Raw genomic sequence first — 72,089 nt, 5'->3', positions numbered from 1 at the left:
TGGTTTGGATAAAACCTTAGGATTGGTTAGAAGGTACTACTATTGACTTAAACTTTAGACTGATGTTAGAAAATTTGTGGAAACATGTATGCTTTTTCAAAGGGCTAAAGGAAGGATTGCAAATGTAGGGCTTTATCAACCTTTTCCAATACCATCTAGACCTTGGGAAAGCATAATGATGGATTTTGTAATGGGGCTTCCATGAACACAAAAGGGGCATGATAGTGTATTTGTTGTAGTAGATAGGTTCAGCAAAATGGCTTACTTATTACCATGTAAGTCGACCAATGATGCTTCTCATATAGCAGATCTCTTTTTCAAGGAAGTCATAAGGATTCACGAGCTGCCTCTCAACATAGTTTCAGACAGGGATGTGAAGTTTGTAGGACACTTTTGGAGAACTTTATGGAGGAAACTTGGAACCAATTTATCATTCTCATCAACCTACCACCCTCAAATTGATGGCCAAATAGAGGCAGTTAATAGAACATTGGGCAATTTGTTAAGAATAGTCACAAGACAACACGCAACAAAATGGGATGTAATCCTACCCCAAGTTGAATTTTCATATAATGACTCCATCAATAGAAGTATAGGAAAGTCAAAATTTCAAGTGGTGTATGGAATTCATCCTAGAGGGATCTTTGAGTTAAGAGATATGAGTTCACAACAACAAGTTAGTACCCAAGAAGAAGAATTTGCTACAGCCATAAAAGAAATCCATGATGAAGTCAAAGCACAACTCCAACAAACTTCTAACAAGTATAAGAAGCATGCAGATTAGAAATAGAGACACTTAGAATTTGAAGTGTGATATTTAGTATGGGAAATTCTTAAGAAAGAGAGGCTACCAAAAGGTAAATCTACCAAGCTTATGTTGAGAAAACTAGGTCCTTGTCAAATATTGAAGAAGTTTGGAACCAATGCTTATGAGATTCAATTACCACCTGAGATTGGCATATCTCCCATCTTCAACATAGTAGACCTCACACCATTCAAAGCATTGAATGAAGAAATTGAGATAGGATAGATTTTTGATATAGAAGACATTCAACATCTACGATTTAAGGAGACACCACAGCTAGAAAGGATACTTGACACCAAAGTTATAAAGCGGACAAGAGGAAAATAGTCCACGTAGTATTTGGTAAAACTCAAAGGTTATTTAGATGTAGATGCTATGTGGATGACCAAAAAAGATATCAAAAAGTAGGGTACCCCTCTACAAGAGCTCATCTCAAGTGGGCTTGAGATAAAATTTCCTAGGGAGTATGGTGCAGGAGCACCCACATAACAATTATACATGTTGCTATATTTCAAACTCTACCGAGTTGCAGAAGTTATTGAGCACCAAAAAATGTTTAGGATAAGATCTTTTCTTGGGATTTTTTCAGACCATTGTGGGGTCATTCTTCCCTATTCTATATTGATCTAGAATATTCTATAAGCCACTTTGGCAAGAAGTCTCTTCGGGTCAGTTTTCCTATTTTGTAATAATCTAGAATGTTCCATAGACTATCCTAGCAAGTATAAATAGAGTTTTTAGGTTTAGGTTTAGTCAATTTTTTGGATATGAAGTTATGGGGAAAAGAAATCTTTAGGAGAGAAAGTGTATATACTGTTCATTTGATGAATCAATTAGAAGAATATCGTTATCTATCTCTTTCTAGTATTGGTTCCTTTTATTTTTGCTTCTGTTGATTTTATCTCTACATTATTTTCTGATCAAGGTTTACTTTATTTTAAATTCATATAAAAGGGGGTATATATCTTCTTAAATAATTTTATTTTTAAAAAATATATTTAATCAAGGAGGCTATATTTTTAATTTATCATTCTTCTAATTATGTCGACTTTAATTCCTGAGATTAAGTTGAATAACTCTAACTATCATGCTTGGAAAACACATCTCTCTTTCATTTTTTGATTTAAACATATTTTAGATGTTTCTACTAATGCCTCTTTAGTTCCTAGTGCTTTGGATACATAAGATGAAAAAGATGCATGGGACACTAAAATTGAGGAAGCCCTTGGCCTCATTGGTATCTCCCTTAATCCTAATTTATATATTCTAATTGCTCATTGCACTATTGCCCATGAAGCTTGGGATATTTTGAAGAAAACGTATGATAGACCATCAGAATCACATAAGATTCAATTGCAAGACAATTTAGAAGATTTAAGGTATATTGATTTCAAATCTATGGATGAATTTCTACTTAAATTTGATTCTATTAAAAGTAAACTAATTGGATTAGACATTACTCTCACTGATATTAGATTAATTACCATTATTTTAAAGAAGTGTCTTCCTAGACAATTTCAACAATTTATCACTAATGTTCATTCTCAACTTGCTATTCTTACTTTGTCTACTCAATTAACTTATAGTATTTTTCAAAATTTGTTACATCAAGAGGAAGCTAAGTTGTTGCAATTTGGTACTGTTAGATCTAATGAACATGCCTTTATGTCTAAAAGTCAAAATTTAAATTTCAAAGCTTCTAATAATAATTCTCCCAATACTCATAATAATCAATTTTTTAATAATCATAATCTATTTTAATAATAATAATCAAAACAAAAATCACAATAATACTCATCCTAATCAATATAATAAAAAGCCCCATTGTACTTATTGTGGGAAAGATGGTCATGTAACTAATAATTGTTTAAAAAAATAAAAAGATAAGAAACCTATCAATAAAAATAATCAAAACTCTCATCAATCTCGTCATTCTTTTACTGTTAGTTACAATATTTCTAAACAATTAGAATGGATCATTGATACTGGTGCATCTCAACATGTTACTTTTCATAAAGTAGTGTTTGATTATTTAAAACTTGATCCTTCTTATATTCCAATTCAATTAGATGATCATCATAGTTGTGAAGTTGAAAGATTTGGTAATGTTAGTATTCCAAATGGAAAGTTACATGATGTCCTTTATGTTCTTGAGTTGAAATACAATCTTCTTTCTATTGTTAAATTATGTCAAGATTATAAAATTGAGTTTTATAAGGATACGTGCTATGTTATTTATCCTAACACTAATGAAGTTATTTCTAATGCTATGTTAGGCCATGATAACTTATTTAAATTTTTTGGGTTTACTTCTTTAGGACACTCTTTGCATGAAAATATTGCTTTTAATATGGAGCATGAAAGGCTTGCTCATTTGAATACTAATCGTGTCTCATCTATTATGGTTAAAAATTTACCGCCTATTGCTCCATCTAATATTGCATGTACTAGGTGCATGAGTGAAAAAATACAAAATACCAAAGGTTATCAAGGTTATAATCCTATTACTAATAGAGTGCAAATAGTTCGAAATGCCTGTATTGCAAAAAATGATGTGCATGATTCTTCTAATGCTCAAAATGAACAATTTTGTGGAAGCAGAATTGTGTTAGTGGAGGACCAACCTCCTTCTCTAAAACCTACTTCTCATATATCTACCTTTATTCCTCCTATTCTTTCTTATAGTGGTAATGGTAATGATGCATTTATAGATGATGTCAATAATGGTAATGAAGCTAATGTTGAAACAAATGATGCATTCATACATCATGACTCTTCTCCTATTGATAAATTTGTTAAGAGAAAAACTAAATGGTTTCAAAAATTACTTAGTAAAAGAGATCAATTTTTAGAATGGGTAGACTTCAACCTAGGAGGATAAATTACTGCAAATATGGGTTGACATTAATGTTCCTCATTCATTATCTTTGGCATTTCTCTTTAGTGTGTTGCCTAGAAATTATGTTATATTAAATATTAACTTTATGATCTTAATTATATTTGCATGATTTCATACCATGATATGTTAGGTATATTGATTCATGAATATATATGGGGGCCCACATATATATCCCAATAAATATACAAATTTATTTAGTCTTTGTGACTTGTCAATTATGAGTGCATTGTTATATTTCACATTTGTAAATCTCTTTTTTTTGCTTTTTCTCACTCCTTGGGATTATGAGTTATTATAAACTATTGCCTTCATCATTTATTTTGTTCTTTTGATTGACACATAAGTGCAATTTATGATTTTCTAGCATTATTCTATTGCCATATTGGCACGTTATGGTTTATACCATTTATTCTTGGAGTTTCCTTCCAATTTTAGTTAATCTGACCCATCTTGAAGGCATTTTAATCTTATTTGAATGCAAGCTATTGTTATTACTCATAATCCTTTCCTTTGGTATTTTTGAAATCATAACATATAATGTCTTGCATACTTCATCGCTTAAATCGAGAGTCATGCATGTTATGGATTGATCACCCATTAATTTGTAGTGAGATGACTTAATAGTGGACTATCTATATCCATGTGATTGATGCATTATTGATGTTGGATTCATTAGCTAGTCTTTTCTATGGTCCTTTCTTGAGAGTTTTGATAACATATTTGTTCTTTGCAGAATATGATTTATCTTGATTTCTTTTTGGTACCGAGTTACACTTATATTTATTACTCTATTTCAATTTACTCTATTAGAGTTTACTTACACTTAAAAAGTTTCTAACTTGACTATAAGATGAAATTATACTCGTGGATAGTTTCCTTGTTTCTTGTTTCCATGTTTTAGGTAATCCATCAAGGAACATACAAGACATCATTATTTTTTGTATATATCCTATGCACATGAATCCACTTGAAGATGTAACACACTTGAAGGACTATCCACTTCTCTTGGCTCTCCAATGATGTACCCACACTAATAAGAGACCTCTTGCACAATGAAGATATTTCATAAAAATCAAGTTGTAATATTGTAAATTGGGTTTGACACCATTTGATAAAATATCCCTAAGTAAAGATTAAAGGGGGATGTTAAAATTAGTAATCTTTCCTTGGTGTATGGGACAAACCAAGGTATCCTTATATTTTTTTTCCTCTAGTCCACATGTGGAGAACATGTCATTTTCTTGTCCTATTGTCCATGTGTAAGGACAACTCATTTTTTGTAATTCTTTTATTAAGGAAAATAGTTATTCATCCTTAAGAGGATCTTGACATCAAGCTCTCTTGGATTGTTTTATTAGTTTTCATTTTGCTCAATTTCTTACAATATTGATAGCTATTAAATAGCCAATTTCATGTACTCTAAGTTCTTAAGAATATACAGCTATTGTTTTGGCTTATAGAGAGTTTAAGGATTTTCAAAATCAATGAAGATGAATTTGAAGCTGCCATCAACATATTGGTTTATAACATAATCTTTGAAGAGGGGTTATGTTCATAAAAATCTCATATTAGAATAATTTCTTATCAATTTAATTGTGATCTTCAAAAGAAAATAGATTACTATAGTTAAAAATTCCTTATCAATTTGATTGATATAGCTGCCATGAAGATTTTGCAATAAAATTGTAAGGTTAGGAATCTTTGACTTGTTTGATTCACTTGATCATGTCATATAGATATGTTTCATTATTCAAGTTTCTTTCCTTTAATTCATGTCATATTATATGATATATCTCTTATATGTGTTCATATTTTCTTATAATAAACTATTTATGACACATGTTGGTAGTAGATGGTTATTTCAAAAGACATTGAAGTTGTTAGGTTTGAATGTAATTTCTATGTTCAATATGAAGAAATGTGAGATGATGTGATGTATCCATAATAATTCATGTTGGTAGTCAATATTTTTAATGCAAATGATCTTTGATTTCTTGATTTACTTGATCATGTGATCTGGATACATCTCATTCAAGACTTATTCTTCAATTCATATGAAATTTTGTAATATATTCATTGTATTTGGTCCCTTTCCCTTTAATGGTCTCTCTTTTTAAAAATGATGACAGATGTTAGTGGCCATTATTTTCAATCAAGTTGTGATGCAAATAACCTTTACTTTCTACTTTCTTTAACTTACTTGTGAAACTGATGTGTTTCATCTTTTTCTTCTATTGGCATGACATGGCATGATGTCATATATCTATTGTATTTGTTCTCCCTTTTATTATAAGATCAACTCATGTGAAAGAGTCAATTCATTAAAGAAAATTAGTGATGGAGGCAAAGCCAATGGCAAGGGAAAATATACACTTTGTGTTGGTTCATGGAGGATGTCATAGAGCTTGGTGTTGGTACAAAATTCTCCCTCTCCCAAGAAAAGCATGCCATGATACCAAGTTGCAATAGATCTTTCCTCTTGTTGAATTCACCCAATGGATTCCATCCAATTCAAACATGGTCTAACATAAACCAACCACTTATTGAGTTGTTCAACTCTCTTCCTCCCCACCAAAATGTATGATCTCTACACCACATCTTTTTTCCTCTCAAAAAATGATTTATTTTACTTCCATTTGGTTTTAATTTGTTGGGTACAAGTAATATTGGTGGGTCATAGTGTTGGAGGCATGACTTTGAGCTCACTAATGGAGAAATTCCTAGAAAAGATCAGATTTGCTATATTTGTGACACCATTTATGCCTCTCAGTGAATTGTTCAACAAAATCAATGTTTTACAATAAAACACACCTCGGGAACTATTAACTCAAAAGGAAGAAGATGGTGTTGAAATAGTAAAAAAATGCTTGACATTAGAGGTTTACAAGTGAAGGTGTTGACCAATCTTGAAAACTTGAATGTTGAAATGAAAGCTATCGATGATCAAAAACCTATGCCACAATTACAACACAATGTGAAGTTGATTTTAGATATGGTAGAGGAAAATGTTCAAAAATTTTATAATCAAAATTTAAGACATGAGAGAGAATCTGTGACAATATACTAGAAGGAGAAGGCGCAACTTTAGAAAGAGACTACACAATAGAAATAACAGCTAGATAAAATAGAATCTCCACAATTCACAAGATTTCTATACATACATACATACATACATACATAGACACACACATATGTGTGTATGTATAGATATTTATACACATATATACATATACATATGTATATACATACATACATATATACATACATATATATACATACATACATACATATATACATACATATACACATACATACATACATACATACATACATACATTCATACATTTGTATATGCAATTTTATCACCTTGGAAAACTGTATTTGATCCTTCTAGTTGGGAACAACTGATTGTTGCTAATTTCTAAAGTTATTCTTCTAACAGTGAGAATAGATGCTACAAATTCTTAGGAGCCAAGGGACCCTAAACCTATGCTACATTTTTTGGATACATGGGAGAAATTACTACCAGATTCAATACTTCATAACATTCTGGATCATATATTGCTGCCCAAATTAATAGTAGCAATAGATACTTGGGATCCTCACAAGGAGACTGTGCCAATACATGCATGGTTAAATCCTTGGATTCCATTCTTGGGAAAATTTATGGAGCTTTTATATCCAACCATTCATTGTAAGTTGGGGAATGTGCTTCATGTTTGGCATGCAAGTGATGCATCTACATATGCACTTTTATCACCTTGGAAAATTGTATTTGATCTTGCTAGTTGGGAACAAATGATTTTTCATTTATTATACCTAATCTGATGATAGTTCTACAAGAATTTTTAATCAACCCAACTAATAAAAAACTAGACCAATTTAACTAGGTTATGGCTTGTTTCATTGTAAAAGTATCTGTTGTGATATGTTTTTGTAAAATTTCTTACATACTCTACCCAATTTTCCTGGTCTGCATTATTTTTGTGTAGGATCTTGAGGTAAGTCACTTAGCACAGGTTAAGTGAGTTTTATTGTTTTATTATTTGGATTCTAGAATATGTATGTAGCTAGATCAATTTTTTTATTATGCTAAGATGCAATAAGAACCTTAAAAAAGATCTCTCTAAATTTTATATTTAATTAAATTAAGTTTTAAATCATATTTCTAAAATCACCTAACATTAATTGAAAAATATAAAAGTAAATTGATGTCTCTAAAATCATGAATATGACAAGTGTTAAGAGGCCATATGATAGCCTACAATTAGGATTATATGACAGTTGATAGATAGCCATGAAGAAACATGTAGATGGAATTCTACAAGTTCTATAGAGAATCAATACAAAGGCACATACAGGCTCAAGCATCAACAATATTCATTAAGATAAACCCCATGATGTTTAGCGATTAAGACTCTAGGGAACAACTTCCCATGTCTAGAACCCCTAATGTTCTCACTGCAAGACTACTATGTAGTTCTCTTTTTCTGAGTTAGATGCCTAATGTAGTAAAAAATATGAAATAGGAAATCTTAATTCTTATTTACTAACATTCTATCCTATAGTTGATTGACTTCCCTGACTGAGTAAGGCCAAGCCTTCAATATTTCATTTCAAGTATTGTCTAAAATTTATATCAATTACCTTGGATGAATATTATTAAATTTAGTAGTTTTTGTTAATTTGATATGATACATTAGTAATTTGAAGAGCATACATATAAATTGATAATCTATAGATCATAACAGAGCATAGCAAAGAATTAAGTTGTACGAGTTAAGGAATTATTTTGGTAACAAAATAATTACTAAGTCATGATATCAAAGATGACGAGAAATTATTTATGGATATTATTCCATAAGTTATTTTATATTATATCAAGCATGTGAACACATGAAGGCTAACTAAGCAGAGAATTACTAATTTGTGAAGTATAAGTAAAGATCTTGTCTTGTGTAGATAAGGGTGCTAGATGTACAAATTGTATGTTATGTGAACTATTGTATGTATAACTTGAAAGTTATATGAACCTTATGTGATGTGAGATCTGATGTATGATTAGAGAAAGTTTGAATTACAACAGTGAGAAAGTATTGTATGATATCTATTCTTATGAAGAGCTTTATTGTATAAATGCATGTTAGGGTAGTGGGCTCTTCTTGTATAAATTGTAATCTTTCTACCAACTCCTAATAGGGTTGAGGCTTCTAACAAGGGTTAGTCTTCTAACAAGGACTCCAGACACTATATGTACTTCATAGACTCCTAATAGGGTCAATATCCTTAACGAGATCCTTTTGTTTAGTGAATCATCTTGTGGATATTATCACCACCTTGGTTTTCTCTTGGCTAGGATTTCCCTAGCTAACAAATAATGGTGTTAAGAGTTTTCTGGTAAAAAAATTTGTCATTATGATTGCTATTTATGAAATTGACTCTGTTCACCCTGTGAATAGTGACAATTGTGCCAATAGTTGGAGAGATTGAAACTAATCATTACCAGATTACAATCTTCCTCTGTGTTTAAGAGGGGTATCTCCCTTGTATGATGGGTGTATTTGATTTTTCAATAAAATGTATTCAAAATTAAAGGTTAAAGAGAAAGTTACTGATGATGAATGCACCAAATGACTTCAAAACTTTCCTCAATAACTTAAACCATTAATAAGAATGATCAACAACTATGCTTGAAGGCAAGCATTAGCTTAGTGATGATTCAATCATTCACGAATATCTACACCATACCATGAACACATTAATTACAACCAGAATCAACACCCAAATAGTTCAGACTTTGAAGAAAAGAGAATACAAAATGAACATTCTTTTATTTCCATACACCAAGAATATAAGAAGAAATTTTGATTACAAATATAACCTCTGTACATACTTTCCAAAAAATTTCTTATCATCAAAAAAATATGCATTCCCTTATTCCAAATTCCAAAAAGTCCCCTATTACCTTGATATTAGTGAATTTATAGCTATTCTAGAATAACCAACCTTTTAGGTTCCTAACTACTCAAAAAGCTAGAGTTTGGGCTACTCAAAAGATAGTTCATATCCAACTCTAACTTTCAATCCTTAACTATAGTTAGAAAAAGTTAAGACATTGAACAATACCAAAATTGATTCTAAAGTTGACCTCTTTACAAAATATACAAGAAAAAATCTAAAACAACTTAAGACACATTCACTTCTAACTTTCAAGTGTAATAATTGATATCTCCTATTCTTGCTCTTTGATTTGGAAGCTACACTTGATTTCTCATCAATCCTTACTCGCCATTTATTTTTTGCCATAGTTCTTAAAGGTCTTATAATATACTAGTCTCACAGGGATGCTACTACAATAGAGAGATTGTATAGTCCTTAGATTAAGTTGAGATGATTCCAGTAAAGGTGGAAGTGATACTGTTGTCTAAGTGAGCATTTATAAGCCATTATAAAGCCCTTAATATGAAATGAGCAAGAAGGGTATTGTGGGTTTTGCATTGCACCAAACAAATGACCGTGCTTTACTATTCACATCTCAAGTGGACATTTTATCAAACTGGTAATGTTCTTTATCTGGGATACTAAATTCTTCACATATCAAAAGGATGAGAGATTAATTAGAAAGGTGGTGAGATTCATCTTATGCTCTACTAGTTATATTTATTCTACCACTTGTAATGAATCTTAGCACATATTATAATAACCTTTTTCCATTGTTTGAAATGGTGCTATCTGATGTACACTCCAACTCACTTCTTGAGATGAGATCTCCTTGTTGCCTTCATGGGATTTTCTTGGGGAATTTCTATGAATAACTTGGACATACCATATTGAACTACCATAGGTTTTGGCTAGAATTTTTAATTTATAACATCTCCTTTGAATCCTCATTTTTCAATCATTTGACACTGCACCTGCATGTCTTAATTTTTTTAATAATATGCTAGTGCCTTGGAGATGAGATTCACATTCGACAACAACATGGAAGCTCTAAAAGTTTCCACTACCCCATATTCCTTGATCACTACCAATGAAATGATTTTCACAAAATTGTTATGATGAAAAATTCACCTTCGCCTTCTTATTCAATACTTTCACATTGTATTTTCACATTCCCCTTTTCTCCATTCTATACCAATTGATATCTATCCATTAAGTATTTTATAATGAAATAATTTTGAACCTCCTTGTCTAGGACATCATGTGTGTAAGAACTATACAATCAAACCATTGTCATGCATAATGGCATTGATCTATGCATTCACTAGTCGGGCGCTTCAAACTTCAATTCAAACATTTCGTCAAACAACTTGGTGTCTTTCTAGAGTACATTCTTCATGGATTCAAAGCATGAATAAGGTATGTTGACAAAAATTTTGATGCTCACCTCTTAGTTTGAGCTATATGCACATTCCCAACAGTATCATGCCAAATGGATTTCATGCATCATTCACAATTTTCTATTTTGTATTGGACGATATTTCATCAAGCAATTTCTATTGCTATCAATTGAAGTTGAAGAATTTGGTCAAACTATTCACGTGCCTTCTCTAAGCATTCACCAAACCATTGGAGGTTTAGTTCTCACACCTATCACTCACAATATCCACTCCTTCAATTATCACCCTCCTGCATGAATCAACTTTTTCTCAAGGCATTCAATCAAAAAATTCACCCAACATATATACATATATGTACCATACAACTATACCCGCATCTATTTCTTTGTGATTCCTATGATCTATTCACAACAACCTATGATGCATATCTACTTGTTTGATGATCTCATATTGGTGGCCTAAGTTGTCACTTGACAATCATCTATGGTTTCAAGTGATCAATTACTTTATATATGGCTTGTACACTCTTGAATGCTTCCTTATAAGTGTATGCCCATTATGAAACACAAGTTTAATTGAATTATCATTTTCCTATTTCGACTCTTATCTCCCATGCCATATCACAACATGGATTTTATAATTTCCAAATATTCCATTGGAGGAGTACATTAGTTGGAGAAAGGATGCATGGAATGAACCAAATATATCACACACATTGGAAATGAATTCTGTCAAACAGATTCCATGCCTCCTTGGAACATTATTTGTTCTACTTGTTACCATTATCAACTTTTTCAATTCATGTACCCACCTTCCAATACAATTATGAAGATAGGTATTTCATGGCTTTTAATGTGATGACACTACACCATATCCAAACTTTTATTTTTATGGCTTGATAACCTCCAACTAGGGTTTTTTCAATGCACAATGGCACTCATATGTTCCTTAACATTACCATGATATCCTATCAAACAATGAGAAATCTAGTCTCACACAACCATTATTCTTACTATTCCATTTAATAGGGTGGACGCCAATTTCAAAGTATCCCAAGTTAGCAAGATAAGATTTAGTTTGGCATGAGTTGTACACATATTCCTTGTCCTTTTGCATTATTAAACAAGGCTTGCCAAAAATTGTCTGTTTGAACTCAATGTCAACATATCTTTCTCATATCTCTACCATCTATTTTATTACCTCTCATTCCCAATAGGTGGTTTCTTAAAAGTTGGAGTTCATGTTCAAAATTTTGAGTTAGGATTAGGGAAAAAAGTTTTAGTAAGTAGAGAGAGAGAGAGAGAGAGAGAGAGAGAGAGAGAGAGAGAGAGAGAGAGAGAGAGAGAGCATTTCTAGTAGGTAGAGGGAGGTGGTTTTAGTACTGGACAAGAGAAAAGTACATAAAGAGAGGTATTTGAGTAGTTGGGAATTAAACCCCCCCCCCCCACCCTCTCTCTCTCTCTCTCTCTCTCTCTCTCCATATTTAATTTAACTAACTCACAGTAAAATATCTAGGTAATAGAGTTCTCTATGTGTATGGTTATATTTACTATTCAACATTGTTGGTTTACTTTCATATGAAAGTTATAAAGTAAGTAACAATATTCAGTTGTGGGATAAAGTTTGTAGAATACTAATTCACCCACCCACTCTTAGTATTATCTATTTCTAACAATTGGTATAAAAAAATAGTTACTTTGAAGAAGCTTAATAGTTTGAATAAGATACCTATGGATATGGAACAATTAAAGAAAAACCTTGAAGAAGCTCTTGAACATATTGACCTTCTTACAAAAGAAAGAGATAAACTGAAAGATAGGTATGAAGATGCAAAAGTTTACATTGGAAAATTGAAAGACAAAATTGATGATCTAAAATATGGCAAGGAATCAATTGCATAGACTAATGACAAAGATGAAGTAGGAAATCTCAAGAAAAAAAATGAGATCTTAAAACATGAATTGAAAATTGTTGAACTTACATCAAGTCTTAAGAAAGATGGTAGTAAGAATGAACTTGGTCTGAAATATAAGAATGTAGACCTTACATACCAATTGAGTCAAGTAACATTTGAATTAGATTCTATTAAAATTGAGCATGTAGAATTATAAAAGTAAAATATCACTGTGAAAGGATAATTGACACAAGCCAAGCAATAGTTAGAGAAACTTTATTCCAATAGTGAAAGTTGATGAACATATATTTTACCATAGACCTTATTATGTTAAGACATGACTTGGATATCTTATTGGTGAGAAATTATCTAAGAAAGTTGAAATTATAAGAGAACCAGATCTAGTTGTTGAATCCTCTAAAGAATTTGATCTAAGTAAGGTAGAATCAAGCACAACTACTAAGGTATCAAAAGAGACTGAATTAGTTGATTTGTCAACAATACATGATGAACCTAAGAAAATAAAGAAAGTTGATAAACCTAATCAAGATGAACCACCCAAGGAAGTGAAACATGAGTTCAGAGGTAGAATTCCATATGGAATGAAGTTGGTCATATGAAAAGAGATTGCACAAGTAAGTCTTTTAAACCTATTACTAATTTTCATTCTTATAATTGTCATAGTTATGGACATAAAGTAGTAGATTGCAAGAAACCTAAGTTTGATTATAATAATGAAAATAGTAGAATGTTTAGGAATACTAACCTTGAAAGTAATGAAAGAGGAAGATCCCATAGCATATCCAATGATGGAGAGAGACCTAATGGTGAAAGGAATGAAATTGTATGTTACAAGTGTAACAATCCTAGACATATTGCGAGAAATTGTAGAGCACTTGAAAGTTAGAATGGAACCAATCAAAGAAGGAATGCACTTGTATGTTAGTTATATAATAAGTTTGGACACAATAAGATATTATAGAATGGATAGAAGAATCTTCAATAGGAATCCTAACTACAGAAGGAACAACAATAGAAATGACACAAGGAATGGAAATGGTAGTGATAATAGTTAGAAAGAAGTAATCAAAGAACATTTTGATGAATTCAAGGAAGCATTTGTGAAAGCTGAGGATCAAGAAAGTTCTTATACAGTGTTGGAGGAACAATATTTCAATGCACTTGATGAGACATTGAAGTCAACAATTATTTGTGACTCATCCTACTTGAATTAAGTAGTTTTAGAAGAGGCAGAGAATCTGTTGGTCAGAACAGATGTTAGAGAGTGAGTTGGAAATTGAGAAGTTAATAGGAGGTAAAAGACATAAAAGGGAAGCTACGGTCAAGTGCACGATCTTAGATATGATTATAGTAAGTGGGAATTTAGAAAACAAGTTTACTAGTAAATAGAGATAATATTTGAATTTATGGTAGATATGCATTTAATGCATAGTGTGATTTGAAATGATTTAAGGATCATGAACAAGATTGTGAGTACCATTTGATCATATGAAGTGTCTAGAGTGAATTGAAGAGTGATTTGATAGAAATTTGGAGTGTGAAAAGAAGTTCTTGAAGTGCCAGAAGCCCTAAAATGTGGTTGTTAAGGTATTTTATGGAGTTTGAATTTATTTCTTCAGTGCATATAGTTACAATTAAAATGGTGAGTTAGACCATTTATGATATGAGTGAAAGGCCAAGATATGCATTCAAGAAACACCCATTTTTTTCTCTTATGGATGATCCATTAGGTGCATTTTCATAAGTTCTAGAGAATATTCTTCATGTCAAAGATATTAGAAGCTACATCCATTGCAAGATAGAGAGTATAGGTGTTGATGATATACACAAGGACTTAGGAGTCATGTGCAATAATGACCTAACCTTGAAGTTCGAGTATATACACCTAGATGGTTTGAATCTTGTAAAGTATATGTTCTATACTGAGTTTGATGACCATGATTAGACCCAAATCATTCTAAGTAGAGTCCATGATGATATGTTTTGGTTAGGTGATGTGCAAGTAGAAATTGACAATGACCTAATTCATAAGGTTACAAGTTTAAGTAATGAGGGATGTAATCCTATTAATGACAAGAATGTGAGGAAAACTATTGAGACAAACCTATTCACAAAATTTGATGGAAGGAACATGAAAGTAGAAATGATTAAGGATAGAGGATTAAAAGTTTTAAGTAAGATATTAGGGTACAAGTTTAACCATGAATCAAGGGTTAACTTAGTACTAGCTAGATTCTTGCATGTTGCATATGTAATGATAGTTCAAGGAAGAAAAGGGAATCTATGTGAAATAATCAAATTATAGTTTTTAGACAACATTGCCAAATTGAAGAAGACTAACAATGCAATCTTCATATTTGAGTCCCTACCGAATCTTTTTTTTTTCTATGCAACAAGGAAGTTCCCAAGTATGACTTATTGGGAGATCAATGAGTGTGCAATGAAGTTGGTAACTCAATGCTATAGGTCAAGGCTAGAAAGTGTCAAAGACAATGACACTGATAGAATGATGAAGAACTTCTAGACTGAGATGAAATACAGGTACATAATACCTCCCTCCATGGTAGAGAAGTATAAGGATGATATATGCTTCATGGTGGAAACTAATAACACCTACATGGAAGCTTTGGATCCAAGGGTAAAGTTCATAGAACCCATGGGATATGAGATGAGTACAAAACTTATTGAATAAGATGCGTAGATCATACTTCAATTTGAGAAGGATATTGAGTGCCCTAGATGGGAACCTATGAGGAGAAAATAAGAATAGTCCATTCTAAACTATATAGCAAGGAGAGCATGAAGAAAGTATAAAAGGTAATTGATTACATCCTTAAGGAATTAGGTATGACCCATGAAGAATTCAATGAGGTAAAAGGAATTGCACTAGAGATGAAGGCAAGTGGGCAATCTAAAGTGATGGTAGCAACCCCAATTGTTTTTACGGGACCTTTAGAAGATGTAACCATGTGCACAAGCCTCTATTGTGCCATATGCAATAGTTGCGCAAGTGCAACTAGCAAGGACACAAAGTGATCAACCTAGGAGGCAGCCAGAGGTAGAATCACATGTTGTGTAGAGGAAGTAAAAAAAGAATAGTAAAAGTCAAGCAAGGACCATCACCATCCACCAAGAAAAGGGTCAAGAAAACCACCATCAGATCGACAAAGAGAATAAAGAAACTACAAGTCAGTGATTCTGAGGATGAAGCTAAAGATAAACCAATAGAACAAGTCACGTAGAAAGGCTGAACACCAGCTAGAAAGAAAGTATGGAAGCCTAAGGTAGAAAACATTAACATGCAAATTATCAATGATGAAAATTTTGTACAGTTGAATAAGTATTATAGTTTGTGCAATAATATGAATAAAAGGTAGCTAGAGAATGCCATAGTGAGGAACATGATCCTAAGGTATAAAAGGTTTGACAATATTGAGAATAAGATACTTGAAGACCTATATAATAGGCTATTGAATAGGAAGAAAAGAGTTACAAAGGAAAACACAAAGTTGAGAGAGTTTATGGTCAATAAATTATGTGAAATAAAATCTAAGGAATATTTAGACATAATTTTAAAGGGTATTGAGCCCTTACTGAGGAACAAAAGAAGAGAAATTCTTTTGAAGGGAGGCAATTATGAGGATGTGAGGAAGGAAACTAAGAAGGCCATCATGAAATACATGACCTTAGTTCCTATAGTAGTAGAAGTGAGTGCGCAGTCCAAACCCGTGAGCCCAATCTTTATGAAATAAAATACACCTTCTAATGACGAGGAAGAAATAGATGAGATACAAAATACACCCTCACCACCAGACATTGTCATGGGTACTAAATCCATGCAAGTGGACAAAATACATATCACTGTGGGTGCAAAGGAGAATCCTTTTGCAACATTTGGCCAATCCATTCTTGGTAGTATCACAACTTATTCTAGCTTTGATGACGATGAAGAAGAGGAAAAGAAGAAATAGGATAAGGAAAAAAAGAAATAGACTAGGGAAAAGAAGAAAGAAGAGGAAAAGAGGAGAGAAGAAGAGAAGATAAAGTGAGAGAAATAAAGAAACATAGAAGAAGAAAGAAGAAGAAAAGAAGAAGAAAGAAGAAGAGAAGAAAAAGAAAGAAGAGAAGGAAAAGAAAAGAAAATAGAAAGGGGAAAGAAAGAAGAAAGAAGAGGAGGAAAGGAAGAAATAAGAAAAATACTTAGAGAAAGAAGCTGAGAGATTGGAGGAAGAAAAGAAGAAAGCTAAGGAAGAGAAGAAGATTGCAAAACTAAAAGAAGTTATACTCATTCCATCAGTAACTCTAGTAGCAGCAATAGTAGTAATACTATCTAATGATGATGATAATTAGAAGGGACTGGTGAGCTCACTAAGAAATTTTTTTTAGAAGAAACAATTAGTAAAGTCTTTGGAGAAGACACTAACTAAAGCCTTGGACAGAATGCAAAAGACAATTACCAAAACTAGAGCCAATCCAAACTTGCAAGTAAAGGCCAAAGAATTGGTGAAGACCTTTTATGTGGAATTCAGAATCTTACCTAAGGTAGCTTCAACACAAGCACATGCCAAACATGATGCATCAGTATGTGATACAATGTGCACAAATGTGAGAAGTGATGTGAAGGCACTTGAGGTAAGCATCAAGGAATTAAGAAAACACATTGATGAAGGGAAGAAAGTGCATGTTGTCATAAAAATACCTAGCAAACTTTGAGAGTCATATAAAGGGTAAGTAGAGTGACCTTTCTACACTCACTACAAAACTATAGCTTCCTAAGACTAGTATTGAGAAATATGATAGAAAAGTGGAGAAGATCCATAGTGAGATCAAAGGCTTAGAGTATGACAAGGAAAATGGAACAAAAAGGTTCTCTAGTCTTAGAGAAATCTTGTCACCTAAGATCAGCATTTTGCAGAGGTAACCAGAGGAATGTCTTGCAGCAAAGACTTCCTATGGCAATTTTTCCTATACTAACTTAAGTATAGTTAAAGTGGCATCCTATGCACTATGCGCACTAATCAGTATTTTTGATATAGTGAAGGATAATGGAAAAAGGGAGTGGATAGAATGAAGCTTGTATATGCTGATTATTTTTTTAGGATATCAATTTGATCAAAAATAGGCTACAAGTTATTGTATATAGTTTTTGACACCTTTTCCATTGATGTCAAAGAGGGAGTAATACGTAAGGAAAATTGTATGTTTGTAAGTAGTAAAGGGAAGAAATAATATATGTAAGGAATTGTATATGTATATGTAAGGGGGAGTATACCTATATATAAATTTAAATGAGTGATAAGAATGTAATGATCCATCAAAAAATGAACAAAATTGTTATGTTTTGAAGGCAATTTTGTGTAGTTACTTTTATTTATTTTTGTTATGTATGACATCATTTTGGGACTTAGAAAATTTTACCAAATGTTGCCATCAATTTCAAAGGGGGAGATTGTTGGAAATATGGTCAGATAGATGTACTGAGAGTTGTCATTTATCGTAACATGTATTCAAAATTTCATTTATGCATTTATAGTTAGAAAATTGTTTAAGGGTTAGATAGTTTGCAGCAGCATAGAGACAAATGAGATGTGTATGGATGACACACTTTGAGTTAGATTATGAAAAATTGAGAAAAGCTTTATGAAAATTTCATGATGACATATACCAATGCATAGATGTGTATAAACAGTATGATGTGAGTTATAACTAAAATACCAGTACAAGTATTTGACAAAGTAGAAAAAAACATAACAAAGAATTGAGCTGTACAACTTAAGTAATTATTGTGGTAACAAAATAATTGCTAATTCATGATGAGCTGACTTTGTGGATATTATTCCATAAGTTATTGTATATTATATCAAGCATGTGATCAAATGAAGGCCCATTGAGCAGAGAATTACTAATTTGTGAAGTGTAAGTAAATATCTTATCTTGCATAGATAAGGATGCTAGATGTGGAAATTGTATGATATGAGAACTATTGTACAAAAAAATTGAAAGTTATATAAGTCTTATGTAATGTGATATCTAATGTATGATCAAAGAAAGTGTGAATTACAATAGTGAGAAAGTACTATATGTATACCTATTCTTTTGAAGAACTCAATTGAATAAATGCTTGTTACAGAAGTGGGATCTTCTTGCATACATTGTAATTGTTCTACCAACTCCTAACAAGGTTGAAGCAACTCCTAATAGGTTTGAGGCTTCTAACAAGGCCTAGTCCCCTAATAAGGACTCGAGACACTATATGTACTTCATAGACTCCTAAAAATGTCAATATCCTTAACAAGATCCTTTTGTTTAGTGAATCATCTTGTGGGTATCATTCCCACTGGGGTTTTCCCTTGTCCAGGGTTTCCCTAGTTAATAAATAATTGTATTATGAGTTCTCTATGTGTAAGGTTATATTTACTATTCAACATATCACCTCAAATAGCTCCCACTACACACATAGACAACATCCAAAATTGCTCTGGTGGTGAAATAAAAAAAATCACTTTTTTTTTTGTTATTTGAACCCTAGTTGGTCAAAATATTGACCAAATTGGGAAAACATAATTTGGTTGAACTTTCAACCAATTTTGGCATAAAAATAAAAAAATTGTATTTAAAAAGAATTTCAAGGGCTTGGTGAAAATAAAAGGTCAAAAATTGACCTATAATGTATTAGTGATAGAAGTTTTCAAAATCATTTGATGTAAACTCTCCACCTTTGTTAGATCTTAGACATTTCAAGGTTTTACCAGTTTCCTTTTCAAATATTTCCAAAATACCACTTAAGATTTTGAAAAGCATTAGATTTTTCTTTTAAGAACATTACTGTCATGATTCTTGAGTAATCATCAACATATTAGATAATGTAGTTGTCACCTTTGTAGCTTTGCACATCAATTTTTCCACATAAATCAGTATGAACTAATTTTAGAATTTCTTTTGAAGTATGAATCTTACTTTTAAAACTAGATTTTGTCATCTTGCATAACTGACATCATTTGCAAATCACATTATCAGGTTTCTTTAGTTTTGGAAAACCTCTAACTCTTTTTTTCTTATTGATACTAACCAAATTGTGAAAATTTACATGACATAACCTCTTGTGCCATAGCCACACATCATCAAATTGTAGAACAAGACATTTAGCATCATTGATATCAAGATAAAATAGATTACCTTTAGTCTGATATCCACTTCTAATTAGTTTTCTATTACTATCATAGATCTTAGCCTTTCTGTTATCAAATTCAACCTTGGAACTTTTGTCTCTAGTCATGCGATGTGAACATCCACTCTCAATGATCCATCTATCACTTTTTTTCACATAAGATATCAATGATGTTTCTTCATCTTCATCAAAATCATTCTTCACAACAACATAGATAACTTCATCATCATGATCTTTAGATTCCTCATTGGATTCTTCTTCATCAATGTAACAAGCCTTCTTTCCCTTGTCCTTGTAGCTTTTGTTACTGTCATCTTTTCTACCTATTAATTTGTCTTCATTCTTTCTATTTGATTTATCAGGACATGTGTGAATTTTTAGCATGTTACTAGTATTTTTTTCCCAAATTAGGTTTCCACATAAAATCCTTGTGTCAAAATGTGTGATTGATTTTTTGGTATTGCATGTTTACATTTGTAACATGCTTCAAATAAACTTGTAACATTGCATCTAACATGTTGTATTGCAAGCCAATTAAATACTTTTATAGACTTAAATTGCCCTATATATATTTTTATTTTTTTATGAGTAATCAAATTTATGCACATAATTGTTCATTTTATTAAATATGTACATTAAATTTAAAAGTTTAACTTTCAAATACACATACCTACACAACCATCATCCCAAATCTATTTTTCTAAAGCATTTATCCCATGTTTTCAACATCATCAAAGAACATTTCAAAAAAATGAACTACATAGCTCCTATTGTGAACTCTATTATCTCTAATACAAAAATAGACCTCCTTGATGATAATGTGTTCATCTAGATCAATACTTTATACCATATCAACATCAAATTGTGCATGTCTATAGGTAACTTGTACAAAACTTGCAACTTGATTTAAGTGATAATATTTAGCTTGAATTTTAGATTGAGGGGAAAATGTAGTTTTTAGAAAAACCCACAAATGAAACTAGTGGGAAACATTTTTTTGAATCTTGAAGCTGTTTAACTTTCCATCTTGCACAATGACAATTTTGGATGTGTGGATAAATAATAGTCCTAAATTTATCCATAAACTAACCATATGTAAAATTAATCTACTTCTTGCCATCTTGCACCATGACAATGTTGGATGTGTGGATAAATAATAGTCCTAAATTTATCCATAAACTCACCACATGTAAAATTAATCTCTTTCCATGCTATTTTTTAGATTCATCTCAATTATGTGTTTAGTATATCTCATACTCAAATCTATTCCACATAACTAGTGTTGAAACCTCAATATTGTCCATTTCATATGATTTATTTTTTTGTAAATCTCTACAGTTTGTACATGCATTGTACATTGAATTTCTCTGATTCTTCAAAAATATCACATAACATAGACTTGACAAATTGTGTTGTACTTCTAGGAACTATCACATTTGGCTTAAGTGTTGCAATAACTTTTATATAAGATTGCAAATAAAGATGAAACTCAACATGATTTTTACAAGAAGTTTTATATACCTTATTTATGAATATAAAATAGGGGCACAACCTCCCAAACATTCTTTGACAAATTTTCACATTTTCAAATTATTTTTTGAAAGCTTCAAAAACTTTACTTTATGTTGTGTCTATAAAGTGTTTTGGATGTGCAATTTTCTTACCCGTCTCTTCATCTTTCATCTATATAGTGTCTCTTCTATTGGAAGAAACATATGAGTGCCTCATCTAGTATTCAACAACATGTCTTCTAACATCTTCAAAAATTCTAACTTTTTGAGGAGGCCTGAAAATACTAACCTAGTTCTTTTTAATGTTTTCATCTAGAAAATTTCTCCTTTTGATATATCTTTGAATAGCTCTTCTAGATAGATTTAGCAATTTAGAAATTTCTCAAACTTTCTTTTTCTATGACAAAATATTTTTGGTAATCATAATCATCAATTCTCTTCGTGCATCACTTAAATTAGAAACTCAACTTCTTATCAATATCATTTAATGCATCTATAAAATTCTAAATTATTGCTTCTTTTGCATGATCTTCAGAGCTATTCTTATTGTTCACACCCAAAAACTCTAGAACATGACTTGTTTCTCTTTTCCTAAATAACCTAACAAATAATTGTGCTTTTCCAATCAAATTTCTTTTTTCAAAATATTGCTCCTACATATTTTTTCAAATGTAGCTTAATTATACTTTCAAACATCATGTGTTCAGATGATTCAATCTCTCTAAAAATACATTCTTCATCCATCTCCATTAGATTTTCCAATCAAAAAGAAAAACTTGTAGATTTCCTACTACTTTATGGAACTTCAATCAATGACTCTTCAATTTATGGCTTTACTTTATTTTTTTCCATCCTTTCTTCGAGTCATCTCTCAATCAATCATATCTTTTTGTTCTTTTCACTTTATTCTCCATAGCACACAAAACCTGAAATTAAGATCTTCAAATCACCTACATAAAGAATACTAGATCATAGATAATTTAGAAAAAACTATCAACTTTAGAAGCATGATATATTCGACTTCCTTCAAAACTAGAAAATCTTAGTATGAAATAGTTTCATTAAAGTGTTGCTAAGTTTAAATTAAATAAAATGATTAAATATATTAATTAATTTAACTATTTAATAATTTTAATAATTTCAATAATTCTTTAAAATAATTAAATTAAATCCAAGAAGTGATTTAAATCAAATCAAATAATAAATTTAATTAATTAATTTCAATATAAAATAATTTTAAAAAATTAATTTAGAATAATTTATATCATACACATCATCTTAAAATGGCAGAACTTTCATGTTAATAGTTTTTAGCCCTCTTAATAAGTGGTTTGGGGTCATGTCAAGCACCTTGAATGAGTTTTTGCATGGATATGGTTGTTTTCCCCCTATTTTGCCCCCCCCCCCCCTCCCCCCCCCCTTCTCTCTCTCTCTCTCTTTGGGGTCATGTCAAGCACCTTGAATGAGTTTTTGCATGGATATGGTTGTTTTCCCCCTATTTTGCCCCCACGCCCCCCCCCCCCCCCCCCCCCTTCTCTCTCTCTCTCTCTCTCTCTCTCTCTCTCTCTCTCTCTCTCTCTCTCTCTCTCTCTCTCTCTCTCTCTCTCTCTCTCTCTCTCTCTCTCTTCCAACCTATTTCTAACAACCTTCTCTATGAAATTGAGGATTTTGACTTCTAGGTCAAGGATGACCTGTGGGTCAAGGTTGACCTTGACCCTAACATAGGTAAAGGAAGACCTCAACCCTAACCCAGGGTAAGGTCAAACTTGTCCCTAACTCTAGGTTCATTTTTTATTTTCCAAAAGTTTTGGTTGATATTTCGGGCTTCAGAAAGTTTCTTTTCCCACTTATAGGTTGGTTGTTTTGGTTTTCAAAATGGTAGACTTTTAAATTACATTTAATCTAGGTCTATTCCTAGGGGTTAAGGTTAAATAGGATTTAATTCTCATATGTCAACCTTCTCTAGGAATCAATGCCCTAGATATCTATATAATGAAGTCTTCTTCCCTCATTTTGACATCTACATTCCATCCATAATTTCATGAGCGCATTTTCCTACATGAAGTGAAGATATACTATCTATCAAGCATTCAAGCATTCAAGATTCACCAAGGAGATCCATTGTTAGCCATTGAAGGATTCAATCTCTATGGAGCCCTCTTATTGAAGATTTCTCCATCCATATTTATCCAAGCCTTTTTCTATGCAAAGATACATTCAAGATTGGTGTTGAAGATCTAATGCCATTGATTTGAGACATTCTACATAAATTTCTACATAGATTTGGAGCATCCATACTTCTAGTTTCAAGGATTTCAATATAAGCAATGTGAATTGTTTCATTTACTTTGCTTACATATGTTATAATTTCAATTACATTTCAAGGTTGATTCCAAACTAGGGTTTGACCAAGGAAAACCCCCCATCCAAACAAACAAACCATTTTTCTTATAGATACTAGGGTGGAACAATGAATTGAAGAGCATATTTGGATACCCTTTTCGTCAAACTTGTGATATCTACAAACATAAATTTCATCAAAGCAGTGCAGGTCAAGGTCAAATTTTTAGGGTACAATTGTGCCCTGAGGTAAGATTGTGCTCTGCTATCATGGTCAAGGTCGATATCCTTTCAAAAAGACAAAAGATTTTTGGCTTTTCTCTGTCTCGACATTTCTAGTCTAGAAGAAGTTGTATAATTACCTAAAACTATATACATGCATCATAAAATAACACTTTCCAAATTCAACTTTAGTATTTGTCTTTTATCTATTTTAGGATTTCAGTACATACTCCTCATAACATAAAGACCATTAAACTTCCTTTCTCCCTATTCTCCATCACATTATCCATTTTTGCATTGATCACTTTCTTGCTCTTAATCAATTTGGATCATTCCTTTTGGAAATTACGATTAAGAGAGGAAATCTTATTTTCTTTCTAATCATTTTGGTGGACTTGATACACTTACCCTCTTTTCTTTTGTGGAATTAGATGCCCTATTGTGTTTTGCAGTGTTATATTTCATTTCATACTTGTTAAGTCTTTTCTTTCATTAAGATTAGATTTAGTTTATGCTCTTGCATTTTAAAATTCAAAAATACAAAAAAGAATTGCAAAATATCTTTCAAAATACAAAAATATTTATGATTTATGTCTTCTAAGTTTAGTTCATTTACATTGCATTGGTTTATGAGCTTTATTACTTCTAGTCCTACTTCTAATCTTAGGGTTAGACACAGTTGTAGACTTATGGATACCTTTAAGCCTAAGTCTTCTTCTCCTTTCCTTAGGATTCCTGATGAGACTTTGATTCTTTCTGATTCTAATCCTCTTATGGAGCAAAACTCTTCTCACTCTTCTCATGCTAAGGATGATGCTTTAAGAGTTCCTCCTGAACAAGTCCAAAAAGTTTCAAATGATGATAAAATGGGTAATTGGCTTCTTCAAGATTCTATTCAAGCTATTGAGGTTCTTAAGAAAGTTCTTCATGATAGTGACCAAGGTGTTAATCTCTTGCGTGGTATTACTCACCTTGTGTATTCCAATGTTAAACCTTTAGCCCAAGAAGCTCAAGATTTAGGGTTGTTTCCTATTTTTACTAGTGTCAAACCTTGTTCTATTCCTCTTCCTAGAGTTCCTACTTACAATCCTTTGGTGACTACAATGGTTCCCTCTATTCCTATGAGTGTTCCTTCTATGTCCCTTCCTATATCACAACCTTCTAATCATATTTTTTCGTTTACTTATTCTACTCCTCTACCAACTGTAGTTCCTAGTATTCCTCCAATTGCATCTTCTATCCCTCTAGCTTCTTACACTTTACCTAGTGTATCTAATGTTGCTATTCCTACTATTTCTTCTCATGATTCTACAATTGTTAGTTTGGCTCAAACTATGTCATTTTTACAACAGCAATTTGCATCCTTGACTCAAAACAAGTTTAGTATCCCTACTTGTGACATGGGAAGTCCATTGTCTTAGGAAATTATTTGTACTCCCATTCCTCAACAAGATGATATGCCTCATCATGAGAATTATAATGGTAAGGGATACCATGTTCATCATGTTAAAACATTTCAAATCCTTTGTTGTGATTATGCTCATGATCATAAGGTTTTAGCTAAGTTATTTGCTCAAACTTTTCATGACAAGGTCTTACAATGGTTTTTTTCTTTAACTCATTCTATTCATTCATTTCCTCAACTTACTAATGCTTTTATTCAACAATTTCAAAACAACTTTGGCCCGCAAGTGTCTTTAACTAATTTGATGCATTGTAAACAAAATTCTAAGGAAAAATTGACTAAATTTATTGGTAGATTTAAGCATTTGCATGTTCAGATTTTCTATCATGTTCTTGATATTTATATTCAATGTATTTTTATTTTAAATTTGCAAAAGGATATTAGAGATAAGATTCTACTTACTGAATTTACTTCTTTTCAACAACTTTGTGCAACACTTCATCATTATCAATTACAAGTGAGTCAATTTGAGAGAACCACTCCAATGACTCCTATTCCTATTGATAAAAGTGATGCTGATCCTAATCCAAATAAAGTTCAAAATTTTACAACTATGTCAAGATAAATAAACACGAAAATAAAGTTGTTGATCAAGTTGATGTTACATCTCACAGTACCACTTCTACATCCAATGTTTTTTGATTGAATCATACGTTTAATCCTATCTTTAAATCTTTATATTCTATTATGAATAGGTTGTTAACTACTAATATGATTACTTTGCCTCCTATTTGACCTCTTTTACCTACTACAATGGCAGCTAAATCTTTTGATCTGAAAGCTTTTTGTCAATATCATTGCCAAAATGGTCATGATACTAAAAAATGTTATTCTTTAAAACATAAGGTTCAAGAATTAATTGATTCTAATGCTTTATCTGTTGATAATTTTGATGGTAGTGGGAATAAATTTGTTTCTCCTAATCAAAATTTACAAATCTATAGAATCCTTTACCTACACATGATACTAATAGTATTGCTCAACCATCTTCTATGGATATTGTGTATGATTCAAAGATGGATGATCTTAATCATGTGGTTAATCAAGTGTAGCATATAGTTCAATATGTATCTCCACCTTAGTCTCAACCTTCACTTCAATCTCAAGTTTTAGCTCCACCTCAACTGAAACCTAAGCCTGAACCTAAACCTTGACAATAACCTAAGAAAAAATGACCTTGGGAACTTTTGATTACCTTTGATGATTCTAACACTATTAAAGCTCCTGATGGTCCCCTTTATATTTATGTTAAGACTACTGAGATACACACTCATGGATGTCTTGTTGATTATACCTCCTTAGTTAATGTGATTACTGAAGAAAATCTTTTTATGAAAATTTTGCAACATGATTTTTATGATAAATCAGTGGATTAAAACTTGTAATAGTTTTCTTTATCCATCATTTGGTTCTATTGATTTTCTCATTCAACTTTTTGGAAATATTGTGACCACCACCTTTGTTATTGTTCCTACTTCTAATTAGTTTCAAGTTAATCATGGTTTACCATGGTTAAATACCATGCATGTTGTTGCTTCACCTATTGATAAATGTCTTAAGTTTTTTTATAATGATGAAGTGAAGAAAATTAATCATAGTTTATATCATACCTCTAGGCCCAGGGATTCTGCTCCCATTGACTTCTTTTGGCCTTCATTACCTAATTCATGTCCTTTTTGACTTGATCATCTTTTCCATTCATATCAAGTCTATAAGCATCATAATATTTTTTAGTTTAGTTTACCTCCTATGGATCTTAGCCATGGTCTTTTTCCTACACCTTCCATACCTCCATTGTATATGACTTCTACAACTATTAATCAAGCTCCTCTTGTTGCTTGTCAATCTATTGGTAATCCTATTAATCCTCCCATAAAACCTATGAAGGATCTTGTAATTGTTCCTCCTAGTTCTCAACAAATTTCAAGTATGGAAAAACATAATTGATATGCTAAAAAATTATGTAAAAAGCATCATGCTCAAGCTAAAGCTCATAATTTAGTTATTAAAAATCTTTACCTTCTTTGGATACAACTATGAATGATGTGTTAGAAGAAGTTTTTGCTAATAATGATGTTGAGCTACATGATACTAATGATTCTATTCATATCTTATATCATATTTTGATTAAATTAGATGAAGAAGATACACTTGATGATGTTAATGATGAATATGAAACTATTGACATTGACATTGATTTACCTAATATGCTTTTCCTCACAATTGATACTTACACCTAGTATTGAACATTGTGATTCTCAAAAGGATCCTTGTTTGGAGCTAGCTATCATTCCTACTGTGTTGGATATAGTCCCTCTTATGAGTTACCCACCTTCCCTAAATGATATACAATGAGATGGGGAGAGTAGGAGACACGCTTGATTGGATAGTTCTTCATGGTAGCCTTTGTTGTGTGTTTGTCTGTTGTATTCTATTTCTCCCATTATGTATTTGCTAAATGTTGTTAGATTCTTTTATATGATCTTTGTTTCTTATGTTAGTGCAAGGTGATAAAAGAATTAAACTTGTTGTATTATTCCTCTATATGTATCTCTATTCTCCCATATGTTGTTTCATGTTGTGTTGTACCTATGCTATTGTTCATATATATTTCCTTATGTAATCTTCTTGGATTTGTGACTTGGTAGCACTAATTCTTTTTGGTCTCTAGGTCATGATCGAAAAATATTCCTGAAGTTGTATTTCACATGTGATATCTCCTCTTTTGTGATTGTAGTTCTACTTTCTTTGGGGAATGATGTCAATTCATTTGCAATAATATCATATTTATATATTATCTTATGATCATACTAAACCCATAGTAGGTAGATCCCTTCTATGTTCTCTATATGTTTTTGTACTATTTCCCTTGATTTGTCTTTGTCTAGGGCATCTTGTAGTGGAAACATAATCAGTAGGGTTTCTTATTTTTTATCAAAGCCATTGCTCTTGTTAAAGTGTTAGCAATGACTTTAATATGGGGGTATATGCTTTTCTCACTTATTGCATGCATGCGCGCACGTGCGCGCGCACACACACACACACACACACTTTTTCTATATATATATATATATATATATATGTATGTATGTATGTATGTATGTATGTATGTATGTATGTATGTATGTATATGTACATATAATTTTTCAAGATACCCTTTTTTTTCCTCCCTTTTTGGATTAGTGACTAATCCTTAAAGCATGTATTTATATTTTAGGATCTCTTTATCCCTCTAGTTTTAACTATATTTTTTATCCCTTAAGGTTGAAGGTGTCCTTCAGATTGGATCTCCTTTTACTTATTAGTTTTACTCTTATAGAATATAATATTCTTAAGATTGAATCCTTGATGGGTTGACTAATGAGTAGCCACATTCACTAGGAAGTTCAATTCCATCTTTCTAGTTGTGTAGTTTCCTTGTGTGGTTCACATAGGAAAATAAGTTCTCATTGGGTGAGATAATCACACTCTTTTTTTGGAGATGTCTCTCTTATTGTGATCTTAGAGTTGATAAAGAGTTAAGTCTCTATGGGCTTGAGGATCTCTTCATCTCTTTGATTTTAATAAGATTATCTTTTCATTATGATCTACTTTACCAAGAGTTTGCATCAAGTCCACACTCTTGCTAAAGTGGGGGCTAAATGTATCATCTTAAAATGGAAGCACTTCCATGTTAAGAGTGTTTAGCCCTTCGAGTAAGTGGTCTGGGGTCATTTCGAGTACCTTGAATGGATCTCTACATGGATCTAGTTGTTTTCCTCCTGTTCTGCCTCTCTCTCTCTCTCTCTCTCTCTCTCTCTCTCTCTCTCTCTCTCGATCTATTTACAACCTATTTCTAACAACCTTCTCTATGAAATTGAGGACTTTGACTTCTAGGTCAAGGATGACCTGGTGGTTCAAGGTTGACCTTGACCCTAACATAGGTCAAGGATATCCTCAACCCTGACCTAGGGCAAGGTTGACCTCATCCTTGACCCTAAATTCACTTTTCAATTTTCAGAAGTTTTGGGATCTCAAGCTTCAAAAAGTTTCTTTTCCCACTTTTGGGTTTGCTATTTTAGGTTTCAAAATGGTAGACTCTTAAATTTCATTTAATATAGGTCTATTCCTAGGGGTTAAGGTTAAATGGGATTTAATGCTCCTATGTTAGCCTTCTCTAAGAGTTTGTGCCCTAGATCTCTATATAAGGAAGTCTTCTTCCCTCATTTTGACATTTACTTTCCATCCATAGTTTCATGAGTGCATTCACCTACATGAAGTAAAGATCTACTATCTATCAAGAATTAAAGCATTAAAGTGTTCAAGCATTCAAGATTCATCAAGGAGATCCATTGTTAGCCATTAAATCATTCAATCTCTATGGAGCCCTCTTGTTGAAGATTTCTCCATCCATATTCATCCAAGCCTTTTCCTATGCAAATATACATTCAAGATTGGTGTTGAAGATATAATACTATTTATTTGAGACATCCTACATACATTTCTAATACATTTGGAGTATCCACACTTGTGGATTCAAGGATTCAAATCCTCCACAAGGATTTCAATATAAGCAAGGTGAATTGTTTCATTTACTTTGTTTACATATATTGCAATTTCAATTACATTTCAAGGTTGATTCCAAATTGGGGCTTGACCAAGGAAAACCCCTCATCCAAATAGAAAAACCATTTTACTTGTAGATATAGGTGTGGAATAGTGAATTGAAGAGCATATTGCAAAACCCTTACTTTGAACTTACGAGATCTGTGAACAAAAATTTCATCGGAGCAGTGCAGCTCAAGGTTGACTTTTTGGGGTATAATTGTGCCCCAAGATAATATTGTGCTTTGCTATCAGGGTCAAGGTTGACCTCCCTTCAAAAAGACAAAAGATTTCTGGGTTTTCTCCATCTCGACACTTCCAGACCTACATAGGTTGCAGAATTCCCTGAAACTATATATAGGCCTAAAAAAATAACACTTTCTAGATTCAAGGTTAGTATTTGTCTTTTATCTATTTTAGGACTTAAGCACATGCTCCTCATAATAGAAAGAACATCAAACTTCTTTTCTCCCTATTCTCCATCACATGATCCATTTCTATATTGATCACTTTCTTTTGCTTAATCAATTTCGATCATTCCTTTCAAAAATTACAGTTAAGAGAGGGAACCTTATTTTCTTTCCATTCATCATATAATTGATTTAAATTGAGAAAAAATTTAAAAACATAATTTTCTTTAATTATTGTAAATGCAAATATTAGAAGAAATACAATTAAAAAAAGTAAACTTTAGAAATCAAATTAATAAATTAAACTTTTAAACCAAAGGATGCGCATGCACCCATGTGTAACCTAGGGTTCCAATCGAAACCAATCCAATTGGATTCAATTTGTTTGGATCTAGTTTGGCCGAATTTGTCCGTGTCATCCTTTGTGGTAGTTTCTCCCATGGTTTTTGTAATTCTAAAAATCTTTACACATCAAAAACCAATTTTAACATCAATATTAGGGTTTCAAAAAAAAGTACCATTGGATAAAGCTCGGAGTCAGGATCATGCACATTTTTTTTTGAATTGTGACTCTATATGGTTTACAATAATTAAAAATTATTGCAAGTAGGTATTTCAACATTGAAGATGATGCACATTTGGAAAAGGATAAAAATTAGTAGCTGATACTGAATTTTAAATAAAATTTATCAATTGATCTAGAGGAAAGAGTCTTGGTCAACAATATGTAACTTTTTTAATCGATTAAAATGGATTTTTTGAGGAAAATATGGTGTGAACCAAAAATAGTTAAATTATGAAAAGTCAAACTTGGAATAGCTATAACAGGAAAAAAAAAATATACAATTTTTTTGAATCTTTCTTTTTGATAGTTCTAGGCACATATGTCATCTATAACATACCTTAAAATTAGATTCAAAAAAATTATTTGCATATATTTTTATGGTGGGAACTATAATCCCTGATTTGCTGTACTTTTTAGATAGTAAAAAAAGACCATTGAAAATTTAAAAAAATACTATAATTTTTTTTACACAAACTTCATCCATTTGTACACATTTCATCAATTTACACCATCTTAAAATTCAAAAATGAAATATCACTTTTACATCAAGTTGAAGTTTAACACTTTTTGTTGTTGTAAGCCTTTTCCTTTTTAAAAAGGTGACACATTTTGTACTTTTACCCACGAAGTTTAATCAATAATTACATTAGTGAAGTTATGGTTGCATTGCTCTATTTTTTGTTGGTTTTCTACCATTCCCTTTGGAGGTTTAATTTGTAGACGTGTTGCTGATGTGGCTTATGTTCATTTAGGATTTCATTTTCAACAATTTGCTTATAATATTTGTCACCTTAACCACCCTTTATAATTTCTTAACAAATCTTGTTAAATTGGGAATTCATGTTAGTTGCACATTAAAATTACATTAATTAGAAATCAGAAAATGCAAAAATATTATTTTTTGACAACCAATTTGCAAGTTGAAATACATAATTATAGATTGATCTCATCGAACTAGCAAAGGAATCCTTATAAATAGAAACATTAGTCTTCAATTGAGTTATCTAGGTGGTTGAAAACTAACCTCCCAAAACCCTAGAGTTGGTTATTATATCATCTTTTCAAGAAAGAAATTTATAATATTTATGCCATTTTCACCATGAAACAAAAAAGTTCAACACAACTATAATGTGCATCTTCATCCTTTAGAAAGGATAGCCTATGATTGTGATACTATTGTGGATTTTTCTACTTTGGAGTATTTTGAGATTTTTTAGATGATGAAAACATTTCTTCAAAGGTTTCTAATTCTTCTTTACTTCCATTGAATCCTTTTTTAGTGTCATTTGGGACTTCCATTATTATTAAACAATAAGAGCATTATTATCTTCCAAACTTGGTTGAAATACACATTGCCACTTCTTCATTACACAAGGTATTTATTTGTCTCCTTGAATGAGATTCCAAATTTACAAAAAATGTGGATTATTTATATGGAATCTTATATATTAGATTTCAAAGATACATTTGAGAAGGTTTATTTCCTCTTTGATAAGAGTTATTACATTGAAGATGCCAGTTCATCTTTGCTTTTGGATCATGCTCCATACCAATTTTTGCATAGTTCCAATTTGTCACCTTATTATTTGTTTAATTAGAGTATGGCATCATCATCTTGCACATGGAAACCTTTAAGAAATTCTAGAGACATCAACCTATATTTGAATTCAACTTCCTCGTTATTCATATCAAGAATGGTAAGCATGGAAATCTCTACATGGTTTTATTTATTTCTGAGGGAAGATTAATTATTTGTAAGCTCATTTAAGGAATAGTTTATAGCTTCAAATGCTTATCATTATTGGAGGTAGTATTTATGATAGGGGACTATATAGTCTCTCATCATTCCTCTTATGAAAAACAAAAAATTGGGATCTTCATAATGGATGTAATTGTTGGTGACTATTAGTGTAGAAAAACTCATCCATTACTCATCTTATCACTTGTCTTTATTTTCTTATCTTTTTTTGGAGAGGAATTTTGTGGGATGCCATGTTTTTTGTTTTGTTTTTTTACATTTGTAAGAGATTAATTGCATCATATTGTACATAAGTACCTAAGATAGCCTATTATTTGTGACCCATCATTTGTATCATATTATATTTTTCTCCTTGAGTTGCATTTAATTTGGGTTGTTAGAGCAAGTATTGTTTACTCTATCATATGGTCCACTTGGACGCATTAGTTGCAATTTAATAATTCCTAGGGTGGATTATCGTTTACACTAGGGTAGTTGTCAATACCCACCTTATCTACTCTTATGCATGATTGGGACACATGTCTCTTTTGCACTTTTCACTTTCTAGCTTCTTGTCCAAATACAGAAAGACTTTGCAAATTTCTAGATATGTCAATTTCTTTTCATTTATTAGTAAATTTATATTCTCTCTTTGTGGAAGTGTCTTCCTTTATGGTTCTAGAAGCTTGGGAGTATCAACTGACATACTCAATGAACTCATTGTTACTATGACTCATTTAGTGTCTTACATGAAGTTTGTATACTTGTAACTATTGACTAAAATACCTTGCACCATATTTCCTCATTGGGAACATGATTAATATGGCCCACTTAGGGACCCATCAACTTCTCATTTTCCTATTACATTTTTCTATTTATAGATCCCATGTGATATGTTTTCTAGTACCACCACAGCTAAATTGTGGACTTTAGACCTACATTTCTTACTCTAGACCTCTTTGTCTTATGATAAATTTTTATATAAGCCCTATACCCCTTTTATTTACACATTGGCTTTGACATCGTTGTGTAGTTATTTTTTATGCTTGTTATGATATTTACGTGTAATGTTAGTCATAGATTTTTTCACATGTAAACACAAAGATACAAATGTCACCACATCTAGGAGCATAAATGAAACATCACCCATATCCACACCCAATTTGAATGTACTTTTCCTTTTCTTTCATGTTTGGTTTCTTGTTCACTTTTGTATATATGATTCATTTTGTCAAATATACATATCGCAACATCAAACATAAACAATGATGGATAAGCTAAGAAGGTAGAAATTTGAAAAGACATCTTACAGAATATAAACTAAAAATGTGTAAGTTAAAATAGACATTGTATTTTTCAATCCACAATTTCATTAATCAACATCAATTATTCAATATTTATATTTTTGATGTATGAATCCCAATAGTTTCAATAAATTAAATTATAGATAAGTGAAGATAGCACTAGTCTTCTAAACTTATTCATTTTAAAAAATTTCTAAACCAATCAACCGAAGCTTTGGGATATCTATTTAAATTATTCTTATAATCTACATAGTAAAGGCCAAATCTAACTGTAAAGCCACTTATCCACTCAAAGTTGTCCAATAAAGACCAACAAAAATATCCACGTACATTGGATCCACTCCTGCAATATAATTCATCCATTATTTTAACATACAATTTTATACATGTATAGAAAATAAAATATTTAAAATTGTTTGAACTCACCTTATGGATTTTTGCAGAAACAATATATGCTTTGAGTGATAATCAATTCTTTGCGTATCATTCAAAGCTTGTGATAATGGTAGACTATCATTGTTGACTTCATCAAAACCTATAACAGACAAACAAGGTTAACTTACTTCCATAAACAATAACATATTAATTTTTTAAAAATACTATTTAATAATTTTGTTATTCTATTTTAAACAGATTTCATGGGGTAAGGACATTTACCATTTTCTGTTATGTAAACTGGTGGATTGTCATATTTATGTTTTACGTACTTCAAAAGGTCTCTTATTCCAGGGGGATACACATTAAGCCAACTTGATCCTCCCTGTGTCCACCGCATTGAAAATTAATATTGGGAAGCACATACTTCAACAAACATATTAATTAGGGAATACTACAAAACATTTAGTCTTACCACCGGTCCAATCAGCATGCCATTCCTCTCGGCTGAAAAACATTTTGATGGCAATGTATGTGAGAAACAATATACAAATTATCTAAATTATTGGAAGAGAACATCAGTTTATAGATTGTTCAACTTAGAAAGGCAATATTTGAGATATATTACCTGTTAAATTTACGTGAGAATCTAGCGTTATAAAGCTGACAGGAGTAGTTGAATTGGTTGAATTTGAAGCATCGATAGCATACCGACTTGTGTAGTAATTTAAGCCCAGAAAATCGAAGGATCCTTTCACTATAGCAGATTCAAGGACACTAAATTTGGGTAAACGCTCACCAACAATATTTCTCATTGAGGAGGGGTATTTCCCTTTTGCAATTGGGTTCACAAACCTGTAAATTTGTACTGCTAGTCAATTTCATATTGCTGCCCATTAGTAGATTGTGTTTAAAAAGTTACCAATTGCTTACCAGCCAAACATGAAATCAATAGCCCTTTGGGCAGCTTTATGGTCAGATGGGGATTTTGAATAGGGCAGCATCCATATGGCCACTAATGTAATACCAATTGATCCCTTCTGCAAAGCCTACACATAAAAAAATTGCAGATTGAGATAATCTATTGTATCAAATGTTTTTGGTCGATTTGGTTGTTGTGAATTGCATTATGTAAATCTGATAATAGATCATACAAAATGATGTGAAACATTAAAACCGTAACATAATCAAATGTAATATTAAGAAAAACTTTGTTGGTCACCTGATATTTGCTCTTGTAGAGATTGACTGCAGCTGCGTGAGAAAGAAGGAGATTATGGGCTACAATATATGGCTCAGTTGCTGAATGATGACCTGGTGGGATCATGCCAATACCATATCCAAAAGCCGCGTAGGCATAAGGTTCATTTAAAGTGATCCAGTGTTTCACTCTATCTCCAAACTCTTGAAAACACACTTCTGTGTAAGCTACAAAGTCCTTCCTGCATTGTTAGGACCACAGTCTCGTTTATGCAGATACAACAAAGCAAAGAAACTAAAGATCTATGATTTGGGCATGGATTCAGCCAAAGTTTAATGATTTAGAAATGTTTCATACACAATATCATGGCTGAGAAAGCCTCCGTATTTGTCCTCTAATGCTTGTGGAAGGTCGAAATGGAACAGTGTTACGAAGGGTGTGATATCTGCAACAAAAGGTGGGTGCATTAGTTTTACAGTTTCAACAATTTCATATCTTATGGTTGGACTTAATCAACACATTCAACGGCTAATCTTTAAAAATATTGCTAGGGGAAAGGATTCCATTGTCGTATAATTATTCTTCAAGGATTTCATTGTCGTATAATTATTCTTGACTTGTTGATTGATCTGTTTGTGCAAAAAGTACTCTCTCTATAAGTTCTACAGAAAGCCCTGTAAATGTAGGGAAGCGAAAGGTTAGCTTTAAGCTCTTCACTAACTTATGGAACGGAAAATTTTGACATACAGATTAGAAACTGAAGGTGCATGAAATTAACCTGAACCAATGACTACTAGATGGTTTCCCCTAAATAAAATTTTATGAAAAAACAAATTTGTGAGATAAATCTTTTACAAATCAGAATTAATTAAAATAAGCTCTTTATAACTAGCCATTTCTATTTCTACAATAACAAAGAAAATATATATTACCATGTTTGAGAAGTTCATTGATTAAATTGTTATAATAGGCCACTCCAACTTTGTTGATACCCCCTTCAACCGAGCCATCTGTAACCCAAAAACAAAATCCTTTTAATGGAGAATCTAATGAATACTAGTCCCATGTAGTGAGCGAAATATAGCAAAGAGACTCACAAGGTAAAATCCTCGACCAGGAAATAGAGAACCTATATGCATCCATGCCCATGTCTTTCATCAGCTTCACATCCTCCTGTAAATTAGGCTATCTCTCTTTAATAAAATACTAAATCCATTCAGATGGAAAGAAATAGAAAGGTTATGTTCATGATCGTAGATGGGCTGGAAAATGAACATGATAAGTTAAAAACACACTTTGTAGCGATGGTATTCGTCCACAGCAACATCCCCATTGCTCCCATCAGCAATATTTCCTACACATTTTTTATTTACAATATGATTTCTCACATAGATAGAAATGATCATTTTAAAACATTAGTTATTAAAGAAGAAATTAAGTTTGGAAAACAGGTTAATTTTGAATATTTAACATTTTTAACTTAAAAATCAAGTCTTAATGTGTAATGTTTAAGCCTGTCCAAATAGAAAACACAGATAAATAAACGTGTAAAAGATTAAAAATTAACCTGGGATATGTGAAAAAGTATCCCATATGCTTGGGCCTCTTCCTCCTTCATGGGCAGCTCCTTCATATTGATATGAAGCAGACGCTGTGCCGAATATAAATCCAGGGGGGAAAACACTCCTATTCAATACTTTTGTTTCATGCTGAGTTGCATTCAGTCCCTTTGTAAACATAATAATCCACAAACACACCGCCACAAAGGTTAGTTCCCATTGCTTTCTGCAAGTCATCATTGTAATGTTTTGCACGTAGCAATTCTCTAATGTGTTTAGAATAGAGATATACACTAATTTAAATAGAAACAAGACGATACTCTTGCCGGCCAATTTGGGTTGTGACCATTCAGAACTTCAAAAATACAGATGGCAGATGAGCATTGAATTCGTCAATGGCAAGTTTATGAGCGACAAATGAAAGCATTTAAAAGAAAAGCAAAGAGCTGTCCTGGCGAACATAGTGGTAAACTTTGTGTTTGATGAAGAATGGACGATACAGACAAATGGAAGAGGTGGACAAGAACGAGGTTGCGGGTATCAATTGAGGCTGACCGACTTGCATAATAAAATGAAAGTCTCTCGTGAGTCCAAACAAATTGTCATTATCAAAGGCTTTGGTGAGTTCAGAATAATTGACAATTAATTATGAAGGGGTTCGTTGTTAAAGTAATGGTTAGCATTTTACTAACTATTTTAATAGATTGAGATATGGCAGGTGTCCTTTATGAAATTGTATGCTGAATAGAAGCATGAATAGAAGCAGCAATGTCCATGGTTTGTGGGTTATTTTGTGTATCATTATACTTGACCAGTTTCATTTCACCTCGTTTCTTCTTGAAGTTCAACTTGGCAATATGTATTATTGAGATAAGACAGGTTGGGCACGATGTTGAGATGTGGGGACATCTCTATTGGTAGATAATAATTTCTACTAGTCAAACTTTTGCATTGTCAAAGAATGCATTTAGAACTAAAGCTTTTTTCCGTCCCTTGTCGAGCTCAGTCCTTTCATGTTTGTTATCGACCATCTGATATTTTTGACAGGCGCATCTTCCAGATTGTTCATTTTTCACATGGTTTTCTAAATGAGGGAGTTCTGAAAATTTCTCTAGTCTTCTATAAAGAGGCAGATGCAATCTCTTTATTTTTAAGGAAATACAAGTTTGAGTTTAATGTCAAACATTAACTACGTGTTTATTTCATCCTTGTCTTTGCCCACCAACATTGTCATCATATCTGAGCAAGTTGAAGGAGACTATTGGAGATTTCTTAGAACATGAGCTTCTAGCTTTGAGGAGTTATCTAGATTTCCAAGTTTCAATAGCCATTATGTTGCTAGTGTTTTTGGTAAAATAATTATCGAAGTCTCTACAACTAGAAGCCATATAAGATCTGTTGGCTCCTAATTTAATAGAGATTTCAACTACTAGGCAGCCAATGTTAGAGTAATAAGATATTGCTTTATTAATTAAATCATTTTGATTTAATTATTAAGTCACTTATTATCTCTTGTTTACTTAAGCTAAACTTTAGGCATATAATAATTAATTCTTTTATTAATTATTATCATGCAACCTAGGTTTTACTCTATTATGGTTTTGATCTCCTTTTATAAGGATTGATCTCTTTGTAATTTTATTCATTCACTTTTGATAATAGAATTTTTTCTTTTTGCTCATCAAGAATGTCTCATCTATGGACCTACCAATTTAAGCCTCTATAGCTTTTGCTTCTCTCTTTCTATAATAGGTGTTTGCATGTGGGTGATTCTTGGGAGCTGTGGGGTTGATCTTTCATCAACTTAAACAACCAAGACATGATTGCATCTAAGGGCAACTATCTCCTATGATGGACACAATTTGTCTAGAACCTAGGCCAACTATAAGGCTGAACTCCTTCTTCTTTAGGCTCACAAAATCTAGATGGGTAGACCTCATATTCGTTCATATGGTACCAGTCCCTAAAACATATGGGTGTGTTCACCAAGTTAGTGTACAAAAAAGTGGACACCACCAAAAAAAAGAAAAAAATTAAATAACCCGATTGGGTTATTTAAAAGTGAAATGTCGGCTAGCCTTTGTATCCAAGCCTAACCATTATACTTTAAAAAACCTGATCGGTACAAAACCCAATCAGGTTTTTTGAATTATCTAATTTAATAACCTGATCAAGTTTTGCAAAACCTGATTGGGTTTTGTAAAGTATATACTACCTTTGTTGTCCGCATTTGAGAACATCAACACCTAATTGGGTTTACCATAAAAAATAATTTTTTGTTGCATTTCCATCAATGGCAACTCAAAAATGAAGTAGGTCTTCATTCTATTCATTGTTTATGCATTTCTTTAAAAATAAAATTTTGTAATGTAGTTTTACAATTTATAAGTTTTGTAATTGTTTTTTATTTTTTTAATATATATTCATCAATGAATCCAAGAAAATGAGGGAGAGACGAAAGACCACCTCCTACACAATTGGGACAAGGCACCTCCCTCATTTTGATTATTGGTACGATTAGAGGTTAGCAAGGTGTGTGAGTGTGTTTAATAAGTTCCAAGTGTCCTTGGAATGCAACTAATCCAATTGTAAGAGCTAAGATGCTCATTAGGTTTTAGTTGCTTAAAAGTTGCCCATTGAGCCAAAATTGCTCAATACATCAAATTTGAGGAGTGAGAAAATAAGTTTTTTGTTTGTCTAAATAGGTCCTAGATATATTATCTAGGGTCCTAAGAAGCTTCTAGGTGAACCCATTTGGCCAAAAAAGTTTAAGGAGCAAAAATTCTTCAAAAGTTGCTTGAGCAACTTTTGCAAGATTTTACAAAATGGTAGTTGTAGAGGTTGTAACTACCCATGCTTAGGTATATGAGCATGGGTGACCATATTTTGAAGGTTGGAATGTTTACCATCAATTCTACGTATGTGTGGAGTTTCTGTATAGATTATTTGTAGGATTTTCTATTGTTCTGAGGTGTTGTACGACTGTGTATGGATTGGTATAGGAGATCAAGTTCATGCTTTGTTTAGGTTAATATCTCCTAGTTATTTTCCATATCAAAGTTTTTCTTGAAGTTGTAAGGTTTCCAAGTTACAATATTTCCTTGTTGACTAACTTGAACTTTTCCTTCATAGGGCTATTTGTACAAAACTGACTCTAACCTAATCTCCCATGATCGAAAATGCATAAAACCAAGTGGGGATATAGGTTAGATTGTGTAAATAGAATTTTTTTTTTTGTTTTGGAAATTTGTGATGGGTTTCCAAGCCAAATAGTGATGCCCTAGGATGATTGCTAGGAGTATGTGAGCCTAGATAGGCTTACAAAGAATGTTGCAGAGCACACCCATGATCATGCTCGGTTGAATTAGTGTAGTTCCTAGAAGGCCTAGGATTTCATTTTGAACATGCAAGTGGAATGGAGGCTTGATGAGAAGCTTGAAGAGCTTGGGAGAATTTTGTTTGTTGACTAGATTGAAGGCCTAAAACAAATGCTAGAAACTAGGGCATAAGAGTAAATAGGGTTATGGGTGTCTTCAAGCTCTAAAAGTTTGGAACCTTGGTGTGCTAGGAGATAGCTACTAGATTTCTAAGTTTTTTTTTATGCATTGTTTGAGAGAATTTGGAGAATGGGAGAAAAATAGGGTTACTAGACCTAGTAGCTTTTAGGTCTAATTAGGCCTATGCAAAGAAGTTGAGTTTCTTTGGGTTTTGTTGGGACTAGAGTGTTGAATGTGGTTAAGAAAATCATGGAGGGTATTGAAATTATCATTAGACTCTAGGGTAGTGGAAGTACATTATCCTAAGTGAGGCTTAGGGTTCTAGGGGAAAGAAGGGCTAGTGGGACTAGTGCCTTAGGGAAGGAGATTGAGTTCACACCAGACCAACTACACCTAGGAGGCAAGTTGGTGGGGAAGCCTTGGAGGCCTGGTTTGGTGAGAAGGACAAAGAACAAGATTCATTGGATAATTCAAGGTGAAAACCTTAACTACAATTGGTTAGTGGATAGAACCCTAGGCCGCCTACATCAGAGTGGCATCAGAGCCTACTTTTAGTTTGGTTTATGTCAGATAAGGAAGGAAGACAAGAAGCTAATAGTATGGCACACAAGGAAATGAGAAAGGGTGTCATAGTGGATTTGGTGAAAGACCTATTAGCTAAAGCCAATCAGGTAGATACAAAGAGAAATAAGAAGATCATAGAATAGGGAGATGAGAGTGAGGAAGAAGATGAAGGCCTAACATGGGAGAGAATGAAAAGTCAGGATCCTGAGATGGATCAAGATAAGGTGTTTTTGGAAGCCTTTAAGTCTCTTAACAAGGACAGTATGGAGCACATCCCTTACTAAAGTGGTAGCCTAAATAGGGATGAATTGTTAGATTGGTTGGAACCCATTGATAGCCAATTTGATTACAAGGAGGTATAAGAGGGGAATAGAGTTAGCTATTGTAAGGTTAGGCTCAAGGGATCAACCCTAGTATGGTGGAACTTGATGCGAGATGACAGGGTTGCAATACAGAAGAAGAAAATAGTATCTTGGGAGAGGATGAAAATTAGGATCTAGGCTCAATTCTTGCCCACTGATTATGAGATCTAGATGTATCAAAAGGTGTAGAATCTAAGACAAAGAGACTTGATAGTAGGTGCCTATACTGAAGAATTTAATAGGTTGAGCCTCTGAGATAGAAGGAAAGAAGAAGAGGTGGAAAGGGTAGCAAATTACATTAATGGCCTAAGACAAGGGATCCAAAATGAGATCGTGCCATGATGGCCCCTTATAGTATGCACAAATGCTTTTAAATGGAATTAAGGGTAGAGAATAAAGCTAAAAGGATGAATGAGTCTTATCAAAGAAGAAGACACAATAATAGGGGATTCAAAGGCAGGGGTAACTTTTGAAGAGAACAAAGCCCAAATAGGATTGATAAAGCTCAGTTTGCTAATAGCAATGGGAACACCTAGCTTAGGAGGTCACCACAAAGAGGAGGATTCAGAGGAAGGGAACCACCTAGAGGCAGATTCTAGTCACAAGGTAGAGGCAATACTATTTTTATTGGAAGATGTTACAATTATAACCAAGTGGGCCATACCATGAGCAGATGTCTAGAGAAGGCTTCTTCTTCATCTATGGGAGAAAGGAACACAATTAGTACAAGAAGATGACACTCAAAGTGTCACATCACCCATTTCTAAGTTAAGACTAGTAGTACATGGGAAAAATATGATGTTAAAGAGGACCTTGTTGAAGGTACCTAATGTGGTTGAACCACCATAGATGAAAAGTTTATTTAGGACTACTTGTAGGTCACATGGAAAGATTTTCAAGGTGATAGTGAGCTCTAGTTCCACTGAAAACATAGTGTCAGTTGAAATGGTAAACAAGATGAAGCTTAGGAGAATGCCTTACACCACACCATACAAGGTGTCATGGTTGAGCAAAGGTTAACAAGTCTTGGTGGATGAACAAGCTCTAGTGGAGTTTGAGATTGGGGAATACAAGGATATAGTCCTATATGACATAATGCCTATGGATGATGTCATCTCTTATTGTGACATCCATGGCAATATGATGTAAACACAATACATGATGGTGAGAAGAATAGCTATGTGATAACCAAACAAGGTAAGAAGTATCAAATGGACCATTTGGTAGAATCAAGTGAAGAGAAGCAAGTAGGAAATAAAGTCCTGTAAGGTCATGAAGAAGGAGAAAGGGGTATGTTGCATAGTCATTGTGAAGCCAAGAGAAGAGACCAAAGAGAAGATCCAAATGCCACAAGAAGTTCAACAACTATTGGAGAGATACCATGAGATAGTGGATAATGGGTTGCCTAGTGCACTACCTCCTATGAGGGAAGTAAGTGATCAAATGGACTTAATAATAGGGGAAAACCTACCTTTCTACTCTATTTGGAATCTCTAATGTCACTCTATAATGCTAACATTCTATCACTTACCATACAGGTTGTGCTTCATATCGGTATTGATTTATCAGTGGTTGTACCTCTTGCTAGCATGGGAGATATAACTTAGGCTGAAGTACATTTTTTTTCTTAATCTATTTGGAATCACTAACACCTACTCTATAATTCTAACATTTTATCTCTTACCATATAAGTTGTGCCTCATACTAGCATTGATTCATCAATGGTTGTACCTCCTATTAGCATGAGACATCTAGCTTAGGCTATAGTACATTTTTGTTTTGTTTTTGTACTCTATTTGGAATCCCTATTGCCACCCTATAATGCTAACATTTTATCACTTACCATACATGTTGTGCCTCATACCAGTGTTGATTGTTTGTTGGTTGTACCTCCTACTAGCACAAGAGATATAGCTCAGAGTGCAATACATTTTTTTTGTTTTTCTACTATATTTGGAATCCCTAATGCCACTCTATAATTCTAACATTATATCACTTATCATACAGGTTGTACCTCATACCAACACTAATTCATCGATGGTTGTGCCTCTTGTGAGCATGGATTCATCAGTAGTTGTTTCTCCCATCTACCTCATCATTTTGTTAGGAGTCCCACCCATCGATGAATGAGCCCATTGCTATTATCATTCACTCCAACTGTGGGACAAAGGGATGAGGTAATGAACAACTCAACTATCCAAAATTTAGAACCCAATTTCTATTTATTTTTATATTACTTATAGATAAGATATTTGATAATGTATTTTAATTTTTCTTCTGCAGATACCTAGCAAGCCGCAAATTGCATCAAAGAGGCTCAATTTTGATGACCTTGAACACTCATATATATTGATAGTGATATACATATATAGTTGTGGTCATCACATGACATTGACATATATTCAATTTTTGTATTGTATGTATTTGAGATTAGTATTGTGTATATTCGACATTTCTATTGTATACATTCAACATTGGTTGGGTATTTGACTTTTGTATTGTACCGATGAGACATAACATCTTTTTGTAGATATATGATTAATATGACATAATATATTGTTCATTTTGATATACATTAAACTTGGATTTCCATCTAACTTGTTCAATGTGTGCATATAAACTTGTATTCCAACTTACTTTCTTACAATTAATAAAACACATGTTCATTCATTATTTTATACAAAAAATGTAGCATTTTTATCAAATTCATTATAACATGTAATCATATGTGACTTATTTTGATGTAATAAGACATGAAGAGTAAAAATATGTCATAATTTTTGTATTTGTGTCAAAGATCATAGCTCAATAGTGCTTAGAGACCCTTAGGGAAACTTCCATTTAGTGTGGTTGATACTGTTGGAGGCACATTATGGCTGAAAAAAAGTTGGTGCTTGGCTAAACCTAACCAACTAGAGCTAATGGAGTAGATGATTCGATCCTAGGCCCAATGGTTTGAAATATACACAACCTTACTCATTTTAACTGAGCAACTTTGCAACTCTTGGAAATAGGTGAGATACACATGCCAAATCCAAACAAATTTGAATCTCTAAAAATTGAGATAGGTTGTTGTAGGCCTAGATAACAAGATCTTGTAGCACTTGACATTTTGTCAATACCTTGTACGAGCTCAAAGAAATATATGATCAAAGATCACAGCCTGATGGTGTTTAGAGACCCTTACGGATGCTTCTATTTAGTGTGGTTGATATCATTAGAGGGATATTGTGGCTGAAACAAGGTTTGTCCTAGCCTAAACTTGACCAACTAGAGCAAATGGAGCAGACAATTCAATCCTAGGAAAATAGTTTGAAATATACATAACCTTGCTCATTTTAACTACTTAAAAAAAATTCCAACTTTTGGCAATAGGTGAGATATAGATGCCAAATCCAAGGAAAGTCAAATCTCTAAAAACTAAGATGAGTTTTTGTAGGCCTTGATAAATTGATCTTGTAGCACATTATACTTTGTCAATAATTCGTATGATCTTAGAGAAATGCTCTATCAAAGATCCAACTCGATGGTGTTTAGAGACCCTTAGGGACACTCATATTCAATGTGGTTGATACCATTAGAGGGATGCTATGGCTAAAATGAGTTTTCTCCTAGCCTAAATCTGACCAACTTGAGCTAATAGAGCAATCGTGGACTGCTAGGAAAAGGCAAAATTGCTCATTAGGTCCTAAGTTGGTGAAAATTTTCTCAATGAACCAAAAGTTTCTCAATAGGTTAGAAGTTGTTAGGGATGGAAAAATAATGTATTAGATTACTTAGTATGTCCTAGGAATCTTAACTAGGGTCCTAGAATAGTCCTAGACGGACCCATTTGACTAAAATATGTCAAGAGCAAAAATTGCTCAAAGGTTGCAAAATTGGTCAAAAAGTTTTTTGAGAAACTTTTGCAATTTTTTCAAAAAGTTGCAAATGGAGGTTTGGGAAGTTGTAACTCCCCATGCTTAGTCATATGAGATGGGGAACATATTTTGGAAGGTTAGAATGTTTTCAACCAGATTCCTCACCTACTTGAGTGATGGGAGACCCCTCCAACATGGCCAATCATGGCAAGAGTTTGCAATAGTGGAAAAATTTCAAATCTGGGAACCATGGGGTACAAATTGTTTATGAAGTAGCAATATTATGTTTTAATGGTGAAATATAGCATTAAAATGTATTATAAAGGCATTTCCCTTGTATTAGGAAAGAGATCTCCATGAGGAGACAATAATGCATTAAAATAGGAAATATGGTTTTGTAACCATAACTATGTAACCGATTGCAACTCTTTAATAGAGAGCAAGTATAAGGAAAGAGGGGGATAGGGAAGTTAAGAGGAAAATAGCTACGAGGAAGTAGCAAGAAAGAAGGGAAAAGAATCGGCTCTCTGGCCTTCAGCCAGAGAGCTACCAGTGCTTGTTATTGTAACAATCGAGATTTTAATGTATTGATTTTGTTTGTTACAGTATTTTTCAGTTTCGTAGTGTTTCCATTCTGTCCTTTGTGAATCGGCTAAATGATTTCTAACAGTTCAGATTTAATAGTTTTGTAATTTTGGTTACGTAACGGTTTCTTGAAAGGAGCCGTGTGCATGCTGTGGTTGTGTGGAAGAAGTCGGCTAACAGCAAAGTCGGGTGTAGTTGTGTGGAAGAATGTCATGGCAATTGGCAAAGGTGGCGGTGTCCATATCGTGGCTCATAAACAAAAGAACCTCATAATGATGAGGCCCGAGTTTAGTAGAGGAACCCGATAAAGAGGTGAGAACAATAAATATAGCAGAGCTTGGCCATGGTATTATAATGGAGAAACATTTTGTTACAAAAATTTGGGTCTTCTTGCGAGGGTCATCTCTCACAAACCCACCGTTGGATTTCTCTCCATTTTTGATATGTTTGAAAGAACCTAATTTCGCAGCTTCTCACCGGAGCAATTTGGCAGATGTTATGTCTATAAAAAGTTATTAAGGTCTGTTTACGAGTCTATGAAGAGAGGCAGCTTAAGTGTAGAAAGGTGGCAGCATTATTATTAAGGTGGTAAACAATATAGATTCAAATGCTATGATAATTAGAGTTTTATTTCTATAAGAATAAGCATAATGGAGCTAAGGTGATTAGTATGGTATTATCATAGCCCAATAATGTCCATTGTTAGGCTGATAATGAGTATGACAACCCAAGAAACCTAAGAGCAATGCCAATTAGATTGAAGATTCAGTTATGAAAATGATTTAAGTCTGAAGATTGAAGCACCGGACAAACATTTAGTTGGTCTTTTCATTGAACATGGGGTGGAAGCATTTTTTTGTTACATCATTGAGAGATTGAGGGGTGTTGGGTTGGTTGGTTCGATGGAAACCATAGAGCATAGGGCATGGTTGAATGAATGGATATGGAGATGAGGAAAAGGAATGAGGTTGTGGAGCCTAGTCAGGTTATGAAATGATGAAATTAACCACTAATAGGTCTATAGCATGGGTTGAGGGCCTAGAGTTTATTATTTTGGAAGGAAAAGTAAGGTGTTGTTACAAAAGAAAAGAAAATATTTGCATTCTCCTAAGAAGATTTTGAAAATCCTCCATTAGCCTCTACATCATGATCTCCAACAAATATAAACTCCTCCAAGTCAATTGCTCATTTCTCAACCAACTTTTGTACTTGGTTGTGCATTCTTGACAACTTTTGCAACTAATTGCAAAAATTACACTTTTGCAACATTTTCACTTTTCAAATTTTAACAACTTTTTGCACTATTATGCATTTTTTCTCTTCTCATGCTTTATATAGGGTGGTTAGGAACCCTTTAGGACTCCTCTTCAACACTTTGCAACTTTCTTTCCAAAAGTTGCTCAAACAACTTTTGAAGGTTGAAAAGTTGTACAATGTAACCTTTATATCTTTTTACAAATTTTCACCAATTTGGTAAAATGACCTTCATATCATCTCAAACTTAACCTAAACCTTACCTATGGTAAAAAATTAACCCTAATTCTTTGTAGATCTTATTGACCTTATGATGATGTCATCATCACATCTTGTACTAATCAGAGGGTTTTTTAAAGCCTAACAAGGGGTGACATAGTGTGATAGCAAGGACACATCCAAAATAACCCTATCCAAGATTTGTATATTTTGTAGAAAAGAAAAATGGGCATCCAAATCTATAATTTATTTTCCTAATGTTTTTGGAAATTTGGGAGAAAAATATAGGAGGATAGCCATCTAAATCTATATAAGTTGAAGATAATTGAATATTTTTTGAAGGATATCATCAAACCCACAAAAAAAAGTTCAAGAGACAAAATTTATAACAATAATGCACAATATTTATATCTCTTATCGATTTTATATACAAAATTTGACATCTAAATATGCACATGTTCGACATCTCTTATTGAATTTTTAGACAAAATATGACATCTAAATATGCACATGTTACATGTCTTCTCTTTTTTATATACAAAATTTGGCATTTAAATATCCACATGTGACATCTCTTATTGGATTTTTATACAAACTATGGCATATAAATATGCACATGTTACATGTCTTATCGGTTTTATATACAAAATTTGGCATCTAAATATGCACATGTGGCATCTACATATACACATCACTATGAAGTTATAATATTTTGCATAACATATATACAAAAATTTCAAAATTATTCTACCATATGTAAAATGATTCAGCTATATAGCACACGATCAATCAATGGAACCTTTTGGATCAGATTTATGTACTTTTCACAACTTCTTGTTAAGAGGCCTACCATGATATAGTATCAATTGAATATTTGTTGTAAAATAAAGGTTAGAGTAATAACTTAAATAATTTTGTGTGTCTCAAAATCCTCAAGCAACCATGTGGTAGAATTCTTGATAGGGTTCCTGCATTTAATTATACAAAGACAATTTTGTACTAAGGGCTCTTTTCACACATGCTCCAACACCATCATGCTCTCCCTTTTCATGTTCTATTTTAATGAAATTCCAACAATAGTGCACTCCACTTGTCACAGTCATCCTACTCGAGCAATAGAACATCATTGCATTCTTGAATTATGCAATGTAATTGTCCGACCATATAATGTGTTGATTGTATCTTTCATCTTTTTTCCTCAAATTATCATAGAAAACTCTAAAAAATCCTTGCACAAAATTTGATGAATGAGTTTGATCATTACTGATATAGAAATGATACTCTCTTAATACTTTCCTATCATCCTTTGTGCTATCATGTACATGAATAAATGCAATGTGTACAAAAATTGACACTTGTATAGAGTTGCAATACATTGGTTGCACTTCATTTTGAGGTTTTAGTGTATAGTTTTTAGCAAGGTGAAGAACCAACACAATTATACCCAAGGAAAAAGTGTCCTTACACAACTTTAATTTCTCATCTACCATCTACCTCTATGTGTAAGACCTATTTAGTCATAAACTATTTTCTCTTGAAATAAATTCATAAAATTAGCTACACATACATCACTTTTCACTATTTCACACCTCTTTAATTCTTTTCCATCTTTAACACCATATAGAACTAACTTGTACTTTCCAAGAGAAATTAGAGTCTTACCAATTTCATGTGTGCTATCTAGATGTAGGCATTTATGCAACTTTTGCAAACCACCACATTGAGGGAACAATGCACCCATCATCTCGTTTACATAGTACACTTGCAATAAATTCTCTCGGTGACTTAGGAGGTAATTTTAGACCACATTCCTATAATATTTTATTAGTATGTAGAGTACAACATATATAAGGATAAACATCGTAAGGCATAGAAAACTCAACATGAACCATACAATAACATGTAGTGCATGTATGATTTATCTTTTAACATAGAATGGTTTTGTCATCTCAAAAAATCTTTGGCTGATTTTAATTTGAGGAAATCTTTGAAGAAATATTTCATAAAATTGTGTTTGAGTCATATCCAAAAAATGTTTTTCATGTGTCTCATAGTTTGTTTTTCCAAGTTGTCTTTTGACAACATATTTTTGGTTTGGTGAACTCTTGTGTTGTCATGCCAAAATTTTTCTATTAATGTTCTTGGTGCATCAACAATAACTTTATCCTTACATGGGAATCTACCTTAGAATGATAAAAAAGAATTCTCATTAGAATTCTCAATTTTCTCTTGCCTCACTAAGGCTCTAAGTAATGTTTTTCTACTTATCCTTAATGATTTACCTATTTTGTTTACCATATGATTTTTTTCCATTTCCTTTCTCGTTATGGTTGATGTGAGGACCCATAAAATTGTATTAGCATCTTTAGTACATTCTTTTGAAAAAAAATGGATTTGTATGCATCAAAGAGATTTCTGACAATACTTCTTTCACTACTATTTTTAGATGCTCTTAACCCCAACATTCTCATTGTCTCTCTAAATTTCAGATTCTTAACCATTTCAACAAGAAGTTGGCATCTTCCACTTTGATTTAAAGTTTCAAAATAGTTATTCCAATTCTTTTGAATAATTCTACTACAATTTCTTCTTGACATTTTATCATGCATTTTCATTAATGTCAATTATAAACTTTTCTTTTCTATAAATTATTGTAGGAGATGTTGATGTATGCGCATGCTCTATATTTTCATTACTTACATCATGTACATTTATCATTTCAACTTGAGATGTCACATTAGGGGAATTAGGTGATGTAAGTGTATTTGTCATAATCATTTCAATGGGGGTATGTTGAATAATTTTTATTTTTTCAAATTAGGTAGGTTTGCAACATCAATATCAATAGGTAGATTTTCATCAGTTACATTGGAGGCATTTGATGATGTACCTTCTTGTAATCTCCTCATACACTCCCTTATTTTTTCCTTTTGTTGTCTATAATTTTTAAATTATTTCTCTCTTGTTCTTTCCCATGATTGTAGATGCAAATTACCCTAAAAAAAATAACATGAATAATATAAACAATAAAATATAAAACTAAACAAATTTTTATGATTATTTTATGCTCAATCATAAGATACTAACATAAAATAAGATGATGACACATGAAAAATATAAAATATAACATTTCCAAGCACAAAAAAATCTTACAGTTGCATACTTGATATATAAATACATGTGACATAATAGTAGAATCTAGTGGACTACACTAAAACAACATAATATCTGTTGGCATGTTGTTTTAGTTATAGTTTTCAATAACCCAGTCAGGTTATTGATTTCTAACTACATTATCCATATGGACAAATAACTCAACTGGGTTCTGTATTACTACTACATAAAGGTAGATCAAAGGAGGGATGGAGTGATGGAGAGAATGAGAGAGAGGGTGAGGATAGGACAAAGAGATAGAAGGGGATATGAAGAGGGAGAGTGAATAAGAGAGAGGGAGAGTGCATAGGGGTGAGAGAGAGAAGAGGATAGGAGAGAGAGAGAGAGAGAGAGAGAGAGAGAGAGAGAGAGAGAGAGATTAGGGGAGATTAAGGGATATGATAGAAAGAGGGAGAGAGAGGTGGAGAGAATGAGTGATAGAGAAGGGGATAGGAGAAAGAGAGAGAGAGGATATGTGTGTGTGTGTGTGTGTGTGTGTGTGAGAGAGAGAGAGAGAGAGAGAGAGAGAGAGAAATTAGGGGATATGATAGAAAGAGTCAGAGACAAGGGGATAGGAGAAAGAGAGTGAGGGGATATGAGAGAGAGAGAGAGAGAGAGAGAGAGAGAGAGAGAGAGAGAGAGAGATTTATTAGGGGATATGATATAAAGAGTGAGAGAGAGATGGTGATAATGAGAGAGAGAGAGAGGGTGGGATAGAGAGAAGAATTAGAGGATATAATAGAGAGAGAGAGAGAGAGAGAGAGAGAGAGAGAGAGATATGAAGGTTAGGGGTTATGATAAAAAGAGTGAGAGAGAGAAAGGGATAGGAGAAAGATGGAGAGGGATAGGAAAGAGAGAGAGAGAGAGAGAGAGAGAGAGAGAGAGAGAGAGGACAAAGAGAGAGATTAGTGGATATGATATAAAGAGTGTGAGAGAGAAGGGGATAGAAGAAAGAGAGCCAGGGATAGGATAAAGAGTGAAACTGAGAGAGAGGAGAGAGAGAGAGAGGATAGGATAGAGACAAGGATTGGGGGATATAATAGAAACTTTTTTAGTATAGTACATAACCCAATCTCTCTCTCTCTCTCTCTCTCTCTCTCTATCAATCTAACCTTGTGAAGTAGTAATGCAAAACTTGATCAATTTTTGTAGAACTTGATATGGTTTTATAGAACTAGATTAGGTTCTGAATGTATTTTTTATTTTCATAACCTAATTGGGTTATTTGAATCCAAAAAATTTGATCAGGTTATGGCTTGGTGATAGCTTAGGAAAACAACCCAAAGGCTTGGGAGACTATTTCCCTCCATTTTTTTCTTTAAATATTTTTTCATCTTCTAAGATGAATTATCAGCTTTGTTTTTAAGATGAATTATCAGCTTTATTTTTAAGATGAATTATCAGCTTTGTTTTTGTCAAGTATGCTAATGGTGAAGTGGGTATCTCTAAAATCACCACCATAATCTTACACGTCTTCTTAGTTTTCTAACCATATATTTTTTTCTTTTTTTGGACAACATTAACATTGTAAACTTTAATACTTTTACCAATGCCTTGACATTCCTCATAAATATATGTCTACCATTTTTTTAATAACTTTTGATATACTTAACTAAATTCAAAATAAATTACATATTAATGTTCTACACTTTATTATATACACATTTAAAAAAATAAAGTTTCCATTTTCAATTATTTGGATGCAAGTTATGCTTAGCACAAGAATAGGTACCAAAATTTTAGGATGTAGTTTATTCAATAATTCATATAAAAAAAAAATACTAATCATAAAATTACAAAAAAATACACAACTTCTAGATATGACTCTTAATTATCATTCTACCAAAGGGGTATACAAAATACTACATGCAACTATTTCTTTTGTGCTGCACATGAAAACAACTATCTTATGTTTTCTAAAAAATTAGAAAATATTTTTCTTGTGTGTAGGGTTTGACCCACCTAATCTTATCCATCTTTTAAAAAATCTAGTGGTTTAGAAATTAGATTCAAAGTAATAGAATTTATATGTTTTATGCATCTTATCACTTTTAGTGGATGACCCTAAAATGTCTCATCCAAGTTCATGTTAACCTAATTTCAAAAAAAAGGTGTCCACTTATAGCCCCCTTTTTGTACACCATCTTGGTGCACTTACCCATACATCTAAATCTATATTAAGCATATTAAAACCCTAAAACCTTCTATTCTCATGCAATGAAAAATACATGAAATAGCTAATAACATGATCTATGAGATTCGCAAGCTAAGTACAATTTATTCTTTTTAGCTAAAAAACATGAAAGGGAAATGGATTTTGATTAATTGGTTGATATCAACAAAAGCCAAATATGAAACAAAAATATGCTTTTAAATCCTAAGAATGATGAGTGCCCTATCCATTGGGCATTCCACAAATAAAAACATACATCAGCTATTGGTGATCTATCCACTTACTTTTTAAATCAGGCATCTACATATGTTCAATTTGAACCTCATACTCATCAAATATCCTTCCACAACTCTATCAAGATGTATCAAGCATTTACATGATTCTTTGAACCAAAGGAAAAACTCATCAAGATATACAACCCAAAATGAATTGCAACTAGATCTATAATCTTTGACCATAAACCATGCAAGTTTATGTTGGTCAAAATGCCTTCCTGCCAAAGCTGAGATATTTGAATTCAAATACAATAACATTCACATGTATTTGAATTTTCAAATATATTAGGGCATGCAAAAATAAATTGTTTATAACCTTGGTTGTTACCTTATTTTCCTAAGTAGTGTGTGATTTACTTTCCTTGAGGGTTCATGTTTCATCTACCATCTGATGCAAGGAGATCCATAGTTGTTGCATTGTCATTATCAGAAGTTGCAATCTTTTTTGTCATAGAAAAAAATCAACATGTTGCTATGTACAAAAATAGACCCATTTCCTTGGTCAACACAATAAATGGTGAGCCTTTCATCCACCATTAGATCAAGATCATCTAAGGGTTATGATTTTACACATTTTGTAGTTGTGAGATTTTTTAGCAATGCAAGAAAGTGAGCAATTGACATGTGGTAGGTGGGTCCTTTTCCTTTTGTGTGTCAGGGGTGGAGTGGACAAGGTGTCAAAAAAGATGGCATGGGGCCATGTTTCTATTGGTTGATGCACTGATAGATTTGGTGTATTTTTCAAAGTTGTTAGATGCGATAAGATCTATGGTTCTTGCTTTGTCTCTTTGTGAAGATGCAAGGTAATTATTTCATGTGACAAAGTTAGAAATTGACACATATACATGACAAGCCTAGTTTGAAAAGTAATGACTGTTGGAAGCATGAATATTGATGATACTTTTAGGGAGGAGTATTATACAAACATGATTAGATCATCATGATGATGATATGTTATATTCATGACTCTGTCTGTCATTGATATCAACATAGCAATTTTTTGTGTTAGCTAACAGAAGAACATCGGTAAAAAAATAGTTGGTATGGATAGATGGTCGAAAATTTTCACTAAGAAAAGTTAAAGGGAGATAATACTTGTTGGCATTGAGTTACTATTTCCATTATTGACAACACTTATCTATATTAGTACAGCTATCGAGCATCTCAGCATCCACCGAGAATCATAGTTTACACCGAGCATCTCAGTATCCATTGAGCATCTCAGTGTCTACCAAGAAGTTAGATTGGGTCATGAGAATTCAATGTAAACCAAGCATGGAAGTTAACTCAGCGTGGAGTATCTACCAAGTAACACTACATCTACCGAGTCACTAGTGGTCACCAAGTTTAGAACTACATTGAGTGATTGAAGTATGGACCGAGGCTTCACTTCTACCAAGTGCATGATGATGTCGAGTAATTTAGTGGACATAGAGTATCAGAAGGTCACCGAGTTAGTTCAGTGAACCCGAGTTATTTACTATTGGGGAGACTCAGTAATGTTTAGTTCACTTGTGTTTTAGCCGACCTTGTAATTATAATTATTGGAATGATATATATGTAATGTATTATATCATTTACAATGCATGCATGAGAATATCAAGAAATAGACATGTAATGTTTTGAGAAGTGTAAATGTGAATCAATAGTAGAGTAGAATACTTAGCAAGGTCAACAAGGAATAGTAAAGATTCATCAATCATAAAAGGTGATCTGTACTTTAAGGATCTAATCAACAATCAAGTTGTAAGTCAAATCTACTATTTCATCCTAACAGGTGAACTAGTTTCTAAATCCTTTTACAAAGTAGACTTAATAGTCTTTTGTAAATCTCTTAACCAAGTGCACACTTCATTGTATGTTTATAAATCCTCTAACAAGGTGTACCTAGTAGTCCTTTGTGCTCCTAAAAGGGTAGATTACCAAAAGTGGTCAATGTAAGCCTAAGTAACAGGCCAACTTTATACTATAGTATTGAATTTTTGTGGGTATCATCCCCACCCTAGTTTTACTTTATATTTGGAAGGTTTCTGGGTCACCAAATCACTGTGTACATGTGTTATGAATGTTTGATCTCTCATACATGTAGTAGATTAGAGGACTGAATGGTGAATAGTATATATGATTAAAGTGCTGAATTGTATTAAAGTTTTGAGGTTACTAATTCACCCCTCCCCTCTCAGTAACCTATCATATCTTGAATATTTCCAACAATTGGTATCAGAGCTTTGTGGTTCTCAGGATAAAGTTTGATAACTTCAGCAAAGATCAAAGACAATGGAGATATTCAGACTTGACAAAGCTATTGAAAATGAAAAGCTAGATCTGGAAATGGCTATGCTCAACTCAAAGAAGTAAAAGAGCATCTTTCCCAATCTTTGAAAAGAAGGAAGGAACTTGCAAGACAAATGAATGACCATCAATATGTTGAAGAAAATATTGAAGACCTTTTACCATCAAGTAGTTTAGATGAAGCTAATGAGACAATCAAGGAACTCCTAGCAAAGAATGGCTCTCTGCAGGAAAAAGTAAGAAAACTTAAAAGAGAACAAGAAATCCAATCAATCAGGCTATGTGAAGTTTTGGAACAAAGAAACAAGGCAAATGAAGACTTGGAGGCAAGAAATAATCAATCCAATCAGCATGGAGATCTTATAGATCAACTATCTAATGCAAACAAAGAAATTATGAATATGAGATCTAAAAATGAAAGCCTAAGGAATGATTTAATCACTAAAAGACAAATCAATGAAAGCTTACAAAGTGACTTAAGATCTGAAAGACAAATCAATGAAAGTTTGGAAAATGACTTAATCACTTAAATGAAATTCAATGAAAGGATAATGAAATCTCAAGTAGACATTACTCAATTAAATCAACAAAGTGAGTAGAATCTTCATAGACAAAAAGTAAATCTGGTCTTGGTTATAAGGAAGAAGGCGAAACCTCCAAACAGGTGCCCAAAGGAATCAAAGACCTACTTGCAATCATTGTGGTAAGTCAGGTCACACATCAAACAAATGTTGGAGCATGGAAAAGGTAAATTCAATGGTAAATGCTACAATTGCAGTCAACATGGTCATAAAGCTAATGAATGCAAGGAGAAACCAAAATTTTAAGGTAATTGTCACAAATGCAAGAAACATGGTCACAAGGCATTCTAATGTAGATCCAAATCATTCAATCTAGTTGAAAAACTTGTTAAAGCAATATTTGGATAGGACTACAATACCTAGTGTAGATGTAATTATTGTGGAGAATATGGACATATTGGTATAAATTATGCAAGACATCACCTAAGGAAGAAGGACACTACTTTAAGGAGCTATACATGCACAGAACTTGGTCATATAGCTAAAAATTGCATATATATAGGAAGAATTGAAGATGAAAAGAAAGCTAAAGCTGATAACATTTGGAAGCAGATGAGGCAATAGTGGATTCCTAAATCTACCAAGTAGAATAGTTCAAATGATGGCAATGTCACTCAAGAAGTGGGTGACTCCACCATTTCCATTTAGATCCATAAACAAGGATATGGAACTGCATCTTCAAGTGATATCTCAAGCAGTTCCAAATGAAAGAAATAAAAATGATCAAATCAATATTCCAAATACACAAGGATCAAAGAAAGCATATCCTTCATTGAGTTGCATCTACCGAGGAAAGTCAATTGAAGACCTTGCCGAGCTAGGTCAGGAGTAAGGAAAGTTTTGTTCAATCACCGAGCTACAAGCTTCTATCGAGCAATGAATGATAGCATGTCAAGCACTATGTCATCTTAGCTACCTTCATACCAAGCATTTATGGCAAAATTTTCATCAAAAGGGTAGAATTTGATTTCATTCTTCACCATGATTTCAGAGCTAAGAGATTTCTAGGTGCACTCAAGAAAATTCCAAGCGATTTTCTAGCAAAGAATTTGTTCAAAAAAATTTCTTACACCTACTAAGTAGCGATGGCATCTAGGAGTAGTAGTAGTAGCAAGGAAAAGAAGGGTTTGGAGATGCTGGTAAAGGGCATAGAATGTTAGGCACCTAACTTCAAAATTGTTTCAGCCATTAAAGAGTCACTTGACCCTAATGGAGCTCAATCCCAAATTCCACCAAAGGTACTCATCATAAATGATATTCATACACATTTTAAATGTTATATTCAAGAGATTGGAAACCTAGAAATGGACAATGCCCTAGGAGAAATGAGTGTTGATGACTCTTTGAAACCTGAGCATAAGCATCTAGAGACCAAAGGATTAACCCATATCTCGCATATGCCAAGAAGTTTCCAGAGTAAGTGGATCAGGTACATACTTAGTCATGTTAAGAATGGTCAACTATGTTTAGAGTAGCTAGTATTAATCACCAAGAAGATGATTCATAAGATTACTACTCTCCCCATACTTAGCAAAGCCAAAATTACCAAAACCCTAGGTTAGGAAAAACTTCAGAAGAAAACCCTAGGTAAATGGGATGGTAGAGATTTAAAGGTTAGCACTATCTCTAATGTTGAATTAAGGTTTGGAATTCACATCATTTCTCACAAGATTTATAGCTCTATTTGTTTGAACAGTAAGTCCTGTGAGGTTGTGGATTTGGCATTCAAGATTGTGAAGAAAAATCTAGAATTTGATCTGTCAAAATTATTGTTGAAACAATTGAACAAGAACATGGACAAAATAAGGACCTTAAAGAATAATCCCTATAAATTTGGCTCCCTGTTAACTTTTTTATTTTTCTATGTTCAAAAGTTCTTTCCATTAAAGGGCTTAGTTGTATGGAGAAAAGACACCCCAATTCTATATCAGATTAATGAGTTTATTGCTGAGATGGGTGAAAACTTTGAGAAGGTTATGGATAATTACTTTGAAGACTTGAAGGAAAGAAAGAACAACAGGTTCCAAATTCCACCAAAATTGATTGTAGACTACAAAGATGATGTATGCTTCATGGTTGACTATGATAGAGTATACATTCAGGCAATTAGACCTTGAGTTGCATGGGTAAAATCTCTTCCTTATGAGGTCAATATTGATGAAACTAGAGATATTATTAAAGCACTGGTGAATGAGCCTGTAGATCCTAAGCTTCCTATCTTTGGCACTTATGATGAAGCAAAGGCTAAAATTGAGCTTGAAATCAAGCTACCCCAGGCTATAAGCAAAGGCAAGAGGAAGATAGAAAAATTGAAAACTACAATTGGCCCTCTAATGCTTACTAAAGGTAAAGGAGAGGATGAAGAAGAAGAAGAAGAAGAAGGAAAAAATTATGAATATAAGAAAGAAGAGGAACTACCAAAGGAGAAAGGAAAGGTGTCTATCACCAAACCTCAAAAGAAGCTAGTTGTTGTATTGACTAGGAGAACCAGGGAAAGCAAGCAGGGAACTGTACTTGTCAGGCCTCCACTCACATTTGAGGAAAGACTAAAATAGTTAAGGATTGGAGCAGGTATCGGCAATTTTAAAGCTCTCAAATATGAAACTCAGACTCTTGTAGAACAAAAGGAGATTGAAGACTTGGTAAAGGAAAAGTTAGGAACTTGGAAATTCTCTCCTGATCAATTTATATCTCAAATTCCAAAAGTACTTCTTGACAAAATAAAGGTTAGATGGGAGAACATGGTACAAACTATGAAAGAAATATTTGAACAAAAACTAAAGGAATTAGTACCCAGTCTGATAGATGTAGAAGTCAAAAAGGCATTGAAAGATCATGAAGGAAGAATGAATAAGAGATTCAATACTTATCTTATATTATTAAAAGACATTGAATTAGTTGTCAAAAATGCTATAGATATTTGGAATGATGCAAATCATCTCAGGAAGCCATTAGATGATCCTGTTGAAATTAAGGATGATGATAGCAGTGATAATGATGATTTTGATAACAATCCATATATCATAGTTACACCATGAGAGCTGCATGCACTTATGAAAGAAAAAGAGGAAGAAGACAAGGAGGAAGAGGAAGAAAAAGATGAAGATGACTTGAAAAGAATTGTAGTAGTAGTTATTGCATCCCTTCCTCACTCTCCACCAAAGACTACTAAATCTCCTATGGAGATAGCTTCTGCAAGTGAAATTGTGAGCACAACAACAATCACTTCAATTGCTTAATCTTCACTAGCCATATCCCAGCTATAGGTATCTAAAATAGAAGTGCCAAGCACTTTATCTACTGAGTTGCCTATCATGTCTTCAGCTACCAAGTTAGCTACCTTAGCTCCTTCACCATCAGTTAGTGTAACAGTAAGTTCTACAATTTTGTCTCCATCTATTCCAGTAAGTTCTATAGTTTTGTTTTTGTCATCATTATCTATATCCACTTCAACTCTAATCAATTCAGATACTACTATGGGTACTCTACCAAGTGTGACACCATTTTTGGGAAGTGTTTCAATTTTTGATCCTATTAGCACTTCTATTGGCATTCAATCCTCGAGTCCTATCCCATTTTTCACTGCTAGCCCTTCTATCTCCACTATTGTGTCTATTCCAAAGGTCAAACTAGTAATCATAGAAGTCAAACAAAAGAATCCATTAAAACTTTTGATCACTGGAAAGGAAATTGAAGAAGACATTGACTTAGACACATAGATAGTGATACCAAAGATTGAATTTGACATTGCTTCCATTGAAGAGATGAGGTTAGCTAGTCAAATCATAGAGATGAAAGCTACACAAAAGTAGTTAAGGTCTAAAAAGGATAAGGAGTACAGAATAATTGAGAATGCCAAAAGTATAATTATAGAAGCTATAGGTGTTGAAGTAGATTCCACTCAACACATTTTGATTCAGTTAGAAGAGGTAGTACATAAATCTAATGAAGATCCTTTCAGACAAGAGAAAATAATTGAAAAGGCTGAAAGGAAATTTGATGACAAGGTGCTAGAGCATATTGCTCAAAAGATAACAATCAAGCAAGTTGAATTGTCCACACTTTTGGGTAATTTTGAAAATTCTTTTAATAATGTAGCATCACTTTTTGCCAAACTTTGTGATGTTTTTGGTTTTACTAAAGAAATAAAGGATAAGCTAAATAAGATTGACATTGATATGCAATCAAGTGCATCCAAGCTAAAGGTGGACTCCTCCTCCACAACCTGCCATCACATCAAAATTAGATATTTGATAGATGTGTAGGTAGAACTATTGAGAGAGGAAGCAAGGATGCAATCTACACTAATAGACATCCAAAACATGATCCTTCCTATCAAGGATATAATGCAAAAATGTATTGCTCATTGCAAAACATTGGTCCAAGATCAGAACTTATTAGTGGCTGATCACATGATCTAATTATTAGCAAAAGTTCAAATTTCTCTCTCCACTTGTCAAATTTTGTAGTAGACTTGGGATAATACTTTTTCCACCATCCTTAAGGTACATCAAGATTTTCTACCTAACTTTGGTGTAGCCATATAAACTATATATGTAGTTCTTTGGCATTATTGTCAAAAAGGGGGAGAGATTCAACATAATAAATGAGGAGAGTTATTAGTATAAGTGAAAGGGGGAGTTAGCACTAAATAGAATTAGCATGTGTACATAAGTATCTTTGTATATACATTATAAGTCATTAAGAAGATATATGTAGAAATGTATATGCAGCAGTCCTACAAAGAGTTCTACAAAGATCAATTTTGAAAAACCAAAATTCAGTGAGTCAGGTTATGTACATATTTTTTGGCTTATAAGTGATTTGTCACTAATGCCAAAAGGGGGAGATTGTTGGCATTAAGTTACTATTGCCATTAGTGACAACACTTATCGATATCAGTATAACTACCGAGCATCTCAGTATCCACTGAGAATCATAGTTTACACCGAGCATCTTAGTACCCACTAAGCATCTCAATGTCTATAGAGCAGTCAAACTGTGTCATGAGAATTCAGTGTAAATCGAGCATGGAAGTTATAATGTTTACCGAGTAAAGCTCATCGTGGAGTATCTACCAAGTAACACTACATCTACCAAGTCACCCATCACCAAGTTCAGAATGACATCAAGTGATTAGTATGGACCAAGCCTTCACTTCTATCGAGTGCATGATGATGTTGAGTAATGCAGTGGACACTGAGTATCAGAAGGTCGCTGAGTTAGTTTAATGAACTTGAGTTATTTACTATTGGGCTGACTTAGTAATGTTTTGTTCACTTGTGTTTTAGCTAATGTTGCAATTATAATTATTGGAATGATATATATATATATATATATATATATATATATATATATATATATATATATATATATATATATATATATATATATATATATATATATATAATGTATTATATCATTTACAATGCATGCATGAGAGTATTAAGACATAGACATGTAATGTTTTGAGAAGTGTAAATGTGAATCAGTAGCAAAGCAGAATACTCAGCAAGGTCAACAAGGAATAGTAAAGATTCATCAATCACAAAAGGTGATCTGTACTTCAAGGATCTAATCAGCAATCAAGTTGTAAGTCAAATCTACTATTTCATCCTAACAGGTGAACTAGTTTCTAAATCCTTTAACAAGGTAGACTTAGCAGTCTTTTGTAAATATCTTAACCGAGTACATACTTCATTGTATGTTTATAAATCGTCTAACAAGGTGGACCTAGCAGTCCTTTGTGCTCCTAACAGGATAGATCACTAGAAGTGGTCAATGTAAGCCTTAACAGGCCAACTTTATACTGTAGTATTGAAGTTTTGTGGGTATCATCCCCACCCCAATTTTAACTTCTATTTGGAATGTTTATGGGTCACCAAATCACTGTGTACATGTGTTATGAATGTTTGATCTCTCATACATGTAGCAGATTAGAAGAATGAATGGTGAATAGTATATATGATTAAAGTGTTGAATTGAATTAAAATTTTGAGGTTACTGATTCACCCCTCCCCTCTCAGTAACCTGTCATATCTTAAATATTTCCAACAAATACTAAGTGTCTAGTATATGTAGCTAACCTCAGAAGCATAGTATATTAATTCTAGAAGAAGTTATGCAAGTTTTAGTGAAGACTGTTATGAGATAGAGTTTACATAAGCATGTTCTAGTAAACTTGTTATATCTCTTAGCAGAGTTGTTATTCTAAGAAGATGAAGTTAAAGATGTAAAGAATACATTATAAAGATGATGTAGCTAAGCTTACTCATCATAATGTTACACATATGGAAAGTTATTCAAGTTGCAAGGTGAAAGATTAATGTTATCCCCAAGTGTAATGTGTTCTTAATGAGCTCCTATAATAATTAATTGAGAAGGTGTAATAGTTGACTCATGGAATTGTTTTATGGATTTGGTATAAAGGAAGGACATTTTTCTTTGTTATGTATGAATGATTTCAAGAAGCATGAAAAGAGAAATAGAAGAGAAACAAGATGATATGCAAGGATAAGTAGAGCAGAGTGAAGTTGGACAAAACTTTGTTGTCGAGGTTTTATTGTTTTAACAAGATATAGGAAAGGAGTTAAAGTACAATATAGAAAATTATTCTACATGGAATAGTTGAGAGATCAATTGGACAATGATTTCATTGGTCTTGCCCTAGAAGCTAGTTGGATAGTGGGTCCTTCTACCTTCTACAACTCCTAATAGAGTTGGAATCTCCTAATAGGGATTCAAATTCTCCTATCAAGGACTCATATGCACTAAATGTTGTAATAGATTCCTAATAGGGTCCATCCTCTAACAAGGAATATTTATATTAGTACATCATCTTGTGGGCATCATTCCCATTGGGGTTTTTTGTATAGTCAAGTGTTTCCCTAATTAACATATCTGGTGTAATTGTGTATGTTCATTTTAGTATGGTTGCTATTTAATTTGATTGAATGGTTAAGATTATTTAATGTTGCTAATTATTGGATAATTGACTCACCCCCCTCCCCCTCCAATTTATCTTGGTCGACTATTATTTATAAAAATTGGTATCAAAACATTAGGTCCTTGAAGATAAAATTTAATAACTTTGGGAGATCCATGGAAAACATATTCAAAAAAGATAGTCCTAAGTTTTATAGAGAAAATTTTGATACTCAGATGATGGAAATTCTTGGTGAGTTATCAGATTCATGTAAAGAATAGAGCAATCAGTTTATAGATTCAAAATCCTTATGTTGTATACAAGAAAATAGAAGCACAAGAAAACATAAATCTAGATCCAAAGAAGACATAAAGATAAAGGAAGGTATTGATTTACTTATGTAAATAGAGCCAAAAGGTATGAAAAATTTTGTTTTTTGGACATGTAAAGAGTTTGGTCATTTTTTGACTAGATGTCCTAAGAGAATAAGAAAAACTAGAAAGAGTTCACTTTCTGATAAAGTTGAAGAATTTAAAGCAAGTATGGAAAGATTCTTGAATGACTATGATAATGAGCCTAAATTAGTTAATGAAGAGGAAGTAATAGAAGAGACAACTTTGGTAACTATTGTTGAAAGTGCAAATGCAAGAGTTGATGAGAAATTGAAGATACAAGAAAGAATAGTTGACTACAATTCTAATGATGAGAATTTTGTTAGTAAACTAAGGAATGATGAAGCATTCTTTGAAACTAGCAATAATATGTAGAATGAAGGATAGCTAAGGAAGGAACAAATCTTGAAACCTTCAAAAGAGCTAAGACTTGAGATAACAACTCCTACTTCTGGTAAGAATATGACAAAGAATCATCTACTAGAGTAGATCATCAGAAGAAGAGATAAAGGTGTGATGAAAAGAATAATAATAAATGAAAAACTATGTTTGGTATCTCAAGTTGAACCAAAGAATGTAAATGAAGCATGTAAATATGACAATTGAAAGTAAGCTATAAAAGAAGAATTGGACTAGATAGTGAAAAATGAGAGATGAGAATTGGTCCCTAGACCAATAGACAAGAATATGAAAGGGGAAAAATGGGTATTTAGGAACAGGATGAATGAACAAGGTGAAGTTGTAAGGAACAAAGAAATATTGGTATGTAAAGGTTATTCACAACAAGAAGGAATACACTATGAAAAAACCTATGCTCATGTGGCAAGAATAGAACAAGTAAGGTTATTCTTAGCATAGACAACACATAAGAAATTCAAAGTGTATCATATGGATATCAAGTCAACATTCCAGAATGGAGAACTTGAAGAAGAGACATACATAGAACAACCTAAAGGTTTTCCTATAACAAATGACAAGGATATAGCATGAAAATTGAAGAAACATTGTATGACTTGAAGCAAGCACCCATAACTTAGTATTCAAGGTTGGACAAGCATTTAACAAAACTTAGATTTAGCAAAGGTATGATAGAGAATAATTTATACTAGAAAGAAATTGTTGATGGATTGATGATTTTGGGAATATTTGTTGATGATATCATATTTGGAGGAAATGATGATGAAAGTGATAAGTTTGTAGAAGAAATGAAGAAGAAATTTGAAATGAGCATAATAGGAGAAATAAAATGCTTCCTAGGATTATAGATTGTGTAGGACAAAGAAGGAATCTTTATTTCTCAGATAGAGCATTTGCAAGATATACTAAAAAGGTTTGGTTTGGAAACATGTAAATCCATTGGAACACCTATGGTTACTAGACACAAGTTTTATACAAATGATGAGACACCTACCATTGAGTAGAATAAATACAAATATATGATTAGAGGATTGCAATATTTGACTCACATAAGGCTAGATATAGAAAATTTATTTGGAATTGCTACAAGATTTCAAACTGATCCCAAAGAAGCACTTTATGCAATAGTCAAAAGGATATTTAGATATCTGAAAGGAACATCAAAGTTTAGATTGTGGTATGATAGATCTAATGATCTCACTTTATATGCTTACACTAATGTTGATTAGGTAGGTAGCATGGATGAAAAAAAGAGCACCAGTGGTGGAGCCTTTTCTCTTGGAGGAAGATTGGTTTCTTGGTTAAGCAAGAAGTAAGATTCTACCTCACAATGTTCAATAGAAGTAGAATATGTTGTAGTAGCAAACAATTGTGATCAAGTTGTTTGGATGAAGCAGATGCTAAAGGATATAAAAATAGAATTCAGTGAACTTGTTATCATACATTGTGGTAACACAAGTATAATAAATATGTCTAAGAATCCAAAGTTGCATTCATGACTAAGAACATTTATATCAAATATTAGATGTTGAGAAAGAAAGTTTTAGAAAAGGAAATTAGATTGGAGTATGTAAGAAACAAAGAGCAGATTGCAGATATTTTCACCAAGCCTCTTCCAAAAGAGATTTTTGATTATATGCGAGGTATGCTAGGGGTTATGCCTCTTCCTACATTAGAGTAGATGATTCAAGAATGCATTAGTCTAGTGTAACATAGCACTATTATTTGCTTGGATTGAATGCTAATGCTTCTTGTATGGGAAAGTATCTATGATGGATAGATTCATCTAGGACTCTTGATAGATTTTGTTTTCAACAGTATCTTTGGACACTTATGCAAGTCAAAGTTAGTTATTGCAGAGATTGATGGTTGCTGAAACGTTTGACATTGATGTCAATGGGGGAGAAATTACAACATGAAAAGTAGATCACAACATGAAAAACAATTTGATGTAGAGCACACTGAGGTATATCAATGGAGGAGGATGATTGATGAAGAGGATTTGAAAAGAAAGGTTAACAGTCTTTTGCAGTTGGTAGTTTTGGAACTAGATGTTTTTCATCTATGTTTTCATCAATACCAAAGGGGGAGATTGTTGGAAGTATGAATGCTAATGATAATTCTATGGGGGAGTAGTTTAGAAACACGATTAGATCATTATCATGATGATATGTTACATTCGTGATTGTGTTTTTCATTAATGTCAACATAGAATTTTTTTGTGGTATTTGATAGAAGAACTACGATAAAGAACAAGTTGGTATAGACATACAATTGAGCATTTTCACTAAGCAAGGTTAAAGGGAGATAATACTAAGAGTCTAGTATATATAGCTAACCTTAGAAGCATAAGATATTAACTCTGGAAGAAGTTATGTAGATTTTGGTGAAGACTGTTATGAGATAGAGTTTACAGAAGGATGTTCTAGTAAACTTGTTATATCTCTTAGTAGAATTGTTATTCTAAGAAGTTGAGGTTAAATATGTGAAGAAAACATCCTAGAGATGATGTAGTTGAGCTTTCTCAACATAATTTTAAACATATAGAAAGTTATTCAAGTTACAAGGTGAAATATTAATGTTATCACTAAGTGTAACATGTTCTTAATGAGGTCCTATAATAATTAATTGAGAAGGTGTAATAAATGACTTAGGGAATTGTTTTATGGGTTCAATATAAAGGAAGGAAATTTTCCTTTATCATATATGGAATGGATTAATTATTGCAAGAAGCATGAAGAGTGGAATGTAAAGATAAGTAGAGTAGAGTGAAGGTGAAGGAAAATTCATTGCCAAGGTTTCATTGTGTGATTTGAAGTTTGATAATTGGATCTGAGGTTTGTGACCTAGTTTACAAGGTCTAGCAATGATTGGTCTAGTTGGTAGGATAAAGGAAAGGAGTTAAAGTATAGTACAAACAATTATTCTACAAGGAATAGTTGAGAGATTAGTTGGATAGTGAGTTCAGTGGTCTTTCCCTAAAAGCTATTTGGATAGTGGGTCCTTCTACCTTCTACAACTCCTAGCAGGGTTGGATTCTCCTAACAAGGATTCAAAGTCTCTTAATATGGACTCATATGTACTAACTATTTTCATAGACTCCTAATAAGGTTCATTCTCTAACAAGGAATATTTATATTAGTACATCATCTTGTGGGCATCAATCCTACTGGGGTTTTCCCTCTGATCAAGGGTTTCCCTAGTTAACCTATATGGTGTAATTGTGTATGTGCATTTTAGTATGGTTGCTGTTTACTTTGATTGAATGGTTAAGATTACTTGAGGTTGATAGTTATTGGATAATTGATTCACCCCCATCTCAATTATCTTGGTGGACTATTATTTCTAACAATGACTACAATTGACATCACAGTTAGGATTAATAGTATCGTAAGCCACCACATTGAAGTTTAAGGGTGGCAAAGTTAGATGATGTGGTCAAATTCTTGAAGACTTTGTGATGTGGAAAAATGAAATAATGTGGTTGGTCCATGTGGCTTTTTTTGGTTGTGAGACTCAGTTGACCTGCTAACTTTGCTAATTCATATGCCAAAATCAATTGGAATTGGGTTTTCTTGTGCAATCTGACCTTCTTGATCAATCCCAACCACTTCCAAATGAATGTGAGGCCAAAAAATGATGGAAATGACACTTTTACACTATATGATTGCCCATTTTGGTTTTTTTTTTGCATTGAATGACATTATCTCTATCACCTCCAAGATCCTTCTAGCTAGACTTTTATTGATTGTGCTCCATTTGAGATTGTTCCATGATTAGATTTCTTCTAGATTTGTAGTAATCACTGAGTGTAGTGGTTGACTTTGGCTTCCATGGTAAGGTATCTTAGTTATGCTTGAGTTATAAAGGAAGATTTTGTAATCTTTATAAGGGTTGATCTTTCTCTAATTCTCTAGCCCGGTATCCTATACTTAATACTATAATTTTTTGTGCCTATGAGCCATTATAATTCTCTTTTGTGTCTCTTTTATCCATTAAGACATTGTGCAAGACTTATTTTCCTCTAGTTAATTTTCTTGCTTATATTTTCAAGTATATGCTTGTATCCATTTTTGGCATTTGAATGACATTAAACGAAGTCTCTTCCTATAACATTCTTGTGTTTTTTGATCTACATGTGGTTATTAGACTAAGAAAGGTATGAATCTATATTCTTTGAGATTATAATTGATTAACTATGAATTTATGCTTAGAGATAGGACCAAACACTCTATTTTGGTACATCGCCCCTTAGGTTAGATTAGTTAGATTTAGTTGCATGCATTCCTTCTCCCTTTTCCTCTCTAAGAGTAATTAGGTGTATCCTAATAGTAAAGGAAGTTGGCCTTCTCTAGAGACTCAACCTAATAGTTCAAGTCCCACAACTTGGAGGTTTTTTCCATGTTTCACAAGGTTTTCCTTAGGTAAAAAATTTGGACAAGGCTGAAAAATTTTGTGACAATAGTTTTTGGCACATCTACTGGCATTGATATTAAAGAAGATTTCAATGTCTACTAGTGTCAAAGAAAGAAGAATTTCAAGATTGATGTTGAGGAAACAATTCTTCTCTTAGTATTTCAAGCCTTCAAGAGGCTCACTTCCAAAAATCACTTGGAAACTCTACATCATTCACATCTAGTTTCAAACCATAGTTGTCATGATTCATTCCCAAAGCTTAAACAACGATATCTTCTAGAGTTAATTTTCAATACCAAGAGCTTCCATTTTCTAGCACTAGAAGAAGAAAGACTAGAGTATCTTTATCACTAGTTAGGAGTGAAGCACTAACACTTACACCTATAAGATCTATTTCCACTCCTCTTGTTGTTAGATCCCAACCTAGAATATTGTTAGCTTGTATGAATAGATCACTTGCCTACATGGCTAGAGCTCATGCTTTTTCCACCTTTAATGGTGGAAGTCCTCTCCTATTAGCCTAAAGACATAACATTTCATTATCAACTCTTAAATTTATACCCGAGTTTATTGGAGAAACTTCCATCTATCCCTTAGAATGTATTCATGAAGTTGCAAATGTTTGTAATATACATGGAATATCTAAAGGCAACATTGCTGTCAAGATTCTAACCTCATCCTTCAAATGAAAAACACTAAAATGGTATAGAGGGTTGCCTCATAACTCTAAAATAGATTGGGATGGATTAGGAGAAGCCCTATGAAAACATTTTGAGGACAAAAGTGACTATCTTTCACTTTTAGAATACTTGATTACCATTAAAAGAGCCCCCTATGAATGCATGACTAATTTTAACTTCAGATTTCAAAAGATATGGAATAGAATGCCTACTATAGTGAAGTCTACCCCTAGTAATGCATTCTTAAATTATCTTAGAGCCCTTAGCAGTGACATTTCCACTAGAATCCAAACAATGGGAGGAGATGCATTACCTAACACTTATGATATAGCAATAAGGGTAGAAAACATATTGATACAAGGAGGTAAAATAGCTCCAAGACCTCCTATGCCTTTCGTCCTTGATATCCCAAATCACCAACCAACCATAGCCCCTATTCCCACACCTCCCACATCACAAAACCTTGCTCTAGCCCCTAAAGCTTCCATATCTTGAAATGGGATGGAGAAAATTAAGGAGATGATGTAGTCTATGATGTTGAACATAGATTAGAGATGCAAGGTGAAGAGAGGAAGTTGGAAGATAGCTTCTCTATGATGTAGAAAGTGAGTAACAAAGTGGTGACTTTAGAGAGACAACAGGCTTAGGGTAATAAGACTCCTCAACTACAATATCAAACTCCAAACAAGGTATGCCTCCAAATCATAATCATGGGAATACTTCTTTTGATCAGAATAGGTAGAATAGTCATGCTTTCACTTCAAATGCAAAATCAATTAGGACCTTGGTCCCTCAAAATAATATGGCTCACCATCAAGATTTTTGTCCCTCTCGCAATTACTCCTATGCCTATTGTATGTGTCAAAAGGTTGAATCTTATTTATCTTTGACCACTCAAGAGCCTGTAGTAGGGTAATCATATAAGGATAGCCAATCTAGAGATGCCTCAAATTTGCACTGATAGGATAATTTCTCTTTCATGAATCACCAAGTGGAAGAGTATTGTAATGTAAACTAGGATTCAATTTCTCACAACACTAGAAGCAAAAGAAGAGCAATTGAAGATGCTACTCCTCCTCCTCCTAATAAGGCCTCAACATCAAATGCAATACCTCATATACAAGAAGAAAATGATCAATCCAATGCTCCCCTGCAACAAGAACATGATAGTAACAAAGGAGATGTGAAGGGCTCCCAAGTTAGTCCATCTCAACCTTCTATTCATCTAGCTCCCAAAGCTCCTACCAAAGCACCTAATTCCTCATTTAGTGTGGAAGACAAGATGAAGAAGACAAATGTGAATATTTTTATGTGGGATGTTGTTGCTACTATACCTATGCAAAAGATGTTGTTGCAACAAGAATCAGAGAGCATTGAACCAAAGGATCAACCATCTAGCATAGAAAGTACCACAAGCCTAGTACAACCATAAAAGGAGGTAGAAACAAAAAAAATATTAGGTCTCCTCCATTTTAGGTTTCTCTAATTATAGGGGATAAGCTAGCCCACAATTTTATGATTGATTCAAGGGCTAGTAGTTCAGTGATGCCCAAGTGTGTTGCTGATGCTTTATAAATAAAATATGAGACCATTGTTAGGGATGTATTATAGTTGGATGGTATTACTATTAAGGCTATATGGATCCTTTAAAATTTTGAAATGCCCTTAAATGCATACCTTGGTTGTACTATAATTCAAGATTTATCAATTGCTAAAGTTAAGCCACACTTTTCCATTTGTCTCTCAAGAGATTTCACTACCCAAGTAGGTGGTTACATATTCTTTGATTGTTCATATATGTTTTTTAGAACAAGATATGGAATGAAGGCTTCAATAAAAGAAGAGCCCTTAGCCCTCAATCATATTAAGCCTTACACTCACAATCTCATCAACATAAATTGCACTATCCTAGAGATAGATGAAAGTGACATATTGAATGAGCCTACCACTTCCTAGAAGAGATGCCTAATTCCCTCTTGGATGAATGAGAAAATGCATATCATCTTGATTATATATCAAAAACCCTAGAGACAAGAGTTGGTAATTATTATATATCAAAAAAGGATACTCTTGTCCCAAAATTTACAAAGACCAAAGAAGATACAAGTCGGATATGGAGCATGTATTTTGATAGATAAATAAATAAAAAAGGAATAGGGATGGGTGTCATATTAGTTTCTCCTACACTAGAAAGGTACTATTTCTCCTTTAGGCTCCAATTCAATTGCACTAATAATGTGGATAAGTAGGAGGCATTGATTCAAGGTCTTCTACTTGCTAAAAAAAAGGAGTTCAAGCCTTAGGTGTCTATGGAGATAGTGAATTAATTGTTAATTAAATGAGAAATTAGAATGTCACCAAGAATGGTTTTCTCAAGTCTTATTAACATATAGTATGAGATTTTCTTGAAAGTTTCAATGAATTTAGCATTCAAAGTACCCCTAGGAAAGAAAATAGACATGTTGATAGACTTGTAGTCATTGGTGTATCTTATAATGTGTGAAGGAGCCTTGAAGATGAGAAGAAGCTATAGATTAGAGTGGTGGTTAGGCTTTCTATCCTAGATAATAATGTTAATTGGCAAGTGTTGGAATCCAATGAACAAATTATGAGTTTATTGTAGAATGAAGAATTTTTTAAATATAGAAATCAGTTAAGGTTACATGACCAGTATGGGGATCAAATCATCAAACTCAATTCCAATAAGTCGCCTAAGGGTCTCATTACCGTAGAAAATATCTTCAATCTTGATGACCAAGCAAGACATAGAGGCATGAACCTTGCTATAAGTAATGATGATCATATACCAATCATGGTTGCTGATGGGAAGACTCTAAACATGGGGAAGGTATTTTCTACAACTAAGCAAGAAAATTTTGTTCATCTATGTTAAGAATTTAATGATGTATTTTTTTCTTGGACATATGATGATTTAGCGGATTTTGACCCAAGTTTGTTTCAACATACCATAGATTTAAATGATAATGTAAAACTTATAAGAAAAAAATAGAGGCCAATGAATCCCAATATTGATCCTGTATAT

General features: G+C 32.9%; 1 protein-coding gene across 1 annotated transcript; it reads right to left on the bottom strand.

Moving 5' to 3' along the window:
* Positions 1–34,329: 34,329 nt before the first annotated feature.
* Positions 34,330–37,780, bottom strand: LOC149533302 (beta-glucosidase 12-like). Its single transcript, XM_089803321.1, has 12 exons — positions 37,410–37,780; positions 37,138–37,196; positions 36,940–37,015; positions 36,775–36,852; positions 36,200–36,287; positions 35,864–36,083; positions 35,575–35,690; positions 35,270–35,496; positions 35,117–35,148; positions 34,924–35,026; positions 34,693–34,801; positions 34,330–34,609 (listed from the first exon to the last, which is right to left on the bottom strand). The coding sequence occupies exons 1-12, from the start codon at positions 37,639–37,641 to the stop codon at positions 34,444–34,446; spliced, it is 1,506 nt and encodes a 501-aa protein (XP_089659447.1). The 5' UTR covers positions 37,642–37,780; the 3' UTR covers positions 34,330–34,443.
* Between the last annotated feature and the right edge of the window lie 34,309 nt (positions 37,781–72,089).

This window comes from Cupressus sempervirens, chromosome 10 (assembly GCF_028749045.1).
Source record: "Cupressus sempervirens isolate cs-2001-9-10 chromosome 10, ASM2874904v1, whole genome shotgun sequence".
Taxonomy (NCBI): Eukaryota; Viridiplantae; Streptophyta; class Pinopsida; order Cupressales; family Cupressaceae; genus Cupressus; species Cupressus sempervirens.
This window is presented reverse-complemented; position numbering and strand designations above follow the sequence as displayed.

Coding starts and splice junctions, on each gene's coding strand:
- LOC149533302 (XM_089803321.1), bottom strand. CDS start 37,641: ATGATGACTTGCAGAAAGCAATGGGAACTAACCTTTGTGGCGGTGTGT. Junction 35,149..35,269: donor TTCTCACGTAAATTTAACAG/GTAATATATCTC, acceptor AATGTTTTTCAG/CCGAGAGGAATGGCATGCTG. Junction 34,610..34,692: donor TTTCTGCAAAAATCCATAAG/GTGAGTTCAAAC, acceptor ATTATATTGCAG/GAGTGGATCCAATGTACGTG.